This window comes from Choloepus didactylus (genome assembly GCF_015220235.1).
Source record: "Choloepus didactylus isolate mChoDid1 chromosome 25 unlocalized genomic scaffold, mChoDid1.pri SUPER_25_unloc1, whole genome shotgun sequence".
NCBI classification, from domain to species: domain Eukaryota; kingdom Metazoa; phylum Chordata; class Mammalia; order Pilosa; family Megalonychidae; genus Choloepus; species Choloepus didactylus.
The window spans coordinates 7,051,725-7,123,813 of record NW_023637606.1 but is presented as its reverse complement, the minus strand read 5'-3'; the positions used below and the strand labels follow the sequence as shown (position 1 = coordinate 7,123,813).

The following is a 72,089-nucleotide window of genomic DNA, read 5'->3' as shown; positions in this document are numbered from 1 at the left end:
ATGGATATCTGTTTCACCTATACCACTGTCCAAAAAAAATGCTACTGCATATCCAGAGAGAAAGCAAAATCAAAACTTACAAAAACTGCCTCAGCCAGATATATTTTTGTTGCTCTTTGGAGGATTAAACAACTTCCTTCTTACAGCAATGGCCTTAATGCTTTATAGCCATCTGTCACCCCCTGCACTACATGGTCATCATGAACCCTTGACTCTGTGGTCTCCTGTTGCTGCCATCCTGGTTACTGAGTATTCTTTTACATGATTTAATGGTTTTGTAATTGCCATTTTGTACAGACTTGCAAATTCCCCACATTTTTGTGAACTGAATGAGGCACTCCAACTTGCTTGTTCTGACACCTTCCTCAAGGATCTATTGATGTATTTTCCATAAGCAATTGTGGGTGTTATTCCATTAACTGATATTCTTTACACTTACTCTAAGATTGTATCCTCACTTTTGAGGATTTCATCAGCTGGAGACAATTAGAAGTCATTTTCTATTTGTGAGTATTAACTCTCAATAGTGTTCTTGTTTATGGCACAAGTCTTGGAATGTATCTTAGTTTTGCTGCTACCCAAAATTCAAGAGCAAGCTCTGTAGCTTCAGTGATGTACATGGTGGTCACTCCTATGGTGAGCACCTTTAGCTATGGTCTTAAAAACAAGGACACAAAGCAAGCCTTAAAAATTTCCGTATGTGGAACTTTCTCTATAAAATGATACTTTGTCACATTTAGAAATATGCTCACCATTAACATAGTTTAAATACTGGAAGATCTAAATCAGGATACTCTTATCACAGTATAGAAAGATAATCTGCTATTTTCTTAATTTCTAGAATTCTATCTCTTTACTTTTTATCCATCAAAATCAGCTGTATCTTCTGCATTTTCACTGAGTCATTTGACCTCTTCGAGTGTATTCCCATGATTCAACTTTGAGACTGAATACTCTGCCTGATTATTCTGTGGTACATTTTTAATATGGGTAATTGGGTACATAAAAATTATAGGAATTGCTGGATAGGTGAAGGTGTACTGCATTACCTGAAAAAAATCAGTTGCTCTTGTGTTATATGCTTTTGGTGAAAATCATTTGTCATATTAAACACAGAGTACCCATTGTCAAGGTTGTGTTAACTGGCTCCATGAGCAGGGCACAACTTGAACTGCAGTCACCATATAATTAAATTTCAATAATCTACATTCCATCTCTTATATATGACTTTCTCCTATACAGTCCCCAACATGTTAGTTAAAGATGTAATACACCATAGAACTACAGATTCTTCAATTGTTGATGATTTCACTAATCACTGGGATTCTTCCAGCAATATAATTTTGCTCTTTAAGAATTATTTTGATAGGCTGGGACATTTTCAGGAAACTTCCCTTGGCACTTCCTGCTATAATTGTCCTCATTTACAGATTAAGAAAAGCAACATTTTTATTTTGCCCTTTCCCAACTATCTCTTCTTCAACTATTAATCATGAATGTTAGGAAATATAATCAGGGTTTATGTATATCTACTTTCTTCTTTGTGAGATACAGTAAGGCTAATATGATGTTCATCACCTGACCTTAGCACTGATCTCTTTGCATTGCAAATTAGGGTGGCATTTTGAAATTAGAAGTTGCTCTGAGCTAATGTCCAATCATGACAAAGAAAATGTGGTCATTTATTTTTTCACTTTACATTCTTTTGCAAAGCTGTGAACTTATTTATTTTTCAATGCATTAATCCACAAGATCAACCTCTTTTTAGTCAACATAGCCCCATCAGAAGGGGATTTTAAAGAGAAGGATTTGATTCATACATTCCTGGACAATTTCTTAGTTTGGGTTTTGCTGTAATCTGGGAATTAAAATTCTAAGCTTGTCACTTTCTTGTAAATCTCTCCAGGGCCACTTAAAAGGCACACATTACTCCATGTTCATTGAATTCCAATTCTCAACAAAATACTTCATAACAAATACCAGACAGTCTTCAGAAATCTTCCATATGCAATTTCTTGAGGGATGACTACTGTATTAGTTGGGATTCTCTAGGGAAAGAGAATCAATGAGAGATATTTATAAATATAAGATTTTAAAAAGTGTCTCACACATCTATGGGTAAACACGAGTCCAAATTCCTTAGGGCAGGCAGCAAACTGGCAACTTTGATGAACACATTTGATGAACTCCTCAGGAAATGAACAGGCGACTTTGACAAACTCCTCCAGAAACACTTCACTGGTTAGCTGAAGAAGTGGAGTTCTCTGTCTCGCTTAAAAGTCTTCAACTGATTGGATTCAATCAAGCTGACTGCATTCTTTCATTTTTGAAGTCAGACCGTACATTGACATCATCAGTCACAGCTGCAGCCAATTCACTGATGATTTAAAAACCAGCCTGCTGGTTTGTTAATCAGCCACAATCATCCTTGTAGCAACAGTTAGGCCAGTGCTTGCTTGAACAGACAACTTGGTTCCATCACCTGGCCAAATGGACACATGAACCTAACCATCACATTCTACCTCTTGTCAACTTGGCAGTTATACACATCACCTAAAACCATACTTTATCTCTAAGTAGAGAACAATAACAGACATTTATTTTGCCTAACAATACTCTGCTGTGCAGCATACAACTGGAAATGTACTAAATCTCTCCAGAATAGGGTGGAAGTCCTTGGGTGACATTAACTCTTAAAATTGATTCCCTTTAGCTTAAGTACAGCAAAATGAACAATACACCTTATGTCACATAATAAGAGGATAAGACAGAGAAGAAAGCAAAAATAGTTGCTTTACAGACAAATACAAACATACTCATAACAAAACAAGGAGGAAATATTTATGCCATTATAGTCCTCATAACTGGTCATGTGGCTGAAGTTTATATTTATCACTACCTTCTTCCAATAACCATTCAATGTTCCCTTTACCCTCACCAAACATTTCAGCTGGCCATGGTTCTTTGCCTGGTGGAGTGACCCAACCTTCGTTCCTGAAGTATTTTGGCTGGTGGTAGTCCTGCCTGGATTGGGTTGATGCAGTTTTCCATTGTCTTTAATCACAAGTCATGGTAGTACTAAGAGACATCCTAGGGGATCTCCTGTATTCTAGGAAAACCCTTCTTTATCTCCATTGTGTAGTTGCAGTGTTATTTCCCCTTGATAGAATCAGTCACCCCAGCCAGTACAGTAATCCCCTTCCTTGCCTGTTGATTCAGAGGCATAAGAAGCCCATAGCCAGGATTCAAGGGTCCAGTAATCAAGGGGTGGAAACAGGAGGGGCTCCACTCACTATCACTCCTAGTGATCTACTAAGTAAATATTTGCTTCCTGTCCCTGCAAGCTTAAGCTCTGCTGTCTTACAAGTCTTTGTTCAAAAATGATGAGTGCTTCCACCAGGAAACACAGTAATAATCCCATTGAAATGGAAGTTAAGACTGCCACCTGGCCACTTTGGTGCCATAATTGAGTCTTCAGCAGGCCATTCCAGCACTATGTCAACCCAGTCACCTTTAGATGATGGGAAACATGGTAAGACTAGAGAATTCCATGAACATGTCCCCATTCCCTCACTTCATTTGTTATGAAGTGGGTTCCTTTGTCAGAAGCAATGCTGTATGTGGAAAACTGTGATGGTGGATAAGGCATTCTGTAATTCCATGGATGGTAGTTTTGGCAGATGCATTTCCTTCAGGGAAGGCAAACGCATATCCAGAGTAAGTGTCTATTCCAGTAAGAACAAATTGCTGCCCCTTCCATGATGGAAGCAGTTCAATGTAATGAACTTGTCACCAGGTACCAGGTTAATCACCTTGCGGAATGGTGCCATGTTGGGGACTGAGTGTGGTTCTCTGCTGCTGGCAGATTGGGCACTCAGCAGTGGCTGTGGACAGGTCAGCCTTGGTGAGTGGAAGTTCATATTGTTGAGCCCATGCATAACCTCCAGCCCTACTACCATTACCACTTTGTTCATGAGCCCACTGGAAAATGACAGGAGTTGCTGGGGAAAGAGGGTGATTTGTATCCATCAAATGGGTCATTTTATCCACTTGGTTATTAAAATCTTGTTCTGCTGAAGTCTGGTGAGCACTCACATGGGACACAAATAGCTTTACTTTTTGCCAAATCAGAAAGGTCTATCCACATACTCCTTCCCCAGACTTCTTTGCCACCAACCTCCCAATCATGATCCTTTCAAGTCCCTGACCACCCAGCCAAACCATTAGCAACAGCCCATGAATCAGTATACAGTTGCACCTCTGGCCAGTTCTCCTTCCAAGCAAAGTGAACAACCAGGTGCACTGCTTGAGGTTCTGCACACTAGGAGGATTTTCCCTCACCACTGTCCTTCAAGGACATCCCAGAAGGGGCTGCAGTGCTGCAGCTGTCCACTTTGGAGAGGTGTTGGTATATCATGCAGATCCACCTGTAAACCAGGCCTGAGTTTTTCTTCCTCAGCCAAATGATTGTAAGGAACTCTGCAAGATGCCATAGCTGTGGGCTGGGAAAGAGAAGGTAAGGTGGAAGGAGTGGGGGCCATGGGCATTTGGGCCACTTCCTCATGTAACTTACTTGTGCCTTCTGGACTGCTCAAGCTCTGTCTTGTATGTACCATTCCCATTTTATGATGGAGTGCTGCTGTGGATGCCCAACTGTATGTCTTGGCAGGTCAGAAAACACCCAGCTCATTATAGGTAACTCAGGTCTCATGGTAACTTGGTGGCATATGGTTAACTATTCTGTGTCTATTAAGGACCAGTAGGAGGACAACAGCTGTTTCTCAAATGGAGAGTAGTTATCTGCAGGCGATGGTAAAACTTTACTCCAAAATCCTAAGGGCCTGCGTTGTGATTCTCCTATAGGAGCCTGCCAAAGTCTCCAAACAGCATCTCTATTTGCCACTGACACTTCTGAACCATTGGGTCAGCTGGATCATATGGGTCAAGTGGCAGAGCAGCTTGCACAGCAGCCTGGACCTGTCACAGAGCCTCATCTTTTTCCAGGCCCCACTCAAAACTAGAAGCTTTTCTGGTCACTAGGTAAATGGGCCAGAGTAGCACATCCAAATGAGGAATATGCTGTTTCTAAAATCCAAAGAGGCCAACTAAGCATTGTGCTTCCTTTTTTGGTCATAGGAGGGGTCAGAAGCAACAGCTTATCCTTCACCTTAGAAGGGATATCTTGACAGGCCGCACACCACTGAACACCTAGAAATTTTACTGAGGTGGAAGGCCCCTGTAATTTTTTTTGGATTTATCTCCCATTTTCTGCCACACAAATACCATACCAACAAATCTAGAGAGGTTGCTACTTCTTGCTCACTAGATCCAATCAACATGATATCATCAATACAATGGACCAGTGTGATGTCTTGTGGGGGGGGGGGATAAATGATCAAGATCCCTGTGGACAATATTATGACATAGGGCTGGAGAGTTGATATGACCCAGAGATAGCACAGTGAATGTAAACTGCTGGTTTTGCCAGCTGAATGCAAACAGTTTCTGGTGGTTCTTACTACCAGTCCTTGAGAAAATAGCATTTTCCAGATGAATAGCTGCATACCAGGTACCAGGGGAGGTGTTGATTTGCTCAAGCAATGATACCACATCTGGAACAGCAGATGCAATTAGAGTCACCACCTGGTTAAGCTTATAATAATCCACTGTAATCCTCCAAGACCCATTTCTTTTCTGCACAGGCCAAATAGGAGAGTTGAATTGGGATGTTGTAGGAATTACCATCCCTGCATCCTAAAGTCCTTAAGAATGGATCTCTGCAATCCCTCCAGGAATCTGATATTGTTTCTTGTTTACTACTTTGCTAGGCAGGGGCAGTTCTAGTGGCTTCCACTTGGCCTTTCCCACCATAATAGCCCTGACTCCACAAGTCGGGAACCAATGTGAGGATTCTGCCAGTTGCTGAGTATGTCTAGTCCAGTTATGTATTCTGGCACTGGGAAAATAACCACAGAATGGGTCCAGGGACCCCTGGACACACTGTGAGACAGATCTGAGCTAAAACACCATCACCTGACCTCCATAAGCCCCATCTCTAACTGTTGGGCCAGAGTAATGTTTTGGGTCTCCTGGAGTTAATGTCACTTCTGAACCAGTGTCTAACAATCCATGAAATATCTGATCATTTCCTTTTCCCCAATGCACATTTACCCTGGTAAAAGTCCATAGGTCCCTCTGGGGAAAGCTGGGAGGAAGACTAAGGGTACAAATTTTTGGCAGGGTAACAGGGTCCTTCCCCACGGGTACCTGGCCTTCCCTTCATTCAAGGGGCTCTGGATCTGTAAACTGTCTCAAGTCTGGGAATTGATTAAGGGACCTTGACTCTCTGTTTTTGGAATCCAAGGAAGACTTTTCTTCACTTGACCTAGAATGCTTCTGCTTATATAGCTCAAAAAAGAATTTAGTCAATTGCCCATATATTTTACTACTTGGTACCCCATGATCTACTAGCCAATGTCATATGTCTCTGTGAATCAGATTAGTTTGATTGCTGCTTTGAGCCTGTTTTCCATTATGGTAACCATGCCCACCTTGGCTCTGGTGATTAGCCGCAGCCACTTGGCTTCTGCTGACTCAGGATCTTATTATCCCCATTGTGTTTAAGGACTCCAGCTCACTGACAGCAGTTCCTACAGTAATATCTGACCTACAAAGAAGGGTGACTACAGAGCTCCTCAGAGTTAATGAAGCTAGTCTCACAAATTCATTCCTCCCAGTTCTTGAAAGAGGTGTATCCTCTGGACATTCAGGAGTGTGTGAGCAGGTTTTCCATGATAAATCCACTCTAACATTCCAATCTCTCTAAGCCTTCAAATCACCTCCTCTACATTATACCAGGGCAGTTCTGGCATTCCAACCTCTGGTAATGCTGGCCAACTTTTGATCCATTGTTTCAGCCAACCACCCAAACAAACTGGTAATGCCCTTTCTAAGCCCTCAAGCTAAACACTGAATGCAGAATCTCTGCTTAGTGGGCTCACATCAGTAAATTCAGCCTGATCCAACCTTATATTCCTTCCACAACTATCCCACACCCTTAGTATCCATTCCCACACATATTCCCCTGGTTTCTGTCTGTATGACTTGGAAAACTCATACAGTTCTTTTGGAGTATATCATACTTCCCCATGGGGCACACTTTGTACCTCACCCTTTGGGGCCTGTTGGGAGTTTAGTCTATTTTAGGTCTTGGGGGTGGGTCATGAAAAGAATTAGAATTATCCCTCAAGCCATTTACTTCAGGACATTCTGTTGCATTTTCATTTTACAAAACAGGATTAATCTCTCCAGATAGAGGAGTGAGGGCTGCTTCCTCAGGGGAGGCGATTACAGGATTAGCAGGCACTGAAGGGTTAATCTCTTTAGGTGGAGTTTGGAAGGCAGGCTCCTTAGGTCAGTCTGGAGATGGTGGGCTGTTTCCTTAGCACAGCCCACTACAGGTTAATCTAACAATGACTCAGCAGAATCCAGGGTTCCAATATCCTCACTGCCATTACTATCAATCCACATGTCCCCACCCCAAGTTTTCGGATCCTGTTCTTTTCTAATTGATGCCTTTACTTTAAAAGCAGACACCCTGAGATTTTAGTTTACACTGTAAATCTGTTACTCACACAATGAAAGTCTGTGTCTGGTTTTCAGAAATGTCATCTGTGGCCACAGAAAATGAGATTTTCTTTTGGGGCACACACAGAAACCTTTATGTCTGTGCATAAGTTTTAAATTTGAAGACTGTGACTCATCTCTTTCTCTTATAACTTTATCCAACTTATCTAAGAGCAGCCAACCAACATCATTATACCTCTTAATTCTGCAAAATTCTGTGAAGGTGACAAAAACACTGTCACCCATAGCCTTGCTTTGTCAAAGAGTATGATTAGGAGCATCAAATGGTGCTATTTTGGGTATCTCCACTGCCAACTTACAACATGGACTGTCAGTGGCTTCTTGATTATTGGAAATGGAGTCATTAGTACCTTTGAATCTAATCTAAGTAGAAAACAAATTGTAAAAGCCCATTTTAAGATTCTGTTTCTCAAGAACCACTCCTGGTACCATGTTGTATTAGTTAGGGTTCTCTAGGGAACCAGAATCAATGAGAGATATCTATAAATATAAAACTTATAAAAGTATCTCACAAAACTGTGGGTAAGCATGAGTCCACATTGCATAGGGCAGGCAGCAAACTGGCAACTCCATGAAGATGTCTGACAAACTCCTCAGGAAACAAACTGGCAACTTTGACAAACTCCTCTGGAAACACTTAGCTGGTCAGTTGAAGAAGAAGTGAAGGTCCTGTATCTGTCTGGCTTAAAAGTCTTCAACTGATTGGATTAAATTCAGCTGATTGCATTCTCTCATTGTGGAAGACACACCCTTCATTTACATCATCAGCCACAGCTGCAGCCAATTAACTGATGATTTAATAAACTAGCCTCTTGGTTTATTAACCAGCCACAAACATCCTCACAGCAACAGTTCAGCCAGTGCTTGCTTGACAAGACAGCTGGGCACTATCACCTTGCCAAGCTGACACAAAAACCTACCACAACTACAAACAATATATTGCAAATCAGATTTTCCAAATACTGGTATGCAATATATTACATACCAGTATTTTCTAAATACTGGTATGCATTTAGCCAATGGAAATAACATCATTTTGTCCTAACTTCCAAAACATTGATATCTCAATTCCCATATTTTTATCCTGGAAGATTTGTGTTTTTTCAGTTAATTCATCTATCAATATTTACCTGTTCGGCTTATTTTCTTTAAACATAAATCTCTTTTGGAAAAAAATCTCTTTAAGAATTTTCTGAAGAAATGTAATAGGCCTATACATACAACATTGTTGAAGAAGCTAGAAGTATTTGTTCAAGTAATTGGAAGTATACTAAACACTGAGAAACAGTCTGCCAGTAACTTTGGTAATTGCGCTATCATCAGGAACATTGTATCATCAAAAGACTCAACTAAAATTGTTGTATTCAGAAACACATGGTGCTTTCTGCAATCCAGGTAGAACAGGCTATTCTCATAGGTATTGGTTACAAATGCACTGCAAATGCTAGTACACCATCCTCTAGAGTACAGGAACACAAACCAGAAGGAGGGAGAATTGGATGCCAAAAACTGGTCTACCCTACCTACCTCACATCATATCATACAGACTAGATGGTGGATGCCAAACTTACTTGTATTCTGGGTATACTTTAGAAGGGATTATGATTGTATCTCTTTCAAAGCCTAAAGATACTTCCTGTTTAGTTTCCAATATTCCTAGCTAATCCATAGGTAATGAAGAAAAAAAGAGCATGAGTGAGGGATGGAAAACTTACCACTGGACAATATACTCAATTTGTTTTACTTCAATCATTACTTCACTTGCTATTCTGGCAGCTGCTAATTTTTTCTCAGATGAACATTCTTTCTGGCTTTTTTCTGTATAATTTTACTCTTCTCCAGAACCCTTAAAATATGTGGCAACAAAAATGGTTCACTCTGAACTTAGGGGACAACTTTCTTTTCATGTAAAACTAACTTTGACTCTTAAGGAATCTATACATGGCTACAAGAAAATAAATCATCAAATTCTTATTCATGAAACAAGTGCAGTTTTAGGTTGTGCTTTAAAGGGAAAATTTGAAGAGTAAAATACAGATTTCAGCAAAATAAATTTTCATGTACTGTGTGAGGGATAAGCCCTGGGTTATTGAATGAAATACTATTATTTTCATGGAAAACAATGGGACTTGATTGTTCCTTCTATATAACATACCAATGTTACATTATATAGAATTAGTAGAGGACTCATTTTGAGTGATATCTGCTCAGTTCAATTGTGTTACATTGAGTAAACTGAATAATCATTTACTGGGACTCTTCCATGCAAATTTTAAAAAGATGAATATTTTCTATTGGAAGATTAATTACCAAGTGTAGGGAAAGGCAGAATAAAAACTATCAGGTCCAGTGAAAATCATTTAAACTCTGACACTATAGAAAGCAGTAACAGAGCCCTTACCACTTACATATACCATAATAATGTACTGAATGTCCAAAGGTGTGTATTGGAAACATATGAGCCATGACTCCTTCAACTCTTGGCAAGAGCTGAGTTTCCAAGAGAAGAAATGATACAGTACCAGTATTTGATGATGAGAAGTTATGTGAAAGAAACTCCACATGGATCTTCCAATGTGAACATTCTCATATTCCCCTCACTTTCATATGACAATTCTCAGAAGAATTGGGTGCAACCATGTGACTCTGAGATACATCTTCCAAACTTAGATTACATTTCTCTTCCATCCCTTGGATATCCAGAATGCAGATATTTAGTAATTATCTATTTTCTAGGGAACAAACAGAGCAAGTAGAACCAAAAATAACTTGAATGAGACAGATAAATAGTTAGAGATAGGGAAATTGTGCAAATATAAATTTGTTTTACTGCCTACATTTGTGTTTCTAAGGGGGTTTTGATTTCTATTGCAGGAATTTTTTTCTCAGTTCCACTTCATGGAGATTCTTGTTTTTTTCAATGTATATTTCAAGCCTAGAGTTTCTTTTTGATTTATTTTCTTCCCATGAACAAGAACATTCTTTTATGCAATCCAATTAAGTGCAGCTAAGAAGTACAAGAGATTCAACAATGACACAAACCTTACATTCTATATTTCCTTTTCCTTATGTCTCAACTGTGTCCCTTTGAGCCACCTGTCCTCCATCCTCCAATCCCATCCAAGTTCATCCTTGGCATTCAACTGTCATCTTTTTAGACTGCCTTTTTATTTTTCAGTTGTGGAAACATATATACAGCCTAAATCTTCCCATTCCACCCCCTCCCTAGCCTTCCATTAGTGGGATTAATCATGTTTAGAATGTTGTAATGCTCTTTCCCAGCATCCATTACTAGAAATTTCCCTTCACCTCAAACAGCAACCCTACACTCATTTCTTAACTTCCCATTGCCCCTTCCCCCATTTCTCTTAACCCATACTCTACTTTTCATCTCTATGGTTATGTTCTCTGATAATTTCTTTGTGTTTACTGTGGGGCTTAAAATTAACCTCTTAAATCCAAAACAATCTTGTTTTTCTTTGATACCACCTTCACTTCAATAGGACACATAAACTGTGTTCCTATACTCCTTCATTCCCCCACCTTTATATAGTTGTCTAAAATTACATATTTTATGTTGAGTTCAAAACCACTGATTTGTCATTAGAGTTTATGTATTTTATATCATGTAGAAAGTAAATAGTGGAGTTACAGTTCAAAAATTATTGACTTCTATTTGTATTCCATTGTGGTTGGAGAATGTGATTTGAGATATTCAATTTTTGTTTTTTTTTTTTAATTTCTTGAGGGTTGTTTTATGTCCCAGCTTATGGTCCCTTCTGGAGAAAGATCTGTGGTCATTAGAGAAAAAATGAGTGTCCTGATGATTTGGGATGTAAGGCACTATATATGTCTGTTAAAATTCTCTATATCTCTTTCTCCTTTCTTTATTTCTCTGTTGGTAGGGCTCCCTTTAGTATCTGAAGTAGGGCAGGTCTTTTATTGACAAACTCTCAGCATTTGTTTGCCTGTGAAAAATTTAAGCTCTCCCTCAAATTTGAAGGAGAGTTTTGCTGGATAAAGTATTCTTAGTTAGAAATTTTCTCTCTCAGAATTTTAAATATGTCATGCCACTGCCTTCTCACTTCCATGGTGGCCACTGAGTAGTCACTACTTAGTCTTATGTTGTTTCCTTTGTATGTGGTGAATTGCTTTTCTCTTGCTGCTTTCAGAACTTGCTCCTTCTCTTCAGTGTTTGAGAGCCTGATCAGAACATGTCTTGGAGTGGGTTTATTTGGATTTATTCTATTTGGAGTTCACTGGGCATTTATGCTTTGTGTATTTATATTGTGTATAAGGTTTGGGAAGTTTTCCCCAACAATTTCTTTGAATACTCTTTCTAGAACTTTACCCTTCTCTTCCCCTTCTGGGACACCAATGAGTCTTAATTTGGACATTTTATTTTATCTATTGTATCCCTGAGATCCATTTTGATTTTTTCAATTTTTTTCTCCATTCTTTCTTTTGTTCTTTCATTTTCTGTTCTGTGGACTTCTAGGACATTGAGACGTTGTTCAGTTTCCTCTAGTCTTGTATTATAAATATCCAGAGTCTTTTTAATTTGGCCAACAGTTTCTTTTATTTCCACAAGATCTTCTATTTTTTTTTATTTACTCTTGCAATGTCTTCTTTATGCTCTTCTAGGGTCTTCTTTATGTTGCTTATATCCTAGGCCATGGTCTTCTTGATGTCCTTTAAATCCTTTTCCATGTTTTTGTTCCTTGATTGCAGTTCTTTGATTAATTTTGCCAGGTATTGTGTCTCTTCTGATATCTTGATTTGTGTGTTTGGAGTTGGATTCTCCATATCATCTGGTTTTATCATATGCATTAAGATTTTCTGTTCATTTTGGCCTCTTGGCATTTGTTTTGCTTGATAGGGTTCTTTCAAGTTCTAAAAAAAAATACCAATCTAATTTTTCAGAAACACAGTTTGGTGGCATACACTTTCTCTAACTAACCAGCAGATGGCATCTGTGAGTCACCTATACTCCTCAAGTCAATTCTCCATCTTGTTCCCACAGTGTGTGGGGAAATGATTCTTGTGGGGTTCAGTTGGAGAACTCAGTTTGGGTGTGTTGCTGGAGCCATCCACCCTGAATGTGGGGCATGTGTATGGATGGCCAGGGAGGAAGGACAGTTTTAATATTCAAATCCCCCAGGTTCCCAGAGATTCAAGGCTGCTGCAAGAGTCTAAGCCTTCATTTCATTTCAGCCCCAGACCTTCTCTCTCACTGTCCTACAAACCACCGGACTTGGTGTAGTGTCCCTGGGTTCTCCGAGTGGGTCCCTCCTCCCAGCCACAATCCTCCAAGGCCTCTGCTGAGAGAATTCTGTGCTACATCACCAGTGTATGCTGTCCCTCAAGGGAAGCCCTGGGCTGCTGGGTCTTGGAGGGGAGCTTTCAGCCTGATGCAAAGATGGCCAAATGGGGTGTCTCAACCACCCCTCCTCACACAGTTCCTCCTTCCCAGCTCTGGGACAACTGATGGGGCTCTGGGCTGTGGGCACAGCCCTGGGCAGGAGTTTAACCAGCCCTCCAGGGAGCCAGCTGCTAGCTGCAGGGTTTCTTTCTGCTTCTGGCTCTCCCATCCATTTCCCTGGCCCTGAGGGTTTGTATCTGCAATGGGTTATCTTCCAGGCCAGACACTAAGAGGCCAGCCCAGCCCCCTTTTGCTGTGTTTTACTGCATGTTTCCCACTATCACAACTGCAGCCACTCCTGGGTTTTTCCCTCTTTTTGTTCTTTTTTTTTTTTAAAGAGCCTGTCAGCCCTCAAACTCCAAACCCTGGCTTCCCCAGACTGCCACGCAGCTGTGGGTCTTCCAGCCAGCTTACTCACTTGTTTCAGAATGCAGACTCCCAGTTTCACCAAGTATATGGCCCCTCTGGAACTAGGAGACCTTGTCCAGCTGGCACATCACTGTAACCGGTATTCTGGGTCACTTTCTGGTTTTTATCTAGTGTTTTTCATGGAGGTGTTTTTTCACCCTGTCTCACCTAGCCACCATCTTAGTTTCTCTGATTTATTTTTGAAATATATCTGTGCCATTTATTTATTTACAGGATTCTTTAATATTTCCTCAGTCTTATTAAGAAAGTTTTTCCATGATCTGTGTCTGAATAATTTCAATATCTGAAACAGTTAAAGTTTTTTTTTCCATCATTTGTTCTTCCTCTTGTTCTTAGTCTTGGTACAACACAGTCTTAAACAAAGCATAGGAGTAAACCACAGGGGAAATTAGGAAATATCTTGAGACAAATGAAAGGGAAAACAATGTACCAAAACTAATGGTGTGCTGCAAATGAAGTGCTCAGAGAGATATTTAGATATATAAGTGCCTATATTAAAAAGAAGAATGATCACAAATCCATAACATAACTTCACATCTGGAGGGACAAGAAAAAGAGGAGAAAGCTGAAACTAAAGCTAGAAAGAGGAAGGAAATTCTAAAGTTTAGAAGGGAGATAAATTAAATAGAGAACAGAAAAACAATTTATGGAAGCAATGAAACTAACAGTAATTCTTGGAAAAGATCAATGCATTTGCAAATGTTTAGCTAGCCTGAAAAAAGATTAAAAAATATATGATGCAAATTAATAAAACTCAGCATGAAATAAGTGATATTACTGTTGATTGTGAAGAATAAAAAGGATTATTAATAAATAATATGAGTAATTGAATGCCAACAACAGTCTAGATAGTCTAGAAGAAATGGACAAATTCCTAGAAACTCACAACTTATGTACAGTATCTCAAGATGAAAAAGATGTCAACAGAATGTAAGTAAAGAGATTGAATCAGTGATCAAAAATATCCCAACAGAGGACCAGAAAATTTCAATGCTGAGTTCTATCAAACATTCAAAGAATTAATTCTAATACTTCCCAAATTCTTCAAAATAGAAGAATATAATACAAGTGGAAATCTTTTAATCTTTAGGTACCATGAAAACTAAGACCCAGAATTTGAAAAAAGCTCTCTCAAAAAATAGACTTGGTGTTGTAGATGTTGCTAATATGTACTTATGGGGAAGGATGTCACAAATATAAAATATTACTAGATCAGGAACTTGAATGCACTTTTGCTGTTAATGAATATAGACTAAGAGAGAAAAATGTGTTTAAAAGAAATGAGAGAAAAGAAAATGTGAAACCTTTACAGGTAGAGGAATGGAATATAACATTTGATGTTGATGTCATGGAGAGACAAAATGGTTTTGCTGGCACTTGGAGCTCCTCACATCTCTTTTCTGAGACTTTTTAAGAATTATAAGGTATGACTATAATTTTTCTTAGTATACACACTACATGAGTGTTATATCCTCAAAATAGTGAAGTTAAAGCTTCACATTTATTCCAGTGATGCTTTTCCTCAAAACATTTTTAAAACTCCAGTTTTCAAATTTCTGTTTTATCTTACTTTCACTTTTTAAATACACTTAATGGTGACCATTTTTTCTCTTTTAGAATATAATGGATTTGAGGAGGAAAACTAATTCAGAATAATAATAATGCAAAAAAGTGATAGTTTGTGTCCATTTAAAATTAAAGTGGAGAAATGCAACATAGAGTAAGACTGGTTTTTATGACTAAGTGACAAAGAAATTCCAAAAATATAAATTTGAATAGTAGCATTACTGGTTTAAGTGTCTAGCAAAGGAAAAATGAATCTGATAAAAGTCTGGTATTTATGTTTTTAAAATATTCTATTTTATAGTCACACTTTAGACAAAGCAATAACATCAGGTCCCTATATTTTAGGAGTGTAATTTTTAACTAACATCACTTACCTGATTTAATCATGAAATTTAAAATTCTGTGCCATCGTATCTGTTGGAATTTTAAAATGTGACAAATGAACTTCATGCAAGTTGGCAATGATTCTGGTACTAAAAATTGTGATTGTTTCTTATGTTTATGTAACCTGCTTAGTATTGAATTCCTCTACCAAGGAGTCCTCCTAAGGAAGACTGTGTCATTATTAACCCTTAACTTGTACCACCCTGTGACATCAGATTTTTAAAGGGCTTTATGTGAACTATGATATTGTAATTTTTCTAAGCATTTTGAAAAGGGTAACATTATATGTGTGCCAATGCTTTTAAGAAACATAAGACAGGAAAAGTTGATGGTATTCATTAGGTTTTAACTGAATGGAACAGATCCTTGTAATAACAATTGAATAGTAAGGAAATAAAACACTAACTTATTGTGTATTCATTTTAGATGGTTATGTATTTTTAAATTGCCAAAAAAATAAACAACTTTGTACATTTGACTTTTTTCAACAGCTTGTTTTCTTCAATCTCTTAATGAAGAATGTAACCCTTACCAAAAATAAAGTTGGCAAAAACAACTTTCTAGCACAAATGCTTTTTTAAATGAATGATGGTAGCCTAAAACTTCATTTTTTATAAAGTATTGTAATATTGTTTTGTGGATAATTGAAATAAAAGTTCTTATCAAATGTAAAAAAAAACCCAGCAAATTGAATACAACAGAATATAAAGGAATTATCCACCATGCCCCAGTGAGATTTATGCCAGGATGTAAGAGTGTTCAGTATATTAAAATCAGTCAGTGTCATACACTACATTAAAAGAATCCAGGGAAAATCCCATGATAATTTAAATAGATACAGAAAAAGCATTTGACATAATCCAATGCTCTTTCCTGTTAAAAACACTCAGTAAAATAAGAATAGAATACAAATTCCACAGTATAATATTGACTGAGTATATATATATAAACAGCTAATCTTATACTCAATGCTACAAGGATGAAGGTGTTATGCATGAGATCTGGAACCAGATATGCATGCCTGCTTTCACTGTTGGTATTCAGTATTTTACTAGAATTCCTTGTCAAAGAAATTAGGAAATAAAATAAAATAAAAGGCATCCAAACTGGAAAGGAAGAAATAAAACTATTTGTATTCAAGATGACATGACGTTTTATCCAGAAAATGCACATTCATCCATAAGAAAACTTCAAGATCTCATAAACAGTCCAGCCAAATGCAAGCTCCAAGATCAATGTGCAAAAATCAGTTGTGTTTTATATATCAGGAAAGAATATTCCTAACTGGAAATTAAAAAATTATTCATTGGACAATAAGATATAAATAATAATATACCTGGGAAAAGAATTAGCTAGAGAGATGAAGGACATGTACACTGAAAACTGCAAAATCCTGCCTAAAGAAATTAAAGAAGACCAAAATAAATTTCAAGACATCTGTGTCCTTGAAAAGGACGAATTAATATTGTTTTCAATACTACACAAAGTGATCTACAACTTCAACACAATCCTTGCCAAAATACTAGGAGCCTTTTTAGCAGTAATGGAAAAGCCAATCCTTACATATATGTAATTACACTTCAAAAGGAATGCATCACCAACTTAGGGTGGTGCATTTATTGATTTCCATGTCTCTTGTTCTTCTTAGACTATTTGAGTGGAAGCACAATATCTTACACTTTTCTTCATTATCAATCCATAGTTCAGTGCTTAACATACAGTAATGCTGAATAACTATTTGTTGAATGACTGAAAACAAATGGTGGAGAGAATTGAAGAGATATTGCTAACTATGGGGCAGAGAGAAGTAGAGAAACAAGGGGAAATACTGCTGAGAGAGGGCAGCCCCATGAATGAGACCACATATCAGTAAAGACAAATAGGAGGCAGAAGATATTTTAGTGTACCAGAATCTCTTTCCTGAATCAGCAAAAGGATAATTATGGGAAACCTTGCAATACTAGTTCCCACAGCTAAAGAGAGGTGACCCCCTCCTGGGAAGAAGGAGTCCATTGGGATAAGAAATTAACATGAATTTTCAATGCTGACTCACAAGGGTCCATAATGGCACACATTTGTTTTGTTTTTCTTTCTTACCTCAAGAGAACTAAATACCTCAGGAAATAAAGAGACAAAAAATACCCCATTAATAAGGCTCATGGGAATGAAATCCCTAAAGGCATGGAAACTCTAAATATTTCCCTACACCATCTCAAATCTACTCTACCAAACTCTGGTGGAGGAAAGTCATTGTGTCTTCCAGAGACCTTATGAGTCATCCAGTCTCCCAGCCATTCCTTGTTGCAGAGCTTCCAAATTCAACCTTCATTCAAGGAGGAAAACATATTGGTGAACATAAGGCTATTTAGATAATTTCCTTGTGAGTCACAGACACTTCACAGGTTCACGAAGAATGCATTCTGGCTCCATGGACCTCTTTTATTGATAGTGACTTTAGGGGCTCAACAGAGAAAAAATGTAAAGGAAGCTTAATCATACAAAGTCCTGCCTAGTTGAAAAGCTTGATTTTGGAGGGAGATAATGGATAAACCAAAATATCTTCTTTCTCTTATTTGGTTTTAGCTTTAAACCCTGCAGCACCTTCATGGAAGAATCTGTTTAACCACGTTCACCCATTTTTTTCTTTTATCAAATGGTTCAGGGTAGGCACTAAATGTTATTCTGGGAATAAAGAAATTAATAAGACATTGCTCCTTATTTCAAACAGAATATAACTAACAGGGAAAGAGACATAGAAAGGAGTACATGCATATACTGTGGTGGCTCTGAAATCTTCATGAGCGAATCCAAAATTTAGACTCATCCTCTGGAGTTAGTGATGGTGTCACAAGGGTGCTGATTATTGTACTGAGCCTTGAAGGAGGAATTGGAGTAACTCCAGGAGCAGAAGAGTGCAGTTGAGCTTTAAAAGTGGTTCTTAATATATGACATTCAATGAGGTACAGGATATGAAAAATGGTACATGAGCCCAGCCAGGTAGTAAATAGCCATATAACTGAGAGCCTTATGTTTTGTCCAAAAGATTGATATTTATATTTGAAGGTATTGGAGAGTTGGTCCTATATTTATAGAAGGTGATGCCCTTGAAATGCATTGTCCCATGGAAAACTCACTCTGGGTTAATGTGATTATTACTTTTGTGGAAACCTCAGAGAGATGATGAAGGTTAGAAATGGCACAGAGGAAGTTGGGAAGGATGTTTGGAAGTTAATTTGTGTGGGGTTGAGTCATAACACATAAAAAGATTCACCACTGATCCTAAGCAACACTAATGTTGGCCATTTTATATTCATTATTTTAGTTAATTATTTCATTGACTCTAAGAAATTGGTATCTCTATTCTAGTTTATGTATGAAGAATTGAGGCATACAGCAGAATGATATTCTTGTCTGAGGCATGCAATCACATCTGGAATAAATCTTGGAATTCATTGTTTCCCAGGCTTTTGTATTTCACTAAATTCCTTTGTCAAAAACTTAATTTTTTAGAAGAGTTGGACTTACAAAATAACTGGAAGGATAGAAGAGAGTGTTTGCATAAACCATGCACCCATGGTCCCCTGTTTTTAATAACTGCCCTCCAGAAACCATATTGCATTTATTTGTTATAAAATTCTTGGTCTCTTTGTGACAATGACAGTTTCTCACACTCTTATTTTTGATGACCTGGATAGCTTTGAGGAGTGCTGACAAGCCATTTTGTAGAATGTCTCTTAGTTGGAATTTGGATGATATTTTTGCCATGATTTGTGTGGGTTATGGGTTTTTGGAGGAAGATAACAGAGATAAAGTGCTATTTTCATCACATAATATCCAAGATACATCCTATCAATGTGACATCACTGTTGATGTTGATCTTGACCAATGGTTCTTGCAGGCTTCTCCACTAAAAGTTTTCTCTTTTCCACACCTTTCCATATATCAATGTGCAAAGAAGTCACTATGTGAAGCCCTTACTTTATTAGAGGTAGACATGTTCCAAATTATTAAGGGATGAATATATCTACATGTATTATTGGAATTCTTATGGATGGGAGACTTATATGTATTCAATAATTTAATTGTCAGTATGAATTCATGATGTTTATTTTTTCTTTGGGTTGTAATACAATACTACTTCATTTATTTTTCTGTTCAATTAGTTCCAGTTTTTGTGGTGGGATTTTCAGGTAAGTCTTGTGTCTCTTTGATATACCGCCATATTTGAAGTCTTTATTTTAGCACCTACTTACACTTTGGTACTACAAAGGGATCCAGGCTCTTCTTGTATAACTTTATCCTGGCACTGATCTTGATATATATCCACATACCATGCAAACATCCAAAGTGTAAAATGAATTCTTGACTGTATCATCATATAGTTATGTATTCATCACACTGAAAACAGGAACTCAAATGGACATTTGCATACCATTGTTTATGGCAGCAGTATTCATGATTCACAATGGATGGAGGTGGCCTAAGGGTACACCAACTGATGAATGGAATGGTGAACTGTGCTTCGTACATAAAATGGAATATTGAGTAGCTACAAGAAGAAATGAAATTGTGTGGTATGCAACTAGGTATATGGGCCTTGAGGAAAATATGATGTGTGAAATAATCCAGAAACAAAAAGACAGGCATTAAAACACCTCACTAATATGGACTAACTATAATGTTCAAACTCTGAGAGTTGAAGCTAAGAGCTTAGTTATCAGGGGAAGGCTTATGGTAATGGTTCCTAGGTTGTAAGATCTTACTTCAGTTATGTCTGTTAATGAGTTGTAAAGGTCATTTCTAGATTCTGAGATGCTGAGCACTTGACTATAATCTGGTTGATCCCTGGAACTTCAGGTATCTGTGTGACATCCAAGACACAGAGGTAGATTTCAGTAGCTATGGATGACAACATACCCCACACAGCAAATGTTAAAGAAGCTAAAAAGTTATAAGACTTCAATTACAGATATGAATGAAATGACATTGTTTAGGAAAATGTTAAATCAAACTAAAGCATGGGGATGATATTGACAGTGATTTGGGTGTGCATATAATTTCTTTTGCTACACATAGTGCTCATGCAAGTGTATCAGCCTCAGTGATGTATGCTGTGGTGATAACCATGTTGAACCCTTTCATGTATAGTTTGAAGAATAAAGACATAAAGGGTGCTCTGAAAAGTTTCCTGTGTGGGAAGTCATAAAATATTATTGGTTATGGAGCCAAAGAAGTGCTCAGATATCAGGGTTCAAAGCCTCAGAGGCAAAAATTATGATCCTTTGAAATTTCTCAAAAAAGAACACATCTTAGAGGCAGATATGACATTAAATATGTTAGGGCAAAACTTTAAATCCTACAAGCTATTACTAAAGAAAATAGTTTATATGATTTATATATGCAGATTAATTAAGAATATTTGTTTTCCTTGTACAAGATGTTTTACACATATGGGTGCATGACTGGTTAAATGTTCTGTATCATTAATTGAAAATAAATATGATTCTTTGCATTCCTCTAACCAAAATATCTGCTATTTCTCTAAATTTTGTAATAAACATTGGGGGTTTTGTTAGTGAGCAATCTATGTGTTGTCTCTATCATCAAATTTTTTAACCTTAAAGTTCAAATCTCTGAGTTATCCTCATAAAGAAAGGATGGTTTACTTCCCACTGATTCTCCTGGGAATGAAGTGTGGTGAGTCAGGGCACAATTGATTCCTGGACAGATATGCATGCCCATTCATCATCTACTGTTTACTCAGAATGGAATCTTAAAAGCAGTATATTTTAAAATTTGCTATTTTATGTTAAAGCAACTGTACAACAATATGGTCATGAATGCAGTCTTCAAATACCTGAAGAACTCCTAAAAATAACTAGCAGCTAATTATTCTGTCTTCAATTATATTCACATGCATGAGTATATCAATTACCTGTTGCTGTGTAGCAGGCTATCCCAAAAATAAATGGGTTAAGACAATGCTTTTCTTAATGCTACCATGAATGGTTTGGATTTGTGTTGGTCTCTGCAGAACTTCTCATGGGAATGTATCCTGCTCTGTGTCTGCAGCTAAGAATCTGCTGATTCAGGTTTGAGCCTTTTACATATTGTGGTATTTATGGCTAGAGGCTGTTTTAGGGTAGCTTTTACTGAGGCAACAGGTTCCTATTGTATATGCCACCACATCTGGTAGCAGATAGACTGAAGATGTTGACTCGGATTCCCTGACAGAGAAGCTAAAAACTCTAAGGCTTATTAAGGCTCACTGTCACTTCTACCATACTCTCTTGGATTAAATAGATAAGACACTTGAAGTCAAGTTCCAAATCAAAAGTGGTTTAAAATCTCTGCCTCTAGATAGGAGGACGTGCAGAGATCCATTAAGGAAAAAGTGGATTCAGAGAAAGATTGTCAATTAAAGTCACCTCTGCATAATATCTACCACAATTATAAGCTGCAATTCAGCAAGTTTTATTGGAGCACTTCAAAACCCAAGACATCCACTTCCAATTCCACCCCTAGTGGCTAAATGAATCTTGGTGAAGAAGGTGTGAGAAAAACTATATATTTAATAAGCAGACATGGAAATTCTATTTCAAAATATCATGATATCCTGGAATATAAGTATTAGGTCCCTTCCCCTCATCTTCAGGTTACCATTCCCTACTTAAGAAGATATAACCAGTGTTCTAGTTTGCTAATGCTGCTGGAATGCAAAACACCAGAGATGGATTGGATTTTATAAAAGTGGGTTTATTTGGTTACACAGTTACAGTCTTAAGGCCATAAAGTGCCCAAGGCAACACATCAGCACCTGGGTACCTTCATTGGTGGATGGCCAGTGGTATCTGGAGAACCTCTGTTAGCTGGGAAGTCACGTGGCTGACATCTGCTCCAAAGTTCTGGTTTCAAAATGGCTTTCTCCAGGACATTCCTCTCTAGGCTGCAGTTCCTCAAAAATGTCACTCTTAGTTACACTTGGGGTATTTGTCCTCTCTTAGCTTCTCCAGAGCAAGAGTATGCTTTCAATGGCCATCTTCAAAATGTCTCTCATCTGCAGCTCCTGTGCTTTCTTCAGAGTGTCCCTCTTGGCTGTAGCTCCTCTTTAAAATGTCACTCACAGCTGAACTGAGTTCCTTCTGTTTGTCAGCTCATTTATATGGCTCCACTGATCAAGGCCCACCCTGAATGGGTGGGGCCATACCTCCATGGCAATTATCTCATCAGAGTTATCACCTACAAACTCCGCTGATCAAGGCTCACCCTGAATGGGTGGGGCACATTTCCATGCAAACAACCTAATGCAAACATTCCAACTTAATCCCCACTAATATGTCTGCCCCACAAGATTGTATCAAAGAATATGGCTTTTTCTTGGGGACATAATACATTCAAACCAGCACAACCAGATATGCAGTGAGTATGGAGGCTTCTTTTCTAGGTCACTGATTAAGAAAACAGGATGATTTTTGCTTCACTTTTCCTGTGTTAATGATCCAAGTTGCTCCAGAAGTTCTGTGGGAAACAGAGTGGAGGGAAGGATGGATTACCTACAGTAAATCCAGGAATATAGAGATTGGCATGTGATGGGCAAGGCTTCCAAATACAACATTCTATACTTTTATACTATAGAAGGTTGAGATCAATTAATTTATGGATCCCAATTTAGATAAATTCTTAATCATAATCAACATTCCTGTAGATGTGAACCCATTTTAAATAGGATTTTCAAAGATGCTATTTTTAGTTACACTGTGACCCAATTCAATGAGCTTGGGCCTTATCTAGATAAGTGGAATACTGCGTCATCAGAATAAATTCAGACATAAAGAAAAAGAGACTAGAACCCATCATAAGAAAACATGATGGGGATGAGCACAAAGCCCAGAGCCAGAAGTCAATGGAACTCAGAAGAGCAACTGGAAGAAAACATCATGTTATGCAAGGCAGCTGTACAAGCTGAGGAACCCCAAGATCAGTGGTAGCCAGTAGCAGAATTTTACAGATGTTGGAGATGTAGTATTGCCTTACAGATACCATGATTTTGTACTTCTAGCTTCAAAATCATGAGTCACAAAATTTACACTTCTAAGCCAACTCATTTTCTGTTTAATTGTCATAGAAGGCTAGCAAACTGAGACAGTGCCTGTTAGACTAAATTAGTCTTTTCACTGAACTGTAACATATATATGGGAATGTGCCCTATCATATGTTCAATGAATTTTCAACACTGAAATGATCCCTGTAATCAGATGTCAGGAAAAATGCAGATCATGACCAGGCTCCAAGGGGATTCTTGATGCCCATTTGCTGTCCCATCCACAGAATAACCACTTTGAAGAATTCAGTAGCAGAGGTAATATCTTCCCTCTTTGAAATTTACATGACTGGAATTCTATAATGTATATACTTATGTGTCTGACTTTTCTGTCAACTGTCTGTTGGCAAGTATAGTCTTAATTTTCAATTTTAATTATGAACAAGCATGTTTTTCTGATAACTTTTGTAACCAGACATCTGATTACATTTCTTTGACTAAAATGTTGCACATGATATATTAGTATTATGGCCTTCCAATGATGTCTATGCTCTAATCCCTGGGACATTAAGTATATTATGTTACATGACAAAGAGGAACCAAGCAGATGGCATAAATTTTCCTCATCAGCTGACTTTTAGAAAGTGAGACTTTTAGAAATTGGCCTAATTGGCTGTTTCCTCAGGAAATTAAACACATTATTATATGACTCAGCAATCCTTCTTCCACATATATACCCGTAGAATTGAAAGCAGGGGCTTGAAGATATATTTGCACACCAGTGTTTTTAGTGGCATACATGGGATGGATGATTATTCAGCTATGTAAAGGAACACAGCTCTGAAAATGGGCAACAACTTGAATGAACCTTGACAACATCATGTTGAGAGAAATACACCAGACATAAAAGGATAAATATTTTATGCACTTACTAATATGAAATAATTATAGTAAACCCAATCATAAAGTCAGTATCTGATATATAGTTTTACCAGAGTTTGAGGTGGAGGTAGGAAACAGAAAGTTAAAGCTAAAATGCACAGAGCTCCTTAGGGTAGAAATGAAATTTTGGTATTGGATGGTGGTGATGGTAGCACAATTTGTGAATGTAACTGACAGCACTGAAATATATATATATGAATGCTTTTAAAATGGGAGATGTTACATTGTATATATGGTACAATAATATAAATTTAAAATAAATTCATAGAACTGCACAACACCAAGGGTGAACCCTAAGTTAAATCACAGACATAGTTAATAGTACAAGTATAAAAATAAGCTTTCATTAATTATAGCAAACGTACCAAACTGATGAAAAGTGTTAATAATAGGATGGTATATGGAAATCCCATCTTTTCCTTTAAAGACTATTTAGGGAAAAGTGCATATTTAGTCACAACCATTGACCACTCCAGTTTTTGCTAAGTTAAACAGCCCCAGTCTTTATCTTCTATCTTTATCTAAGGTGTCATATATGTCCCTAGCCCACCTCTTTCAGCTTTACTCAAAGGCATCTTTTTTCAGTGTACTTACAATGTGCTACCATCACACAGTATTATGCTATCTATTTCTGTATATATATACTCAATCCTGCTGAACATTCTGTAGTCCTCATCATCAACTGCCTGATCTCTAGCCTCTATCTCCTGATGACCTGTTATCAGTTTTAACTTGAAAAGTTTGCTCATTAATGTTAGTTCACATTAGTGAGAATGTACAGTATTTGTCTTTTTTCTAACTACACTCAACAGAATTTCCTCAAGGTTCATCCACAGTATTATATATTCCATGTCTTTGTTCTGTCTTCCAGACACATAATATTCCATCATGTATATGTATGACAGTTTGTTTATCCACTCATCTCTTGATGGATCTTTTGGCTGTTTCCAACTCTCAGCTATCATGAATAATGCTGAAATAAACATTGGTTTACAAATGGCCATTCATGTCTTAGGTTTCAGTTCCTCTGAGTACACATCTAGTAATGGAATAGCCAGGTCATATGACAAATCTATACTTAGCTACCTGAGGAACCAATGCACTGTCTTCCAGAGTGTTTGCACCATTCTACATTCCCACCAACAGTGAATGATTTTGCCTCCTTTTCCACATCTTATCCAGCATGTTTAATTTTATGTTTTAGGAATAATGGTCATTCTGATAGGTGTGAGATGATATCTCACTGTGGATTTGTTTTGCATTTCCCTAATAGCCAGTGAAGTTGAGCATTTTTCATATGTTTTTGAGCCATTTGTATTTCCTCTTCAGAACAGTGTTTGTCCATATCTTTTCCCCATTTCTTAATTGGATTGTTTGTCTTTCTGTTGTTTAGTTGTAGGATAACTTGATATTCTGAATCTTATAACCTTATCTGATATGTGGTTTCCATGTATTTTCTCCCATTTCATAGGCTGCATTTTTACCTTTCTGAAAAAATACTTTGATGTGCAAAAGTGTTTAATTTTGAGGATATCTCATTTGTTTATTTGTTCTTTGGTTGCTCATGTTTTGGGTGTAAGGTCTAGTAAACCACCTTGAATCACAAGTTCTTTAAGATATTGCCCTACATTTTCTTTTAGAGTATTGTGGACTTAGCAGTAATATTTAGGTCTTTGATCTATCTCAGGTGAATTTTTGTATAGGGTGTGAGATAGGAGTCCTCTTTTATTCTTTTGGAAATGGATATCCAGTTCTCCAAACACCATTTATGGAAAAGGCTGCTCTGTCCCAGTTGCTTTGGCTTGACTGCCTCATCAAAGAATCATTGTCCATAGATGCAAGGGTCCATTTCTGAACACTCAATTCAATTTCATTAGTCAATACATCTATCCTTATGCCATGACCATGCTATTTTGAGCACTGTAGCCTTGTAATATGCTTCAGTCAGGTAGTGTGAGACTTCCCACTTTGTTCCTCTTCCTTAAGATATTTTTGGCTATTCAAGGCACCTTTCCCTTCCAAATAAATTTGGTTATTGTTTTTTTCTATTTCTGCAAAATAAGTTGTTGGGATTTTAATTGGTATTGTATTGACTCAATAGATCAGTTTAGGTAGAATTGACATTTACTTAAATTTCATCTTCCAATCCATGAACACAGTAAGTTCTTCCATTTTTTTAGGTCCTGCTCAATTTCTTTTAGCAGTTTCTTGTAGCTTTATTTGTATAGGTCTTGTGTGGCCTTCATTAAGTTTATTCATAAATACCTGATTCTGATGGTTTCCATTGTAAATGGAATTTTTCCTTGAGTTCTTTCTCTTGTTGCACATTACTTGTATATAAGAACACTATAGATTTTTGTGTATTGATTTTTAGCCTGTCATTTTGCTGTATTCATTGATTAGTTCTAAAAGCTTTACTGTGGATTTTTCTGGGTTTTCTAAATATGGAAACATGTCATCTGCAAAGAGTAAAAGTTTTACTTCTTTCTTTCCTATTTGGATATCTTTTATTTCTTTTTCTTATCTACTTGCTCTAGATAGAACTTCTAGCACAATGTTGAATAACAGTGGTAACAGTGCGCATCCCAGGCTTGTTCCTGATCTTATAGGGAAAGCTTTCAGTCTTTCTTCATTGAGTATCATGGTATCTGTGGGTTTATCATACATTGCCTTTATCATATTGAGGAAGTTCCCTTCTATTCCTATACTTTGAAGTATTTTCATCAAGTAAGGATGTTGAATTTTGCCAAATGCCTTTTCTGTTCCATTGAGATTATCATGTGATCCTTCTGCCTTGATTTATTGATGTGGTATATTACATTAATTGATTTTCTTGTGTTGAACCAGCCTTGCATACCTGGAATAAACCTCAACTGGTAGTAGTGTATAATTCTTTTATTGTGCTGCTGGGTTCAATTTGTGAGATTTTTTTGAGGATTTTTGCATCTGTATTCATTAAAGAGACTGGTCTATAATTTTCTTTTTTGGTTGTTTCTTTGTCTGATTTTGGTATTAGGGTGATGTTGGCTCCATAGAATGAGTTGGGTATCTTTCACTCCTCTTCATTTTTTTGAAGATTTTAAGCAGGATTGGCACTAATTCTTTATTGAATGCTTGTGAAGCCACCTGGTCCTGGACTTTTCTCTTTTGGGAGCTTTTTGTTGACTGACTTAATCTCTTTACTTGTGAATGGTTTGTTCAAGTCATCTGTTTTTTTTTTTTAAGTCAATATTCATTGTTTATGCTTTTCTAGGAAGTTGTCCATTTCATCTAAGCTGTCTAGTTTATCAGCATATAATTGCTGTGTTGATTTGAATGTATTATGTCCCCCAGAAAAAGCCATATTCTTTGATGCAATCTTGTGGGGCAGATGTTTTAGTGCTGATTAGATTGGAGTACTTTGAGTGTTTCCATGGAGATGTGACCCACCCAACTGTAGGGGAGAACTCTGATGAGATAATTTCCATGGAGGTGTGGCCCCACCCATTCAGCATGAGCCTTGAATTTGGAGCAGTATATAAGCTCAGGCAGAAGGAGAAAGCTTGCTACAGCCAAGAGGGACACTTTGAAGAATGCACTGAAACTGAGAGAGGAGTTTCAGCTTACAGAGACATTTTGGAGATGGCCTTTGAAAGCAGACTTTCACTCCAGAGAAGCTGAGAGAGAACAAATGCCCCAAGAGCAACTAAGTGACATTTTTGAGGAGCTGCTCTTACAGTTATAACACTAAATGTTAATTGATTGAATGCCCCAATAAAAAGACACAGACTGGAAAAATGGATTAAAAACCAAGACCCATCTATGTGTTGTCTTCAAGAAATTCACTTTAGACACACGGACAAAAATAGGTTGAAAGTGAAAGATTGGAAAAATAAATTTCATGCAAATGTAAATGGTAAAATGCCACTTCTTGAGTAAGCCTTTCCTAAACTTTCTCACAATCTTAAACCATTTATATGCCCTAACTCTCCTAATGAGACAGTGAAGATCTCTAAAAGAAGGCTACATCCTGAGACCATTTGAGACTTCTAAATTGATTAAAACAATGTCATATATACTGAGAAGGAGCTTAGTAAGGGAAAATAATGGCACCCTAAATACTCATGCCATAGACACATGCAGACTTATTTTGTAACCTTGTGTTTAGTCCTATGGGACATCCATCTCTGGAATAGATGAAAACACACAAAGGAGGCACCCAGGATCTGGAAATCATATTGTTTCTGCTGTGTTCTTCTGAGGGAAGGAAAACTAATTAATATTAATGGCAATTTTTTATTAGAGAAGTTGTGGATTTGCAAATATTCATGCATAAAAGACAGGATTCCCATATACTACCCCACCACCAATACCTTGCTTTAGTGTGAAACAAGTTTTTCCAATTGATGACACATATTTATGATTGTGTTAGTAAATAAAGTCCATGGTTTAACTTAAGGTTCACTGTTTGCATTTATACTAACAGAATAAAAATTTTAAAAAATTCCAAGGAAATACACTACTCAACCAGTGAACACTATATTATCAGAGGTTTTTTTGATTAATTGGCTATACTATGTCAAGCACTGTATATGATCTGGGGAAGCAGAAATGAATGAGATGAAGTTGTTTCCATCCAAGCACTCTGCCTTGAGTGACCTGGAAAGTAAAATGGCTGGTTGTGTTGACCAGGTGCCTTGCCTCTAGAGTCTCATTCCCCAGATATGTACCTGACTTTATCCATTTCTAGCCATGACTCTGTAAAATTAGATTAAAAGGCTGGGCTCTTTCCTCATCTACAAAATACTGTTAAAGTGCATTCCTCTTACTTGGGGTGCTTATGCAGCTTATGCAGATGAAATGAAACAAGTTATATAGATCACATGGCTCAGAGCCTGGTACTAGGAAGTCCTTAATATTGTTCATGATACCATCATTACTGCCATCCCCCTCCTCTTCCTCACCAAATTCATGATCATTTTTGAGTACATATGGTCCTGATTAGAGAAACCCATTTCCTGTTATAGTGTTGCAGTGCCTATGGAAGATAGGACCAGTTATGGAGCTAAGCAAAATTCTGGATAAGACTTCTGAAATCCTCACTAGACCCAAGAAGCTAAACACCTTAAACCTCAGAGATGAGACATTGTGAATGAGTGTGAACCCACATGTCTATCTCAATGGTTACAATTCTACTAAAGATGAGGAAACAGTATTCCCAACAGTGAAACCTTAATCTGATATCTCCCATGACACTCACTTAGATGAATCTCACACCTACTGGGGCATGATTGATGAATGTGTGTGTGCATGCATGTGTGTGTGTGTGTGTGATGCAACTACTCTGCTCAGTGAGAGAAAAGTGTGAGGCTCAGTACTCAGGACTGGAAGAGTACAGACATAGGCATGGGACTTCTGAGGCAGATGATTATTCTGGGAGGAGAGAACCATTGAGCCAACTTAAACAGGATTATCAATCTCTAATGTTCTAAAATGCAGGTCTGTTTTTTATTGTTAATGGCCTTAGAGCTCAATTCACAGAGCAGACAATTAGCCTAATTGGACCATGTATCCCCATCTCTAAGGACTTGTTGATATTAATGGAATAGGCATAGAAGAAATGTAAATATCCTCAATGGATCTAGGAGGAAGCTGGCATGTACTTCTCAGACATGATTTCCATGCAGCAGGGTATTAATATAAAATTTAGACTCTAAATTTAGGAATCAATCTATGACTTTTATATCTGAAAATGCACTGAAATTTTCAAGTAATTTAAGGAGATTTAGGATTTCCAGAGCACCCATGAGATACTATGCACATTTTGTATTTAACATTTTGTATTTAATATTTTCCTTTCTCTATATTTTTTATAAGGTTTGGTGTTTTATACATTGAGATTTATAATATTACAAATGTGGATGACCATCTAGTTCTACTCTTTCTTTCCTATTGATATATGCTGTCACATAAAATATTTGAATTTCATTTACTTGATAACTTTATATTTTACTGTAACATTATAGGGCAATACAAGGCTGCAAACAAGGTGTCAGCCAAGATTACAGTCATATCAATACTGGAGCAGTTGATGATATTCTTCCATTCTCACTCATATGACTCTTGTCATAATTCAGTTTCTTGCAGGCTACTGGGCTGAGGATTTTTGAGTTTACTTCCCACTGGGTCTCTGGGGAGGGGGGATCTCACAACATGGCAGTGGGCTTCCATCTGTGCATGCAAGCAAGAAAGCAATGGAATGGAAGCAATATGAAATTCAGATACATGTATTCTTTTAGAACTGCAATCTCAGAAGAAACATCCCATGTGTTTGGCCATATTGTAATCATTGGAGGGAGTCACTTAGATTCTATCCACATTCAATGGAAGAGATTTAAGAAAGGGCATTAATGAATTATTGATTAGACAAAAATTTAAATATGTATCCCAATTAGAATGATATGAAAAAAAGGATACCATTTATGAGGGTGTTGAGAAAAGTGGGAAAGTAATATTTTAGAGAACAAAAACTTAATGGCACTTGTGTGCAGATGGATTAAAGGTGGAGATGCTGTTTACTGAAACAATTTAGAATGCTGGTGCTATAGTGATTAGAAGGCATCACATTTTAGTTCCCGCCAAAGCTTAGTGTAGAGAATTGCCTTGCATATGGAAAACAAAGGTTGTTGTATGCATGTGGTTTTATTTTTCTCACTGCAAAAGTAAATTCCTTTCAATGGGTTGGCTTTACAATAGGAATTTAATGGATCAGAAGGCCAGAAGGCATGCTTCCCCTTGGGTCAGTTTTCTTGCTTGCTAGCAAGAATTGTTTTTCCTTGGCTATTGCATCAAAGGAAAATGTATTCTCCTTTCTCCTCTCCTATGGATTCACTTGACTCTCAGCTTCTGACTGATCCCCTGGGGTTTCATCTCCATCTGAATCTAACTCTTATAAGCACTCTAGTAATCTGGATTTAAATCCAACCTGAATCAGTATGGCCATACATTAACTAAAGGTGCATATTGAGATTTTATTGACAATAGGTCTACCAGAATATGGACTAAACAAAAATGTGGCAAAACCGTTGTACAGAATTCAACCCAATAAACACAGAAAAAGAGAAATGTGCTTTTTTATTTTCTCATTTCCCACTCACATGATGTATATCCATGAAGAAATAAATTGAGAACAAAATCCAATTGAGGAATTTCAATCCACAATTTTTGAGCCATCTGTTATTCATAACACTTATCAAGAAACATCAATCATTCTATATCTATTATTCTTGCACATATTAGATGATGTATAACACATCCCTCTGAATGATCCTAATACTACAAGAAACAAAGCCATATATTTCAAATCACAGCAATTCTTAGATTTTTATATAAAAATCCAGAGGCACAAGGAGGAAAAATGCTGAGGTCAATGATGGTTTTTTTCACTATTTCTTGTAAGATAATGGATAACTTATTCATTTTAGAGTAGATATGGGATACATTTCAGCTCTCAATGTGCAAGATTTTGACTAGAGAAACAAACTGTTTTCAGCTCCTGCTTTGTACTGTAATTGTTGTAATTGTATAAGTATTATATTATAATGTGTTGTCAGCTATCCAGTTTAAAACATAATATAAGATTAAATAATTTATTTGTTTATAAATGATCCTTAGAATAGGTGACCCAATGAATATATCTTTATTTGATTGGTATTAATGATTCTAAATTATTGAAAATCCCAAACTGATGTCAGATAATCTAAATATGACTACAAATGAAGAAATAAAGCACTTGAAAGCTAAATAACATGTCCTAGCCCCAGGTATGCTACCACACTCCAAAAGATGTGTGGCAGGAGCCATGATCTTATATGAGACATGAGAAAATTAAAACATGAGAGTTATGAAAAATCCTTTGACCAAAGACCTATACTTTAGTTTCCAGATGTTTGGTTTTCTGTGCTTTCTTATCCACAAACCTACAAGGAAATCATAATTATTGAGGTAGGGATGTTCCCTTGAGGGTCCTCCTCAGGGCTCTCTTGATGTCCTTGTTCCTCAGGCTGTAGATGAAGGGGTTCAGCATGGGGATGACAAGGGTGTACATCACTGAGACAACTGCACTCCTTCTGGGTGAATGTGAGTAAGCTGAGCTCAGGTACACTCCCATGCCTGTTCCATAATATAAGCAAACAACAGACAGGTGAGAGCCACAGGTGGTAAAGATTTTATACTTTCCTGCTGAAGACGGGACTCTCAGAATGGAGGAAACAATTTTAGTATAGGAGTAAATGATCAGTGAGACTGGAATTCCACCAAAGATGGCAACAATAAAATATATTAAAATGTTACTGGAGGAATTGTCCCTACAGGCAAGTTTGAGGAGTTGAAGAGGGTCACAGAAGAAATGAGGAATCTCCAGTTCTGAACAGAATATTAGCTGTGATACCATTAAGAAGTGCAGCTGGGAGTCCAAAAGGCTGATGATAAAAGACAGTAGAACCAGCAGACCACACAGCTGGGGGTTCATGATAACCTGATAGTGTAGGGGGTGACAGATTGCCACAAACCTATCATAGGCCATCACAGTCAGAACCAGACTGTCCAAACATGCAAAAATACTATAAAAGGACAACTGAATCAGGCAGCCTGTGTAGGAGATGATTCCTTGATGAGAGTGAATATCCATAAGCATCTTTGGGATGGTGGTAGATGTGAAACCGATGTCAGCCAAGGACAGGTTGAAGAGGAAGAAGTACATGGGGGTGTGGAGGTGGGAGTCAGAGCTGATGGTCATCATGATAAGTAGGTTCCCCAGAATGGTGACCAGGTACATAGACAAAAATAGCCCAAAAATGAAGGGTTGTAATTCCAGGTCAGCAGAGAGCCCTAAGAGCAGGAATTCTGAGACATCGGTTAAATTCTGTGATTCCGTGAAACAGAGACATATTTGGAAAAGAGATGAGAATTTTTTGAATAAGGAAATAGAATACAAACACCCATTAGTGTGTCTTTCTTCATATTCAAATATATATCAAATATTCATACTTGAACACACACCTTGGTACCTTCAGCAATAATTTTCAGTTGTTACAAACACATTCTTCTTAGAAGCCCTATTCATTTGTTTATTTGCTTTTCACCTATTTCTATATACACCACTACAGAGGGAGCAAGAAGATAGAGTTGGAAAACATCCATGGGCACAGTTAACTATTTGTTTCCTCCATTGAAGAAATATCAGTGAAAAGAAATATTCTTTTGCTTTAAGTGCAAGAATGGCATAAATAAAGGACATATGACATAGTCAAATGTATTTATTTTATTGAAATGCATTGAAATATATCTTCCTGATTTTCAACAACGTATGAATACCTTATGTAAGGTTTGAAATAAGAGTCTGATTCCATTTTTAGATGTTTGGCTCCTAATATCATTTCAGTCTCACTGTCAATGTTGCTTTCAGTGTCAAATATGGGGAAGATGGTAAGATACCCTTCTGCTCTCCACTTTGACATTAGCCAGAGGCTTAAACAAAGCAAGAAAAGTCCTAGCATGAGGACTTGGAGCCCAGTCTCTGACACTAACAATAGAAACACTAATCCAACCACCTACCTACTCCCTCAAGTCCATTTCAGACAAATTTTCGATGCCCAGTATGCTTAGATAATAACCTTTCTTTACACTCTTGGGGTGTGTGTAAGCATGTGCATGGGTGCACACATGATCAGTCTTATCATCTGAACCAAATATTGTGTGACAGACCATCTGGAGACTTCAAAATCTTCAGAAATGACTAGACTGTATGCTAAAGGCAAGAGTCTTTAATCAACTAACATATACATATTTAAAACAATTCAACCTATATTACAGTATTACTGAAAGAAATAAAGTAAAATAATATGTAGAGAGTACTCAGTACAGTGGCTCTGTATCATGGTTGATCTTTTTAAATGCTCATGGTTCTGTCAAAATATACAAAAGCCCAGGCTGAAGTCTAGGATGAATAAAATCAGAAGCTCTATGTTGGAGGCCATTGATGATTCTAATTTCTTCTACATTTAAGAGACATTTCCCTAGAAACCTGTCTAGAGCCTAGTAAATGCTCCATTAATTTTACCCATTATTATTATCATTATTACCCAAGTACCATATCAAAAATTAAAATCTTTAAAAATATTTGATCCAAAAGTTATACAGATTTACCAATTATTATTATCATTATTACCCAAGTACCATATTAAAAATTAAAATCTTTAAAAATATTTGATCCAAAAGTTATACAGATTTAAACTGTTGCCAATAACATTGGACTTTCCTCCTTCTCCTTCAGTATCCCTTTTAGTTGCCTTTGTTCCTCTTAGATGGCCACTGTTATAAATGTGCTTGATACATTTACCTGGTAATGTTTCTATAATTCTAGTATTGATTTAAACATTCATAATTACTTTTTCTTGTAAATATTCCTAATATTTTAGTATACCTACCACAACCATAGCATTCTTGTTTACTAAAACATTGTGTTTTGCGTCTCTCTGTGCAGTGCCCCTAGTTAAAATCTATCTTAACTGATACATGGTATTACCTGGAAGAAGATCACCACTTTATTTGTCAATTTCTTATTTCAACAATCCTCTCAAAATTATTCTTTTCCTCTCCATTCACAGAATTAAGAATTTATATAGCATAAATGTATGAAGCATACTTGTATGAGTACTAATAATCTATGCATGTTCAATTTTACTATTAATTGCCATTTATTTCATAATAAAAAATCAAATATTATTAACCACTTGCTCTTATTGTTAAGCTCTAGAATCAAAAATATAGCTGATATTGTTTTTGTGATAAACATGTTGTCATCACTCCACATGAAATTTTCATATTGTTTAAGAGATATTTGTACTATCAACCTCCAAACTGTGATAAAAAATTAAGTACAAACCCTGGAAAACCCAATGGTGCAATGCATTTATTGTTTAAAAAGCTCTTTTAAACCTTAGCTCATTTGAATGATTTATAAATGTACCCACTCCCTGTCAAGAGGAGAAATCTTTTTTTTGATTTTGATTCTGCTTGCTCACTGGTGCCAAAGCATGTTTAAAGGAAAAAAAAAAACACTCTTTCATCTGTGGTAGAGGGAACATATCCCAAATACTGTAGTCAGAGGACCATATATGTGTCCCATATTTTTCATCCCCTGGAAATGTTGGCACTTCATAAATATCCTGCCAAGTTTTGTAATATTAGATGTTATGACTATTTGAGATCAGATTTATTAACAAGAGATATTTAACTGCTTTTATCAAGTGTATATCAGAGAGGTTAAAACCTATCTTATCTCCAGAAATTGGAGTATGGAATGAATGGAAATCCTGAAATTTGTCTCAGACCACACAATAAGATGTCATTTCTCCTTGTCCTTCTCAATTAAGTCTTATTGCTTTAGTTTTATGAAAAACTGCCAAATTTTTAAATAAGATAATATTGGAGAGACTATTAATAAGTTTCACACAAAAAATCATAACAAAGAACATTAAAGCATTATATGTTTCTTGTTTCCCATCCTACTGCATCTGTCTAGAAGGAGTTTAAGAACAGGTAGGAAACCACCCATTCTATGGGATCCTTAATACATGCACATTTTCTCTGTGAACTAAAGTAATGTAATTAAAATATAACAGAGATAATTTTTTGTTTACCTTTTACACCATACACTCTCTAGGCTCTGGGGATTCAGATGAATGGGACTAATTTCCCTCCAACAACTCCTACTTGGAGAGACAACAAAAATGAAATTGCAGGTTGGATTAACAGGGGGGAATACTCTCCAGGTGTCTGTGTCTGGAGTTTCACTACCCAGAATCAAACTTGATTTCACCCATTCTATACTGGCACTTGTTAGAAATTAAATTACAATGACATGCTTAGTTCCTCTTTTGTAACACAGCAATAATGTTTGCTCATTTTGGGAGGGGATGATTATGCAAATGAAATGAGAGAAGCTATTTAAACAACTGAGCTAAGAAACTCATACTAGGAAGACCTCAATTAAGCTTTGTGATTTTTTGGTTTCTGTTATCATACTTGTAATCATTATCATAATCCTCACCTTTGGGATAATTTTGGAGTGCTTATTGGACAGTATAAATTGACCTATATCTGTTTTTGGTGGGAGATATTTCAAAGGATACTAGATCCACTGTTGGAGATAACAAGAACTAGAGATGACTAATGAAATCCCTCCTAGAATCAAGAATATAAAGCCCATTAGTCTCTTAAATGAAACTTTTATTTCAGAGCCCAAGCATTGTGTATCTCTTCTGTTTTCTTCTAATGATGAGAACAATATGTACTCCCATATACCTTACTATATCCAATAGCTAATATGAAACTTACTGGACTGAGCTGTGTTTCTCCTGGGGCATGACCAGTGACTGTGGATCCATTGTCATTTCTTGGCCAGTGGACTGATGAAAGTTGTGACTCTGTACAATGGCCTGGAATGAAGACATGGTCAGGCATGAGACTCCTTATGAAGACAATGACTCAGATAAGCCTGCTTGACTGGGACACACAATCTGAAGAACTATAGGACATAGCTTGAAATTTTATGTTGTTTGATGTTGACAGCTCATTTCTAACAGATCATAATTAGACAAATTGGGCCATGTCTCCAAATCTCTGAGGACTTGTTAATGTCCTCATGATGAATGTAAAAGGATGGGGGAGAAAAGTGAATTTTCTTCATAGGGTTTGGGCCCATCCTCAATTATACAGAATCTCTGTTGTCTCCCTGCATTCCATCTTCCAATTTAGGGGAATTTTAACATGAAATACAGCCTAATTTTTCCAATATAAAGAATGAATATATTAATTTTAATTAATTCTATTACATCATTAAGTAATATATAAATACTTCCATCAGCTACCAAAATTTTTTCATCATTCCAAAAAGAAACTTTCTAACCAAATAAGCATTAACCCACATTCCCCACCCTTATCTCTGGCTCTGGAACTTGTATCCTGGACTCTAAATATGACTTTGTATATTCTAATTATTTTATGTTAGTGAACTTATTCAATATTTGTCAATGGCTTTTTGTGCAAAACAAGTTGTATTCAAGGTTCATCCATGGTGAAGCACATATTAGAACATTATTACTTATTCACTTTAATGATATTAAATTGTATGTAGAGATAACATTTTGTTTATCCACTCATTTGTTAATACACATTTGGGTTCTGTGATGGTGTGCCGGTTTGAATGTATTATGTCCCCCAGAAAAAGCCATATTCTTTGATGCAGTCTTGTGGGGCAGACATAATAGTGGGGATTAAGTTGGAATGTTTGGATTAGGTTGTTTGCATGGAGATGCGCCCCACCCAACTGTAGACCATAACTGATGGGATATTTCCTTGGAGGCGTGGCCCCACCCATTCAGGGTGGGCCTTGATCAGTGGAGCCATATAAACATGCTGACTCAAAGAAAAGGAACTCAGTGCAGCTGTGAGTGATGTTTTGAAGAGGAGCAAGCTTGCTAGAGAGAAATGTCCTGGGAGAAAGTCATTTTGAAACCAAAACTTTGGAGCAGATGCCAGCCACATGCCTTCCCAGCTAACAGAGGTTTTCTGGACACCATTGGCCATCCTCCAGTGAAGGTACCCAATTACTGATGTGTTACCTTGGACACTTTATGGCCTTAAGACTGTAACTGTGTAGCCAAATAAACCCCCTTTTTATAAAAGCCAATCCATCTCTGGTGTTTTGCATTCTGCAGCATTAGCAAACTAGAACAGATGGTAAGTTCATTTGTGAACTATGTCAGGTTACTGTGTCCAGTTGTTTGGTCAAACAAGTACTGGCCTGATTTTTACTGTGAGGATATTATGTGGACTTAAATCATCAGTAAGTTGATTGGATCTTTAGCTAATTACATCAATAATCAACTGATGAGGTTGCCTTCAACCATGAGGGACATCTTATCCAATCATTTGAAGGCTTCTTCAGCTACTCAGCTTCTCCTGGGGAATTCATGGAAACCTGTCACTAGAGTTCCCACCTTGCAACCTGTTCTATGGAATTTGGACTTGCTCATCCCCAGTTGTGAGAGAGACAATTCTTTAAAAAATCTCGTATATATATTTGTATCTATTATATATATTATAATATTATGTATCTTGCTGGTTCTGTTTCCATAAAGAACCTTGACTAACACAGGGTCCTTACTCTGTTTGGCAATTGGGAATAATGCTGATATGAATATCAGTATACACAGACCTGTTAGAGTTTGTGTTTTCAATATTTTGGGATATATTCTTGGAAGTGGGATTACATATTCGTATGGTAATTATGTATTTTCTGTCTGAGGAATGACCAAACTGTTTTTCACAATAGGTCCACAATTTTACATTCCCTACAAAGCTGTATGAGGGTTCCTATTTCTCCACACCCTCTCCAACATCTGTTATTTTCTGTTTCTTTTTTTTTAACATTATCTATTCTACTGGGTGTGAAATGGTTTTGCCAATGGGATTTTGATTCACATTTCCCTAATGGCTAATGAAGTCCAGAATATATTTATGTGCTTACTCAACAATTGTATACCTTCTTTGGAGAAATGTTCTTCAAGTATTTTGTCCATTTTTAAATCAAATCATTTACCTTTTTCTTGCCATGTTGTAAGCGTTCATTATATATTGTATATATTAAACCTATATTTGACATTTTTTCCAAATATTTTCCTCCAATACTATATGTTGCCTTTTTATTTTATTGATAAATCTTTAATGCCTGTAACTTTTAGTATTGATGAAGACCATTTTAACCATTTATTTTTTGTTGTAAAGGCTTCTGGATGAAAGTCTAAGAAACCATGGTCTAACACAAGATACAGAAGATTTTTCCCTATATTTTGTTCAAGGGGTTTTATATTTTTTGTTCTTATATTTAGGGCATTGATTCATTTTGTGGTAATTTTTGTGTGTGGTGTCTTAAGTTACTGTGGGAATGGGAAATTCCAAATTCCCTAAAGCAAACAGCAAGCTGGAAACTTGGATGAAGGTTTTCAATGAATCCCTCAGGAAAAGTCTGGCTGAAGTAAAGACAGACATTCTCTTTTATGACTGTTGAAATCATCATTTCTCCTTTTAAAACTTCAACTGATTGGAGGAGATATCTCTCATTGTTGAAGACAATCTCCCATATATGTAATCAGCCATATATGAAATCAACATACTGATGATTTAATCCATGAAATGTCCTCAGAGTAACAATCAGGCCAGTGCTTGCTTGACCAAACAAAAGGGCACCATAACCTGGCCAAGTTGACACTTGAACTTAACCATCAGAGAAACTAAGTATCTTTCAAAATATTAATGGAAAAGCAAAATGTTGTTTCAGAATACAGTGGAATATCATTGAACCAAAAATGGAATGAAGTTCTGATATGTGCTTCAATGTGGACTAACCTTGAAGAAATCCTGTTTTGTGAAACGAGTGATGGAGTTATATTGTATGGCTCACCCATATGATATAATTAGAATACACAAATTAATATTCAGAAACTAGGATATAGGTTCTGTAGGCCAGGGATGGAGATGGAGAATAAGGAGTTAATGCTTATTTGATACAAAGTTTCTCTTTGGAATGATGGAAAAATTTTGGTAATTGATGGTGGTGATGGTAACACAATGTTGTAAATGTAATTAATGCCACTGAAGTTTATATTTGAAAGGGGTTAAAAGACCTATTTTAGATTGTATATATATTGGCATATTCCTTTTTAAAAAAGCATAGAATATCCAAAAAAAAAGTACACCCAAAGGTAAACAATAGACTACAGTTTTAATAGTATAGTAATTGTAATATTTTTCATCAATTTAACAAACATACCACAACAATGAAAATTTTTATTTAAAGGGAAAACTGCTTATGTGTGTTTGTAAGTGACTTTTCTTTTTGTGTGACTTTATGTAATGCTACAAGTCCTCTAATAAAAGGAAATGAAAATTACATTATGCTCTGTGAATTATGTAAGGCACATAAGGGAAAATACTGTATGGTTTCACTTTATGGAATAAGTATAAGTAGCAAAATCATATAGACAGATAATAGAATAGAGGTTACAAGGGGTTGAAAAGTGTGAAGAAGTGGAAGGTTGCTTGGTGTGTATACAGTGTTTCTAAGTTAGTTAATTTTATAATAACATTAATTTAAAAATTGATATATTCTTTTATTGTAAAAATTAATCAACATTTCATATTAAAATTCCCATAATTTGGAAGGCAGAATTGAGGGAGACAGCAAGGCTTCATATAATTGAAGAAGGGCTCTAACCCTATTAAGAAAATTCTACTTTTTCTTCCTTCTGTAAATTTCATAATGCAGACATTAACAAGTCTTCAGTGATTGGGATTACTTGGACCAACTATTCTAATTATGGCCTGTGAGAAATTACCCATCAAGGTCAGTCAACATAAGATATACAGTTGGGACTTACAGTCCATTATATTTTGAGTTACAGTCAAGCATGCTTTCTTTCTGCATGAGTCCCATGCCTGACCATGTTTTCCTTCCAGGCCAGAATGCAGAGTCTCAACACTCGTCACTCAACTGCCCAATAAGGGGCAGTGGATCCAGTCTTTTGTTGTATTCCAGGAGAAACACAGTTCAGCCCTGTGTGTTCCATAAGAGATATTGGGTGTAGTAGTGTATATGGGAATACAATATGTTCTGATTATTAGAACAAAGAAGAAGGGATAGCTAAAAGGGTGGTCTCTGAAATGCAATTTCAGTTCAGAGATTATAGACTTTATATTCTTGATTCTAGTAGAGATTTCATTATTGTCATTCCTAGTCCTTATCTTATCTATCACAGGTTTCCAGTATCCATAGAAATACCCTCTACCAGAATAGAAATTGGTCATTATAAACTGTCCCTTAAACACTCCAAAATTATCATGAAATTTAGGATTATGACAAAGAGGATGACAGCAACCAAAATAAGAAGTGTTATTGAGGGATTCCTATTGCAAGGCTCTGAGCTCAGCCTCCTAAATACCCTCTATCATTTTATCTACATAAACATTCAAATGTTATTGCTATTTTACAGATGAAAATGAGTATGTCAATTTCATTTGATTTTTAGGAATCTCTAGTGGAGAAAAAAGTGAAGCCAGGTTTAATCTGGATAGTGAGACCCCAGACAAAAACACCTGGACAGTATTCTCCCCTGGCAATACAACCTGAAATTTCATTTCTGTTGTCTCTCAAGTTAGACTTGTTGGAGAGAAATTAATAAGTCCCCTTCATCTAATTCCCCAAGGCCTATGTGGGGCATGGTGTAATAAGAAAACAAGTTAAAAAAAAACTTCATTAATTATTGGTTACACTTCTTTAATTCACTGGGCTAATAAAATATTCATTAAACTTTATTTCACTTATTCAGTGCATGGAGTCATAGGCAACCAAAAAATTTTTTAAAAATGTTAAATATTGATTATACTTCTTTATATCACTGGAGAAAGCATTTATTATGTCTCTCATACAATAGTTGGCTTCTTCCCTGTGATTTCACCTCTTCCAGGGAGATGCAGTAGGACTAGATACAGGAAAAAAATAGTGCTTTAATGTTCTTTGTTATGATGTTTGCTTGGAACCTGTTAATCTTTATTTAGTAGGCTCTCCAACATTAAATTATTTTAAATATTTGTCAAATTTTAATAAAAACTAACTGATAACATGAAATGGAGGAGGATGTGGGGAAAGTGCTCTTAGTGTGTGGTCTGAGACACATTTTAGTATTTCCAGTATTTCCATGCTCCAATATATGGAGATAAGATAAGCTTCAACCACTGTCACATACACTTGAAAAAAAGTAATTAAACATCTCTTGTGATAACATTTTAATTAAAAAATCTGCTACTCAAATAGACATAAAATCTAATACTTAAAACATGGATATTTTTGATGTGCTAAAAATTCCAGGGGATGAAAGATATGAGACTCATGTGTTGGATCTCTCACCCTATGCTAGGTATATGTCCCTTTCACCTGAGATGATTTAGTGTTATTTTTTCTTCAAATCTTATTTAGTCTCAGGGAACAAATGCAGCCAAACCATCTATTTCTCCTCTCTACAGAGAGAATGTCCTTCTGTGAATTACCCAAAAGATCCACTCTTTTAAAGGGCTTTTCATACTATATATACAGTGCTCTGTTGTATTCTATATAAGTAGTACCTCATTTTACAGCACAATTTGAAGTCTTAAAATGTAAAGCTTTCTTACACAAGGCGGGAATTTCATGTGGAGCAATCACAAAATGACATTTACAAGAATGACATCAGATATGTTTCTGATTCTATAGCTTAACAGTAAGAGCAAGTGGTCAATTATGTGTGATTTTTCTATTATGAAACAAGCAGGTGATTAAAATTGAATAATCTTAGATTATTACTACCAATGGAAATATCTTTCATGCATTTTTGTTATAGAGTTGTATGGAGAAAGGAAGAATTATGAAAGTATTGCTGAAATGTAGAAATTGGCAAATAAATTGGTGTTCATCCCCCAGGCAATACCATGCATCTGTTAAGCCAGACTATAACTAGTGGTGTGTGCCCTTTTGAGAGACATAAAATACACTGTTATAGTTAAGGAGAATGTTTGAGGTGATGTGTATAGTAAAATTTACCACTTAGGAAAATTTACAAGAAAACTAAGAACACGTAAATCAATTCTAACATTATAGAAACTATCAGGTAAATGTACCAGGCACATTAATGACATTGGTTGTCTTAAAGAGAAAGATTCAAGTAAAAGGGATAATGCAGGGATAAAAGGAAAGTAAAATGTAATTCACAACATTTTATATCTCTATAGCATTTGAAGCAAACATTTTAAAACTTTTGTAAGATGGTGACTTGGTGTTAATGATTCTAATAAGGTAAAATTAATAAAACATTTGCTAAGTTCCCGACATTTCCCTAGGGAAGTGTTTCTTAATTCTAGAGGTACTTAGAATCACCAATGGCCTCCAGTGTACAGCTTCTGATTTTGTTGGTTCTAGACTATAGCCTGGGCTTCTGTATATTTTAACAGAACCTTGTGTATTTATAAAGATCTACCAGAATACAGAACCTCTGCACTGAGTACTCTCTATATTTTATTTTACTTTATTTCTTTTAGCAATCCTCTAATGTAGGTTCAATTATTACATACATATAAATGTCAGCTGGTTAAATACACTTGCCTTTAACATAGAATCAAGTTTTGGGGTTCTATGTGTTTCTTGTGATTTTGAAGAAACAGCATGGATTACAACACAATATTTGGTTCAGATGTCAAGACTGATGACATGTACACACACACACACAAACACACATATACACACAAGGGTATATGGAAAGTTTATTATATTGGTAAGGTGGCTCTTTGAGTAGATCATGCTTGTCTCTAAGTCTGATTTGAATATGGCTTGAGAGGGCAAGATACGTTGTGCTTCCTTTGTTGTTAGTTGTCAAGACCAGGTTCAGAGTCCTCATACTAGGAGTAGAGTATCTCATCACCAGAAAACAGCATCCAGGTGAGACTAAAATGTTTTGCTGGTAGTCAAAGATCCAAAAACTTGAATCAGACTCCTTGTTACATAGCTCATATAAGGTATTCATAAATTGTCCAATACCAGAAGGATTTATTTCAGGAGAATAAAATACATTGATTGTGTTTTTATGCCCTTTAATTAGACCATTTTTTCTTAAAAACTCAAGAATATTTCTTATCCCTTATGTTTCCTCAGTTGAGGGAACAATCATTTAATTGTATTCATGCATTTTATTCAGTTCAATGTCCATGATCCTAGAGCCTCCATAGTGGGTGTCTAGGGAAACAAGTGAAAATCAAATAAATAAATGAAAAAGGGTCCAAAGAAGAATGGGTTTGTAACAAACTGAAGAGTACTACTGAAGGTACCAAGATGCTTTGTACTTTAATTACTTGAATCTGAAATGAAGACACTTGGGTGCCTGTATACTATTTCCTTATAAAATAAACCTGTTTTCTTTCCTAAACATGCTTCAACTTCATGAAATCACAGAATTTAACTGGTGTCTAAAGAGGCCTCCTCTTAAGTGTTTTCAGCTGACTCAGAGATACAAGCCCTCCTATTAGGGCTCCTTTTGTCCGCGTACCTTGTCACTATGCTCGGGAACCTACTTATAATGACTCTCAGCTCTGACTCCCACCTCCACACCCCATGTACTTCTTCCTCTTCAACCTGTCCTTAGCTGACATTGGTTTCACATATACCACAGTCCCAAAGATGCTTTTGGATATCCACAATCACTGAGGAGTCATCTCCTATAAAGGCTGCCAAATACAGTTGTTCTATTTTAGTCTTTTTGGATGTTTGGGAGTCTGATTCTGACTGTGATGGCCTATGACAGGTTTGTGGCAATCTGTCACCCCCTCTGCTATCCAGTTATCATGAACCCCCAGCTGTGTGGCCTGGTTGTTGTACTGTCTTCTATCATCAGCCTTTTGGACTCACAGGTGCACTGCTTAATGATGTCATACCTAATGTTCTGTTCACATGTGCAAATCACTCATTTCTTCTGTGACCCTTCTCAACTCCTCAAACATGTCTGTTTTGATACTTCCTTCAGTAAAATATTATTATATTTTATTGTTGTCATCTTTGATGGTGTTCCAGTCTCATTGATCATTTTATCTTATACTCAAATAGTTTCATTAATGCTGAGAGTACCATCTTCAGGTGGGAAGTATAAAGCCTTTACCACCTGTGGCTCTCACCTGTCCATTGTTTGCTTATTTTATGGAATAGGCCTGGGAGTGTACCTGAGTTCAGCTTACTGACATTCACCCAGGAAAAGTGTGGTTTCCTAAGTGATGTATATCCTTCTCATCCCCATGCTGAATCCCTACATCTCCAGCCTGAGGAACAGGGACATCAAGGGGGCCCAGGAGAATCCTCAAGGGAACACCTCCATTCAAATTAGGGTGAGGTTTTTGTAAAATGGCAGCCTCCCTCACACTGTGATAGGTACAACAGAACAATAATGACTCAGACAAGTCCAGATGGAAAGGAAGACAGACTATTAATTGGGGCTTACATGGGTTCCTCGCCCTGGCAGTGGGAGGAGCAATTCTTTGCTATGATGGTCTGCACTGACCAGAGGAGAGGGCAATGTTTTATAAATTTAGAACAATGGGAGATGTGTTTGAGGTACTGGTGCAGTGTGGTTGGCTGTGCATATTCAAATCAGGGATTACAAGTTGGCCTATTAAGCTTCTACAACATTTCATGTTTTCCTCCCTGGCATAAATTTTGATGGTGTTCCTGTTTATCTTACTGGGCATAGCTTCTGACAACAGTGCTGTTCTCCATAAGCTAAGACTTACTGTTTTACAGATAAGGGAACTTCTGTTCTCTAGGGTCCATGGGAAAGGTTGAGTTGGGGCATAATGTAAAAGTTCATGCATGTTCCCATCCACCACATTCCTCCATTCTTACAATCATTCTGCCACCTCTTCTGCATAAGTCCCTGAAGATGGGAATGAGAGGATAAAAGTTTACAGCTGGTGGTATTAAAAATAAGATCAATACTATAATATGAATAGCAACAAGATAGACAAACAATACAGAGAAGACACTAGCAAGAAGGGTATAAATCTAATGTAAGGGTAAATATGTGAGCCATGAAGACATAAGAATCAATAAATCCCAATTTTAAAATATTATTAATAGAAGCCTGCACTTGTGCTCAAGTATCAGTAACATTGTATTGATTATCTGGTATATAAGTGCAACAAGCAGCGCTAACCAATGTACAAGCACCACCTTTGGAAGTGGTAAGCATATCTAAAGCCATGAAATTTTGCAAAACAACCTTTCCCATCTGTTTGGCTTCTTCAGTTAAAAGACTTATACTGTATTTGCTATCCTTATGTGCAAGATCAGTGAAATTACCTAAAGCTGTTACTCATTTTAGGCCATCTAAAACTTCAGCACCAGAGAGAAAAATATTAAATGTATCCTTCTTACTGTGCCAGAGAGCATTTTATTCTCAGGCCTAAAAGATTTTGTGACATGGAAAGATATGGGCGTTCATTTTCACAAAATTTTATGAATACTCCTTGGCAAAAGGATGCCTTAATATATATTTGCTTGTCCAATTGTAAGGGAGGTATGGCCAAAAGTTTGTTTCATGTAACTAACCAGAATCTGGGGAAGCAATTATGCTCTGGCTTGTTTAGAGTTGTGTTTTCCTGTCCACTCATTCTGTCTTATTGTGATGATTTTACATTCCAATGTGGACAGCCATTTCAGGTGTCAGTGCATAGCTAAATCAGAAGCATTATGTCTTCCAATACACAAGGGATTTCTGGTGGTTATGATGTCATATTCAGCAACTAACTAGGTTAAGCCATCCCAAACAGATGTCATGGATGGCTGAGTCTTGTTCAGATGTTCTATGACAATAGAAATAACATGTTGAAAAGGGAGAGAATAGTTATAGAGAGAATTAGAATTAGTCAGTTGCCACATTGGGGGACATGATTGATTGACAGCTATTACCCAACTAATTGAGTTAACTAAAGAAACTGGAAAAATATTCCAAGGGAGGTCACATCTACTTGAAGCTGGTTTGTATTTGCATACCCAATAGTCAGTCTGGTTGTGGAATGGTACCATGGCCACAATCCAAACAAGGAATACAGATGAATTTAGATGAAGCCTGGAAAGAAGCTTAGGGGCTCAAACACAAATGTTTAGTGTGTACCCAAAATGGGAAGATCTCCTGTGAGCAAAATTATCATAGAACTTTCTCCTATAGGGCCTAGGATATCTGCCACTAATGGGCTGTTTTTATGCTTCCAATACCATACATGCTGTCCCTCCACAGGAGAAAATATTAATGCTAATTGCATCCTTTTAATTTATAGCCACATTACTCTGGCAATTGTAGCTCCAGGAGGTATGTTCTTTGTGCAGTTGTTGTATCACAGCATTGCTGGTCTCCTGGAAAAGAGGATGATGGGCTTAAATACTCTATCAGTCACCTGCATAGCACACTCAGGTACTGTGAAACAGAGCTAATTGGGAGGTACAGTCTATTGAAAATCCAGTGAAATCAAGCCATTTACATCTGGCAGAGTCATAGATGTCATCAGTAACAGCATGTACCCATCTACTTCTGGAGCTTGTCCAGGTTATGTGGCTGAAACCTTTTAGTTTAGGGATCACAGGAAAGGCTCTAGCAAATAACTTAAATGGGGAGAGAACATGTGCTGTATTTGGAGCTTAGTTTAAATATGCCAGCATGTTAGTTAAAACAGAGGACTTTTTTTCACATTTTTTCCAGGGTTATCTGTTATCAGATAGAATATGATTTGTATACTTGTCTTGCTTCATTTTAAAGTCTCTTTTCTTTGTTGAAGATGAAGCTCTGACTTGTGGCTGACTGCAAGAACTTTCAGAGAAGCATCAGAGTAAAAGAAGGTAACTGCCAATGAAATTTGATTGTTGCATGACATATAATTTCATTAAAATAATTAAAACCATGTCTAGCAGCACTATATTCTCTAATACTATGCACAGCCATAACAGAAGATCAGAAAAGCTCTTTTAATTTCTATAACATTTTCTAAATATTTATTATACAACTTACAACATACCAAGGGAACTGAACTATTTTTAGTACTTCATCTTTACAGGGTGAAAGACTAAATTTTTTTGTGATTCTCAAAGGATACCCTAGACAATCTTAGAGAGTTTGAAATAAAAGACATTCTTTAGGATTAGGGTTTGACCTTCAGATAAATATCTTTTTAACCAGGAAGTTAATGTCTTTTTGAAACAGTAGTATACAATCTGTTAAAAAGAATTAATGTCACATATAGATATTGTTCCCTAAAAAAAGAAAACATTGATTTAATACATGAAGGTATTTCACCTTTACAGTTTTGTCAAATCCTTTAGGGACATATTAGCATTATGGATATTCCCACTACTATAGGGCACAAGCTTCACAATCAATCTTTATTATTAAATCAGAGTATTTGAAAGGGATTCCTAATTCTTTGCCATTTTCTACCCTGTGGCTGATCCTTTATGCCCATTCTTTTTATGGAATCACAAGACTTGGGACATATTAGGCATACAGTTTCTAAGCCACTTGCTTTTTGGTTTCCAGGAGGAGAAGTTTTTCCCACATCAATTAATTCCCCAGAAGAGTATTCTGTTACAAATATAGTTTCATTTACTGCTCAAACAGGGCTGATAAAGGGATTTTGAACTGGTCTGACAATTTGCACTTTTGCCAATTCTTCAATTGCATTGTTATTTCCTGATGCCCTCTCAGGGTTTCCAGATTTTTGAAGCCCACTCTTTTTTTTTAGTTAAGATAGCTCTAACATTTGGCAGAGTCTTTTTTTATGACCTCCTAATTTTAAAAAGTGACAAGCTAGCACTTCTATATCATCATATGTTTTATCTAATTTCTCTAAAACACCTGCTACTAAAGCAGAGGTGGAAGTTCACATATTTCTAATTGTAACTCTTCCTCAAACTTGCAGATTTCTTTCTTGAGACTGCTGAAGCTGACCATACTGCACATAACAATGGCCAGCTGACTGCAGCAGCAGTACATCTGCTCTCTTTACTAAGTTTCATAATCTTTTATTCTTGTAACATGTGCTCTATTCCCTCAGGCATTTTCAAGGAATCCCTGACTCATGCAGAGGTCCTCAATAGTAAAGCGAGAGGGTGAACTCTCCCCCAAATTAAAGAAGCAGGTCACACTGGAGTTACCCCACAGTGGATTCCCCATCCTAGCTCATGCTTCAGTCTGCCATATTCAGCTGACTATGCCAATTGTTCCAAGTAAGGTAAGGGGCTGTGTTAAAAGCCTTCCACCAAACCAAGGGGTGTGATAGACCAAAGGATGAGTCATATAAATCCAGATTGGTGAATAAGAGCATTTATTGGAGGCTTACGTTCATTCTTCACCCTCAGCAGCAAGAGGAAAGACAGCAATTCTTTGCTGTGATAGCCCACACTGACTAGAGGACAGAGGAATATTTTATAAGATCTGAAGAAAGGGAGGTGGGGTTGAGGCACTGGTGCAGTGTGGTTGGCTGTGTGTGCATTCAAATTAAGAATTTCAAGTTAGTCTATTAAGCTTCTGCAACACTTCTTCTGGACAAAACTTCTGGTTGTGCTGCTGCTTATCTTATTGGGAATAGCTTCTGACAATATTGCTGTTTTACTCAAGCTAAGATATACTGTTTTACTGATAGGGGAACATATGTTCTTTAGGGTCCATGGGAAAGGGAAGAGTTGAGAGATAATGCAAAACTTCATGTATGTTACAACACCTACCTCAATAACAGTGTCTACTCTTTAGGTTTGTGGATAAGAAAGCACAGAAAAACAAATATCTGGATATTAAATTATGCCTCCTTGGTAATGGAATTTTTCAGAGCTCTCAGGCTTTTATTTTTCCTTCACATCTCATATTTGAACACAGCTCCTTTGGCACATCTTTGCAGTTGTAATAGCATGCCTGTGAGTAACACATGTTATTTAATATTCAAGACCTTAATTTGTTAATTTGTAGTCATATTTAGTTACCTGGAATCACTTTAGGATTTACAAATAATGTATGCACATGATAAATCCCCATCAAATATAGATATCTTCATTGTGATGACATGCTCTAAGGATCATTCCATTCAAATAAATTATTTTAACTTAACCTATGTTGTAACCTGGAGAGCTTTCAACCCATTGTAATTTGTTTATACAATTGGAAGAACAGTACAAAGCAGGACAAGAATGCCTTGTGTTTCCATACTCAAAATCTAGCAAAATGAATGCAGACATGTATCCCATATCTGCTCTGAGTATGATGAATAAGTTATCCATTATCTCACAAGAAAATGTGAAAAAGTTGTCATCCTTACTTCCAATATTTGTCTTCCTCTTTTCCACTAGATCTTCTATACAAATGTCTAAGAATTGCTATGAGAAGAAATGTGTGGTTTGTTTGCTTTTATTATTAGGGTCATTCACAGGGATGTATTCTACACCGTCTCATAATAGATGCAAGGATTACAGCTATCATATAATGCATGTATTTTGAAAAGTTATATGAATAACAAAGGAATAAAAATATGGATCAGAATTCCTCAACTGGATATCAAAATAGTTCAAAAATACTGTAGTAGTCTTTCTGTTTCCACAAAGATATGCATTGTGTGATTGGGAATTGTGAAAATCAAAAAGCACATCTCTCTTTTTGCTATATATGTGTTGGGTTGAATTGTGTACTACAGTTTGGACATGTTTTTGGTCTTGGTCCACATTCTGGTGGATCTACTGTAAGTATCTTCTATATGTAACTTCATTTAAGGTATGACCCTCCTGAATCAACCATAATGATTTATTGATTTTTGAACTTCTTTCCATATTTCAAGCTTCTTTTCTAAACAAAATGAAAGTAAAATGGAGATAAAATCCATAGGGAGCAGCCAGAGCTGGATGTCAGTGGAACTCAGAGGGGTAAGGAGAATACACTGCCAAGTTCATTGCCTTTTGATGGAAAATCCAAGGAAAAACAATGGCTGTCAGCAAACAACTCAAGAGGAAGCAAACCTTATAGCCTTCTGAGCCAATAAAGACCAACAGAAAAATCAACACATTGTATGGTATTGTAGTAGCTAGAAAAATAAAATGCTATATAAACCTAAACTGTTTGGGCTTTCCATAACATTGTTTACACTAAGCTTTGGCAGGAACACAAAATGTGATGCCTTCTACTACATATAGAACCAGCATTCTAAAATGTCTCAAAGCATAGCCTCTCTGTCTTCAGTCCATCCATACACACATGGCAGTAGATCTTTTGTTCTCTAAATTCTTACTCTCTGTGCCATATTGGATGTATCATGTCCCCCAAAATGTCATGTACTTTGATGCAATCATGTGGGGGCAGATATGTTAATGTTGATTAGGTTGGAATCCTTTGATTGAGTGTTTACATGGAGATTTGACTTAATCAACTGTGAGGGAAATGTTTGATTGGATTATTTCCTTGGAGATATGGACCCAGCCCATACAAGGTGGGTATTGATTTAATTGCTGGAGCCCCATATAAAAACTCACAAATAGAAGGACATCAGAGCAGCTGAAATTGACATTTTGGAGAGCAGATAAGAGAGACATTTTTGAAATGCCCTTTGAAAGTAGACTTTTGCTAGTCCAGAGTTTGCCTGGGAGAAACAAAGAGAACACTCCCAGATGCCTAGAGAGAAACATCCTGGAAGAAAGCCATTTTTAAACACAAAATGTGAGCAAGCAGATGCCAGCCACATACTCTGAGCTAAAAGAGCCTTTCTAGATGCCAATGGCCTTTCTTCAGTGAAGGTAACTGTATTAGTTAGGGTTCTCTAGGGAAACAGAATAAATGAGAGATATCTATGAATATAAGATTTATAAAAGTGACTCACAAAACTGTGGGTGTGCATGAGTCCAAATTCCATAGGGCAGTCAGCAAACTGGCAACCCCAATGAAGATGTTCAATGAACTCCTCAGGAAATGAACTGGCAACTTTGATGAACTCCTCAGGAAATGCACTGGGATCTTTGATGAACATGTTTGATGATCTCCTCAGGAAACAAACTGGCAACTTCAATGAACTCCTCAGCAAATGCTTCACTGGTCAGCCAAAGAAGAAGTGAAGGTCCTCTATATATCTCACTTCAACTGATTGGATTAAATCCAGCCAACTGCATTCTCTCATTGTGGAAGACACGCCGTTCATTGAGTCATCAGTCACAGCTGCAGACAGTTGACTGATGATTTAATAAACTAGCCTGTTGGTTTATTAACAAGCCACAAACATCCTTACAGCAATGGTTAGGCCAGTGCTTGCTTGACCAGACAGCTGCGTACTATCACCTGGCCAAGTTGATACATGAACGTAAACATCACAGTCCACCCCTTGTCAACTTGGCAGTTATACACATCACCTAAAACCATAATTTATCTCTAAGTAGAGAACAATAAAAGACATATACTTCACCTAACAATACTCTGCTGTGCAGCATATAACTGGAAATGCACTGAATCTCTCCAGAATAGGGTGCAACTCCTTGGGTGACATTAACTCTTAAAATTGACTACCTTTAGCATAAATAGAGCAAAATTAACAGTATAGCTTATGCCATAGGATAAGGGGATAAGACAGAGAAGAAAGCAAAGATATTTGCTTTACAGACAAATACAAACATACTCATAACAAAACAAGGAGGATATATTCATGCCATCATAGTCTTCATTTCTATAACTGGTCATGTGGCAGTAGCTCATATTTATCATTACCTTCTTCCACCACCCATTTCATGTTCCCTTTATCCTCAGCAAGCACTTCAGCTGGCCATGGTTCTTTGCCTGGTGGAGTGACCCAAACCTTCATTCTTGAAGTTTCTTGACCATTGGTGTTCTTCCTGGATTGGGTTGTGCAGTTTTCCATTGACTTTAATCACAGGGCATGGTAGTATCAAGGGACACCCCAGGAAATCTCCTGTATTCCAGGAAAACTTTTCTTTACTTCCATTGTGTAGTTGCAGTGCTATTTCCCCTTGATAGTCAGGATCAGTCACCCCAACCAGTACAGTAATCCCCTTCCTTGCCTGTTGATTCAGAGGCATAAGAAGCTCAAAGTGACCAGGTGTCAGTCTTAACTTCCAGTTCAATTTGATTATTGTGTTTCTTGACAGAAGCTCTCCTCCTTTTGGAACAAAGACCTGTAGACCAGCAGAGTGTAAGCTTGCAGGGATAGGAAGCAAAAATTTTCCTAGTGGATCACTAGGAGTGATAATGAGTGGTGCCACTCCTGTTTCCACCCCTTGATTCCTGGACCCATGAATTCTGGCTATGGGAGAAACAGCACCATAGAGTGGACACTTATTCAGAGCATACACAGCCCCCTGGAGAACACTGCCCCAGCCCTGCAAGGTATTGCCACCTAGTTGGCACTATAACTGAGTCTTCAACAGGCCATTCCACTGTTCTATCAGCTCAGCTGCCTCTGAATGATGGGGAACATGGTAAGACCAGAGAATTCCATGAGCATGTGCCCATTCTCTCACTTCATTTGCTGTGAGGGGGGTTCCTTGGTCAGAAGCAATGCTGTGTGGAATACCATGATGGTGGATAAGGCATTCTGTAAGTCCATGGATGGTAGATTTGGAAAAAGCATGTCATGTTTGCCTTTCCTGCAAGGTTTGGGTCACTCCACCAGGCACATCTGGAGTATGTGTCTATTACAGTAAGAACAAATTGCTGCCCCTTCCATGATGGAAGTGTTCCAATATAATCAACTTGCCACCAGGTAGCAGGCTGATCACCTTGAGGAATGGTGCCATATCGGGGACTGAGTGTGGGTCTCTGCTGCTGTCAGATTGGTCACTCCAGCAGTGGCTGTAGCCAGGTCAGCCCTGGTGAATGGAAGTCCATGTTGTTGAGCTCATGCATAACCTCCATCCCTACCACCATGACCACTTTGTTCATGAGCCCATTGGGCAATGGCAGGAGTTGCTGGGGAAAGAGGCTGATTGGTATCCACAAAATGGGTCATTTCATCCACTTGCTTATTAAAATCTTCTGTGGCTGATGTCACCCTCTGGTGAGCATTCACGTGGGACACAAATATCTTCATGTTTTTTGCCCACACAGAAATGTACCATTTCCCCAGGCTACTTTGTCACAAATCTTCCAATCATGTTCCTTCCAAGTCCCTGACCATCCAGCCAAACCATTAGCACCAGCCCATGAATCAGTATACAGATGCACCTCTGGCCAGTTCTCCTTCCAAGCAAAGTGAAGAACCAGGTGCACAGCCCAAATTTCTGCCCACTTGGAGGACTTCCCCTCACCACTGTCCTTCAGCGACCTCCCAGAAAGGGACTGCAGTGCTGCAGCTGTCCACTTTTGGGTGGTGCCTGCATATCATGCAGAACCATCTGTAAACAAGGCCGAAGTTTTCTCATCCTCAGTCAACTGATTGTAAGGAACTCCCCAAGATGCCATAGCTATGGGCTGGGAAAGAGAAGGTAAGGTGGAAGGAGTGGGGTCCATGGATATTTGGGCCACTTCCTCATGTAACTTGTACCTTCAGGACCCACTCAAGCTCTATCTTGTATATACCATCTCCATTTTATGATGGAGTGCTGATGTGCACACCCAACTTTATGGCTTTGTGGGTCAGACAACACCCAGCTAATAATAGGTAACTCATGTATCATGGTAACTTGATGGTCCATGGTTAAGCATTCTGTCTCTACTAAGGCCCAGTGGCAGGCCAACAGCTGTTTCTGAAATGGAGAGTAGTTATCTGCAGAGGATAGTAAAGCTTTACTCCCAAATCCTAAGGGCCTGAGTTGTGATTCTCCTATAGGAGCCTGCCAAAGGCTCCAAACAGCATGTCTATTTGCCACAGACACTTCCAGCGTCATTGGGTCAGCTGGTCATATGATCCAAGCAGAAAAGCAGCTTGCATAGGAGCCTGGACCTGTCACAGAGCCTCATCATTTTCCTGGTCCCCACTCAAAACTAGAAGCTTTTCTGGTCACTTGGTAAATGGGCTGGAGTAGCACACCCAAATGAGGAATATGTTGTCTCCAAAATCCAAAGAGGCCAACTAAGAATTGTGCCTCTTTTTTTGGTCATATGGGGGGCCAGATGCAACAGCTTATCCTTTACCTTAGAAGGAATATCTTGACAGGCCCCATACCACTGGAACCTTGAAATTTTGCTGAGGTGGAAGCCCCATATTATTTCTGTTGGATTTTTCTCCCATCCTCTGCCATGCAAATACCTTACCAGCAAATCTAGAATAGTTGCTACTTCTTTCTCACTAGGTCCAATCAACATGATATCATCAACATAATGGACCAGTGTGATGTCTTGAGGGAGGGAAAAATGATCAAGATCCCTGCAGACAATATTATGACATAGGGCTGGAGAGTTGATATAACCCTGAGGTAGCACAGTGAATGTAAATTGCTGGTCTTGCCAGCTGAATGCAAACTGTTTCTGGTGGTCCTTACTAACAGCAATTGAGTAAAAAGCACTTGCCAGAACAATAGCTTCATAGCAGGTAACAGGGGATATGTTGATTTCCTCAAGCAATGATACCACATCTGGAACAGCAGCTGCAATTGGGATCACCACCTGGTTAAGCTTACGATAATTCATTGTCATCCTCCAAGACCATCTCTTTTCTGCACAGCCCAAATAGGAAAGTTGAATGGAGATGTGGTGGGAATCACCACCCCTGCATTCTTCAAGTCCTTAAGAGTGGCATTAATCTCTTCAATCCCTCTAGGAATCCAGTATTTCTTCTGGTTTCCTATTTTGCTAGACAGAGACAGTTCTAGTGGCTTCTACTTGGCCTTTCCCATCATAATAGCCCTCACTCCATGAGTCAGGGAACCAATGTGAGGATTCTGCCAGTTGCTGAGTATCTCTATTCCAATTATGCATTCTGACACTGGGGAAATAACCACAGAATGGGTCCAAGAACCCACTGGATCCACTGTGAGATGGACCTGAACTAAAACTCCATTGATCACCTGACCTCCATAAGCCCCAAATCTGACTCGTGGACCAGAGTGACATTTTGGGTCTCCTGGAATTAATGTTGTGCCAGTTTGAATGTATTGTGTCCCCCAAATGTCATTGTCTTTGTAGTTTTGTGGGGCAGATGTTTTGGTGATGGTTGGATTTGCTTGGAATGTGCCCCACCCAGCTGTGGGTAATGATTTTGATGAGATGTTCCCATGGAGGTGTGGCCCCGCCCATTCAGGGTGGGCCTTGATTAGTGGAGCCATATAAATGAGCTGACTCAGAGAGAGGGAACTAAGTGAGTGCAGCTGGGAGTGATGTTTTGAAGAGGAGCAAGCTTGCTAGAGAGGAACATCCTGGGAGAAAGCCATTTTGAGGCTGGAGTTTCGGAGCAGACACCAGCTGCCTTCCTAGCTAACAGAGGTTTTCCGGATGCCATTGGCCGTCCTCCGGTGAAGGTACCTGATTGCTGAGGTATTACCTTGGACGCTTTGTGGCCTTAAGACTGTAACTGTGTAGTGAAATAAACCCCCATTTTATAAAAGCCTATCCATCTCTGGTGTTTTGCATTCTGCAGCATTAGCAAACTAGGACAGATTTTGGTACCAAGAGTGGGGTGCTTTTGCTGTTGAGTTTGCAAATACCAAACATGTTGGAACGGCTTTTTAAATGGATAAGGGGAAGTTTCTGGAAGAATTGTGAGGAGCTTGATAGAAAAGGCCAAAACTGCTTTAAAGAGACTGTTTGTGTAAATATGGGCTCTAAAGATACTTTTGATCAGGCCTTGAACAGAAATGATGAATATGTTGTAAACTGGAAGAAAGGCGATCCTTGTTTTAAAGTGGCACAGAATTTGGCAAAATTGACTCCTGGTGTCAGATGGAAGGAAGAATTTGGAAGCAACAACCTGGAATACTTAGCTGAGGAGATCTCCAGACTACGTGTGGAGGATGTATCCTGGCTTCTCCTTGCAACTTATAGTAAAATGCGAGCGGAAAGAGATAAACTTAGAACTGAACTCTTGGGTTCAAAGAGACCAGAAGCTGATCCCTTGGAAAATTATGAGCTTCCAGGGGGTGGAATCCCTGAAGCTATAGCCCAACATGAGGATGTAATCAAACACGGAACCCAGCCACCATTTCAGTACAAGCCAAGATTGGAGATAGAATTATCCAGAAAGGATTTGTGGAAAGTCCTATTGTCTGATGGCTTTGATCCCTGTGTGCTTCATGCAAAACCAACAGAATTTTCGCAAGATCTTTATAGACAGAGCCATTGCCAGTCTGGACTGGAGGAGACAGACTAGGAACAAATTGAAGGAAAAATTTCTTCAAAGACAGAGCCATGGAGGTTGATGTCTGGAGTCAAGAGGTTTAGGGCTGGGAGAGTGGAGCAGCCCACATGCATGGAAAGGGTGAGTTTGCCCTGAGGGTCGAGGGCGGGCTTTCTGCCTCGATGCTCTGGAAGAGTTTTGCCACCTCAGGTCCCAAAGAGGGTGGAGCACATTCCCAGGGAACTGGGGAGAGCCTGGCTGCCACCACACTGTTCTGAAGGGGTTGAGCGTGTGCTCCGGAGATGGAAAGGAATCCAGGAGCTGCCCTGATGTTTGAGGAGGGTGGGGCTGACAGGGTGGTCTCCCCAATGTGTGGATATGTTGGAGCACTCACCCAAATATTTGGAGAGGAAACAGCTGCCAAAAAGGCCCTTGGGAAGGGTTAGGCTCCTGCTCTCTCAAGCCCCAAGGATGCAACGTTGTTCTGTTAATGACTCTCAGACTTTGAAATCTAATGGAGTTTGTCCTGTGGGTTTTAGGAACTGTTTTGCTCCTGTTAACCCTGTTTTCCTTACTGTTTCTCCTTATGGCAATGGAAAGGTTTATCCTATGAACATCTCTCCTTTGCATATTGGGAGCACATAACTTTTTCTAAGTTCACAGATCCACAGCTAAAGAAAAATTATGTCTTAGGACTGGCCATGCCTATGATTGATTTTGATGGGATCTTGTACTTAACTTTTGTTACTGAAATGATTTAAGTTTTTCTGATATTGTGATGGAATGAATGTATTTTGTATTTGGAAAGATAATGTCATTTTGGGGTCCAGGGGGTGGAATGTGCCAGTTTGAATGTATTGTGTCCCCCAAATGTCATTGTCTTTGTAGTTTTGTGGGGCAGACGTTTGGGGATGGTTGGATTTGCTTGGAATGTGCCCCACCCAGCTGTGGGTAATGATTTTGATGAGATGTTCCCATGGAGGTGTGGCCCCACCCATTCAGGGTGGGCCTTGATCAGTGGAGCCATATAAATGAGCTGACTCAGAGAGAGGGAACTAAGTGAGTGCAGCTGGGAGTGATGTTTTGAAGAGGAGCAAGCTTACTAGAGAGGAACATCCTGGGAGAAAGCCGTTTCGAGGCCGGAGTTTCGGAGCAGACACCAGCTGCCTTCCTAGCTAACAGAGGTTTTCCAGATGCCATTGGCCGTCCTCCGGTGAAGGTACCTGTTTGCTGAGGTGTTACCTTGGATGCTTTGTGGCCTTAAGACTGTAACCGTGTAGTGAAATAAACCCCCGTTATATAAAAGCCTATCCATCTCTGCTGTTTTGCATTCTGCAGCATTAGGAAACCAGGACAAATGCCAATTCTGAACCATGTCTAATAATCCATGAAATATCTGATCATTTCCTTTTCCCCAGTGGACAGTTACCCTGGTAAAAGGCCATAGTTCCCCTGGGGAAGGCTGGGAGGAAGATCAACACTATAAATTTTTGGCAGTGTAACAGGATCTTTCCCCAAGAGTACCCAGCCTTCCCTTCATTCAAGGGGCTCTGGATCTGTAAATTGTCTCAAGTCTTGGAACTGATTAAGGGGCCATGACTCTCTGTTTCTGTAATTCAAGGGAGACTTCTGTTCACTTGACCAAGAATTCTTCTGCCTATATAGTTCAAACAAGAATTTAGTTGATTGCCCATCTATTTTACTACTTGGTACTCCATGATCTAGCCAATGCCATAAGTCTTTGGGAGTCATATTATTAAGATTGCTGCTTTGAGCCTGTTTTCCATTATGGTAGCCATGCCCACCTTGTCTGTGGTAATTAACTGCAGCCACTTGGCTTCTGCCAACTCAGGACCCAATTATCCCCATTGTGTTTAAGGATTCCAGCTCAGTGACAGCAGTTCCTACAGTAATATCTGACTTACAGAGAAGGGTGATTACAGAGCTCTTCAGGGATGATGGAGCTATTCTCACCAATTTATTCTTCACAGTCCTAGTAAAAGGTGTGTCCTCTGGACATTCCAGGGGTGTGTGAGCAGGTCTTCCATGATAAAGCCACTCTAACATTCCAATCTCTCTAAGCCTTTGAATCCCCTCCTCCACATTATACCAGGGGAGTTCTGGCATTTCCACCTCCAGTAATGCCGGCCACCTTTTGATCCATGTTTCAGCCAATGACTCAGACTGTTAACACCTTAAGCTACAACACTGAATGCAGAGTCTCTGCTTAGTGGGCCCATATCAGTAAATTCATCCTGATCCAACCTTATAGTCCTTCCACCATTAGCCTACACCATTAATATCCATCCCCACACATATTCCCCTGGTTTCTGTCTGTATAAGTTGGAAAACTCATACAGTTCTTTTGGAGTATAGCATACTTCCTCAAGGGTCACACATTGTACCTCACTCTTTGGAGCCTGTTTGGACTTTAGTCTAGTTTAGGCCTTGAAGCAAAGACTAGTGGTAGCGGTGGGTCATGAAAAGCGTTAGAATTATCCCTCAAGCCATTTACCTCAGGACATTCTGTTGCATTTTCATCTCTTAAAACAGGATTAATCTCTCCAGACAGAGGCATGAGGGCTGCTTCCTCAGAGGAGGTGATTAAAGGATTAGCAGATACTGAAGTGTTAACCTCTTTAGGTGGAGGTTGGATGGCAGGCTCCTTAGGGCAGACTGGAGGTGGGGAATCTGCTTCCTCAGGACAGCCCTCTACAGGTAAATCTAACAATGACTTTGCAGAATCCAGGGTTCCAATGTCCTCACTGCCATTATTATCAATCCATATGTCCCCATCCCAAGTTTCCAGATCCCATTCTTTTCCAATCTTTAACAGCAGACACCTTGAGAGGTTGAGATTTTCATTTATGTTGTAAATCTGCTACTTACCCAATGAGAGTCTACATCTGGTTTTCAGAAACCTCAAGTCTGTGGGCACAGGAAATAAGATTGTCTTTCAGGGCACACATAGAAACTTTTACATCTGTCATATGGCATTTAAGTTTTAAATTTGAAGCCTTTAGCTCATCCCTTTCTCTTACAACTTTATCCAATGTATCTAAGAGCAGCCAGCCGACATCATTATACCTCTTAATTCTGCAAAACTTTGTGAAGGTGTCAAAAACAGTCACCCAGGGCCTTGCTTCATTCTAGAGTATAATTAGGAGAATCAAATGGTGTTATTTTGTGTCTCTCCTTTGCCAACCCATGCCATGGACTGTCAATGCCCTCTTGATTATTGGAAATGGAGTCATTAGTGCCTTTGAATCTAATCAGAGTAGAAAACAAATTGTAAAAGCCCATTTTAAGATATGTTTCTCAAGATCCACTCCTGGTACCAAGTTGTATTAGTTAGGGTTCTCTAGGGCAGCAGAATAAATGAGAGATATCTATGAATATAAGATTTATAAAAGTGACTCACAAAACTGTGGGTATGCATGAGTACAAATTCCATAGGGCACTCAGCAATCTGGCAACCCCAATGAAGATATTCAATGAACTCCTCAGGAAATGAACTGGGATCTTCAATGAACATGTTCAATGAACTCCTCAGGAAATGAGCTGGTGGCTTTTACAAACTCCTCAGGAATTGCTCTGCTGGTCAGCTGAAGAATAAATGAAGGTCCTCTATCTGTCTTGCTTTAAAGTCTTCAACTGATTGGATTAAATCCAGCCAACTGCATTCTTATTGTGGAAGACATGCCCTTCATTGAGCCATCAGTCACAGGTGCAGTGAATGGACTGATGATTTAATAAACCAGCCTGTTGGTTTATTAACCAGCCATCAATGTCCTCACAGCAATGGTTAGGTCACTGCTTGCTTGACCAGACAGCTAGGTGTTATCACCTGGCCAAGTTGACACATGAACCTAACCCTCATGGTACCCTACTGTTGATGCCTTTGTTTGGACATTTTCATGGCCATAAGACTGTAATTTGTAAACAAATAAACCCCCCTTAAAAACCCAATCCATTTCTGGTGTTTTACAATACTGGCAGCATTAGCAAACTGGAACATTCTCAAACCTTCATCTACACACTGTAAATGGAATCATTTTATTCACATCAATTTTAATTCAGTACCCATACTTAAGTTCTCTTCTAGACTGTAACTGACAAACCAGTCACTGAGTTTCTCACTAGGAATATTTACTAACAACTTTTAAACTAATATCAGTCCAAACCACATTTTATTAAAGAATTTGAGATTTGTGAATATGAAATTCTAAAGAAAATACATTCTGAATAACAGTAGTAAGAATTTTATTTAAGCAGAAATGAGAGTCCTTGGGGTTATTTGATGAATTTGGGAATGGAATGACTACAGCTTGTCTGATGTTGATGGAATGACTCTGAGTTAACAGGGTTGTACTTTTAAGTGCATGGAAAAAGCATCATATTGAGGTCTACAGTGGAAAAACTACAGGAGTCATGCATGTGCCTGTTCCTACCCAGGGCTTTCTTTCCCTGTACATGATGTTGATATGAACAGGGGATTATGTTATAAAGCAGATGTACATCTCTAGAGTCTTGTTTTGTTTTCAAGACTAATGTTCTGATAGCTTGTGAGGTCTGTGAGGTGGGCAGGCAGCATCTACAATTTTCCCAATATCCCCTGTCTCCTTTTGTTCATGCACTTTCTTGAATCTTTCTCCTCAAGTATGAGAAGTACCTTGTGACTCATCTCCAATAATTACAATATGGTAAAAGTTCTGGGATGTTAATTCTGAGGCTAGGGTCCTAAAAGAATAAAAAACAATCTTAATTTCATGTTGCTGGCAAACCATTGCTTTCTTGCTTGTGTGCTCTAATGGAAGCATGTGGCTGTGTTGTGAGTTCCCCCTGGAGAATCCAGGTAGGAAAGAACCTCAGAAATCATCTTCCCAATAGCCCAGGATAAACTAAATCATGATACAAGTCATGTGAGTAAGATTGGAAGAATACCCTCCAAGGAGAATTATATGAGTGTAACCCTGTTTCATGCATTGTAGCTTTGGAGTTCCCTGAAATATTAAAGCAAAGTGGCAAGATATTAAGTATGCCATATTAATTGTTTTGTAATATGTCAATATGTATCAGTAAGAAAGAAGAATTAGAAATGGATGGTCATTTAATTTAGTAAAATTATAAATCTCAACAAATAAAATCCCAAACCATATCAAAGGCATGTAGAAAGCAAAATAAGAAGTTATCCTTAGAGACAAAATTTTAAATGAAAAAATATAAAAAGTATTACATGGCTGATATTGTACACCTATTTCTTCCTAAATTATCTGAAAATTCACTGACTTTCCAGATATAAATGCCATAGATTGATTCTTTAAATTAGAGTGTAAATTTTATATTAATATCCCAGCTACTTGGAAGTCAGATCTGGAGTAAGTGCCAGCTTCCTCTTGAGAGCAGGCCCAGATCTATCAAGGACATTGACCTTTCTCTTTCTCCTGTTCCATTAAAACTAAGAAGTGTCCAGAGATATTGATACATAGCCCCATTTGGTTAATTATCCACTCTGTGAATTGAGCTCTTAGGCTATCCAACAACAACAAAAAAATGATCTGTGTTCTAAAGCATTAGAGATAGCTTGTTCTGGTAAGGAGGCTACACTGGTATCCTCTTCTCTCAGATTGTCATGTGCTTCAGGAGGACCATGCCTAAATCTGTCTTCCTGCTAGCCCTGAGGTCAGAGCCACAGCATTTTCTCTCACCCAGCAGAGTAATGGCATCTCACACATACATTCATCAGACAGGCCTCAGCAGGGATGAGATGAATCTAAATGAAAGTCATGGAAGACATTTGGTTTAGAGTTGCCTATTGGGAATACTGTTTCCTCATCATTGGTACAAGGGTAACCATTAACATAGCCTCATGGGAGGGCCCTCAAATGTACTGTCTCAGCTCTGAGACCTATGGAGTTTATGTTCTTGGTTCTAGTGGGGATTTCAGAAGTCCCATTTATAATTTTGCTTTCCGCCCCCTCTGATCATATCTTCAATAAAAACTGTCAACACCATGGCAGGAAATGCATACCCCCAAACTGGACCATGTGCATTTCAAATGATCACAAAGGCAGTGATGAGTAGAGGGTGTGCCAGTTGGATTCCTTTGTGTACCCCAGGAAAGATTATATTATTTGGATCTACTCTGCTGTGTACAAACTTAGTGTTGGTGGGATCTTCTGATTAGGTTGTGGTCATGGAGATATGACCCACCCAATTGTGGGTGGGACCTTTCAATTAGATTATTTCTATGGAAATATAACCCCCACCCCTTCAAGGTAGGTCTTAATTAGTTTACTGGCATCCTATATGAGAGAATAAAAGGCAGAGAAATTTTGAGGAGAGCCCAGTGAAGTGCTTAGGGAGAAAATGCCCAGAGATATTTGGGAGACAGCCATTGAAACCATACATTTGGAGTTGCTATGCTAAGAGACAAAGCCCAAAGTTTGTTCCAGAGAAGCTAAGTGAGAACCCACAGATCTCTAAAAAGAAGTCCACTGATATCAGAAGCTGAAAGCAATGCAACCTTGGGGCAAAGGACAAGCAGATGCCAGCCAAGTGTCTTACAGACTAACAGAGGTGTTCCAGATGTCATCAGCCTTTCCTCAGTGAAGGTATCCTCTTGTTGATGCCTTAGTTTGGACACTTTTATGGCCTTAGAACTATACATTTGTAACCTAATAAATCCCCTTTATAAAAGCCAATCCATTTCTGGCATTATGCATACTGACAGCTTTAGAAAACCAGAACACAGGGGGATAAAAGTAGCTATATCATGACCCATATTGAGGTGAGCTAAGTGGTGAGCCCCAGGTGGTGAGCTAAGTGATCCATGTAACATGTTTCATTTTTTTCTTCATAATCATTTGTGATGAAGAGGAACACAGTTTATCCTTATTTTACAGATAAACAATTACATAGTCTTTCAATTTATTTTACACCAGGTCCTGGAGTAAAAATGATGAATCCAGGTATGAATCTGGAAAGTGAGTCTCTAGACACTTGTCAACCCAACTGCATTTCACTTCCCTGATCATTCCATGATGGTGCTTGGAGGGAAAGGACTAAATCTCACTCATTTCTGATTCCTCGGAGAATAAACAGTGGTTGACACAGTATAAGCAATGAAACAAAAATCTATTGTGTACTGATTAACTTCTTTACTCCACAGAAACAAGGGAGAAACAATATGGCTTCCATGCACTGGGTGCCTTCCTGCCTGTATGTTCATCCCTTCCAAGGATGTCCCATAGTACTAGAGACAGGATTGAGAAATGAGGATGTGTGTTTCTATGGAATTAATTTTTTAGAGGGCTCTTATTTTCTCTTTTATATGACCTCTGATATCAAACATTGGATGAATTTCTAAAAATTAAAATGGAAAAATAGAAGGTAGGAAGCAAAAAATAATTTCAATTTTTTCTTGTGGATTGAGATACAATGTAGGGTATAATTCCATGCCATGCTCAAATTTCTTGAGATAATACAGGCTTCACACTGCACTATAATAAAAAATAAGGGTGATTAAATATTGCATTCACCAATAATCCTGTTATTCCAATATTGATTTGCCTCTCAATTCCAACTATGATTTTTTTTAAAGTGTCAAAACTCCAGGGAGTCTCAAATATGGGTGTCAGATATTTCTTTGTTCTCCCAACCAGATCTGGGTGTATTCTTTTCACATCTGCTTTAAACTCAGATGAGCAAATGGAAGCAGAACCATGGATTCTCCCCCTTGGGAATTTGTAATTATATCTGTGAATTTGCTGAATAAACAAGTGGTTTACAGGAATCTTAGACATGGACATTTTGGATTGTAGGGTTTCTATGAGTCCTTATTAATTATAAACCTAGTTTGCAAATCCAATATTTGGAATAGTATTCTCTAGTAAAAATGGGGTTCCATGTGGAACAATCATGCAATAATTTTTTCTAGGTTGCTTCTGGGGTATTTCTGATATGATAACATAAGGGAAAGCATTTGATTGTGTATGATTTTTCTGTTGGAAAAACATATTAGGCAATTAATAATAAGACAAATTATCCACTGATTGTTGAAACTCATACATTTACCTATCATGCATATATCCTATAGAAAGTCTCAGTTATATGAATGGAGAGAGGCTCAGGAATTTTCATAGGATTGTTGAAATAATAAATTGACAAAAAAATGAAGTTCATGCCCCAGCAATATTATACATCAATTAAACTAAAATTCACTCAGATATGTACTTTACAGAGAATCCAAAACTACAATATTATCACAAACTATGATGTTTGGAGGTAGTATAAGTAGCATGATACTATTTATTTAAGTTTTCAAGAAAACTCTTTATGGGTCCCTGAATCAATATGAAATTTATGGAAACATTGTCAGGTACATATCTATTCTGCATTGCTAATGCAAAACACTAGAAATGGATTGGCTTTTATAAAAGGGGGTTTATTTGGTTACACAGTTAGTCTTAAGGCCATAATGTGTCCAAGCCAAGGCATCAACAATCAGGTACCTTCACTGAAGGATGACCATTGGCATCTGGAAAACCTCTGTTAGCTGGGAGGGCACAGACTGGTATCTCCTTGCTCCTAGGTTGCATTTCAAAATGGCATTCTCCAGAATGTAGCTCTTGGGGCATTTGTCCTGTCTTAGTTTCTGTGAAACAAGTCTGCTTTCACTGGCCATCTCCAAAATGTCTGTCTCGGCTGTACCTCCTCCTTCTGTCTGTGAACACTTTTATAGGAATCCAGTGATACAGTTAAGACCCACCCTGAATGGGTGGGGTAACACCACCATGGAACTGATCCAATCAAACTTCTCATCAAAATTGGATTGAGTCACATCTCCATGGAGACACTCAATCAAAGGATTCCAACCTAATCAACACTAATATATTGGCCCCCACAAGATTGCATGAAAGAACATGTCATTTTGGGGGATATAATATATCCTGTCACATTCCACCCTGGACCACAAAATGACATGATCTTTCCATATACAAAATACATTCATCCCATCACAATATCACACACACTTAAACCATTTCCATAACCATAGTTAAATACAAGATCCCATCAAAATCAGTTACAGGCATGGTTTATCCTACAGCAGAATTCCCCTCCGGCTCTGGACCTCTGAGACCTAGAACAAGTTATCTGCTTCCAATATAAAAAGGAAGGGCAGTCATAGGATAAACACTCTCACTGCCATGAGGAGAAACAGTAAGGAAAACAGGGTTTAAGGGACCAAACAATTCCTAAAACCTGCAGAGCAAACTTCCTTAAATATCCAAGTCTGAGAGTCATTTATACAATAATGTTTTATCCTTGGGGATTGAGAGAATGGCAGTCCAACCCTTTCCAAGGGCTTTTATGGAACCCTTTTCTCTCCAAATGCTGGAATGAGTGCTCTAATATATCCACACTTTGGGAGAACAACTTATTCTTGGTCCCACCCTCCTCAAACATTGGGGTGTCACCCAGACTCTGCTTATCCAGGGCAAAGGCCCTCCCCTCCCCAGTGGGTTGGCATCCAGGCTTTCCCTAATCCCTAGTGACTGTACTTTACACTCTCTGGAGCCTGGTGTGAGCATCGAGTCAGAAGGCTCATGCTCTGCCTCTGGGGCAAACTCACCCTTTCCACATGCATGGGCTGCTCCACTCTCTGAGCCCAAGACCTCTTGACCCCAGACTCAATCTCCATGGCTCTGTCTTTGAAGAATTTTTTCATTCAAATTTTTCCTTTGTTCCCTTCAGTCCAGACCAGCCATGGCTCCAGCTATACAGTTCTCTCAAAAAATCTCATTGGCTTGATGTGAATCACACAGGGGTCAAAACCATTAGATAACAGGATTTTCCAGAGATCCCTTCTGGATAATTCCATCTCCAATCCTGGCATGTACTGAAATGGTGGTCAGTTTCCATGTTTGGTTAAATCCTCACATGGGGCTATAGCTTATGGGGTCTCACTTTCTGGAAGCCCAGAGTTTTCCAGACTATCAGTTTCTGGTTTCTTTTAACTCAAGAGTTCATTTCTCAGCTTGTCCCTTTTACTATAAGCTGCAAGGAGAAGGCAGGTTACACTTTTGATATTTACTGTCAAAATCTCCTCAGCTAAGTATCCCAGCTCATCATTTTCAAATTCTGCCTTCCATCCAACAACAGGACACAATTTTGCCACTTTGTGTGCCACTTTAAAACAATGATCACCATTCTTCCAGTTTGCAACAACACATTCATCATTTCTTCTTAAGACCTTATCAGAAGTATCTTTAGAGTCCATATTTCCACAGTCTCTTCAAAGAAATTTAGGCCTTTTTTATCAAGTTCTAAACAATTCTTCCAGAATCTTCCTCTTATCCATTAAAAAGCTGTTCCAACATGTTATGTATTTGCAAATTCAGCAGCATCCCACTTTTCTGGTACCAAAATCTTTTACAGTTTGCTAATGCTGCTGTTATGCAAAGTACCAGAAATGGATCAGCTTTTATAAATGGTGCTCATTTGGTTATACAGTTACAGTCTTAAGGCCATAAAGTGTCCAAGGTAAAGCATAAACAATTGGGAACCTCAACTGGAAGATGGCCATTGGCATCTGGAGAACCTCTGTTAGCTAGGAAGGCATATGGCTGGTGTCTGCTCCAGATTTCTGGTTTCAAAATGGATTTCTCTCAGGATGTTCCTCTCTAGATTGCAGGTGCTCCATATCTGGGCCTGTTTGGCTCTTTATAAAGGACTCTAGTGATCCAATTAACACCCACCCTAAATGGGTGGGGTAAAATTCCATGGAAATTATCCAATCAAATGTCTCACCCACAATTGATTGAGTCACATCTCCATGGAAACACTCAATCAAAGGATTCCAACCTAATCAACACTAATACATCTGCCCCCACAAGATTGCATGAAAGAACATGGTGTTTGGGGGGACATAATACATCCAAACTGCCACAATATCTAACCACATTTATGGCAGTAGTTGCTTAGGAGAGACATATGTGCAGGGGAAAGAAATCTTTCAGGCAGAGTGTTCTAGTTTGCTAATGCTGCCAGAATGCAAAACACCAGAGATGGATTGGCTTTTATAAAAGGGGGTTATTGGTTGCACAGTTACCATCTTAAGGCCATAGAGTGTCTAAGCTAATACATCAGCAATTGGGTACCTTCACTGGAGGATGTCCAATAGTGTCTGGAAAACCTCTGTTAGCTGGGAAGACATGTGACTGGCATCTGCTCCGGAGTTCTGGGTTCAAAATGGCTTTCTCCCAGGACATTCCTCTCTAGGCTTCACTTCCTCAAAAGTGTCACTGTTATTTGCTTTTGGGGTTTGTCCTCTCTTAGCTTCTCTGGAGCAAGAGTCTGCTTTCAATGGCCATCTTCAAACTATCTCTCATCTGCAGCTACTCTCTCATCTTCTGTGCATTCTTCAAGGTGTCTCTCTTGGCTGTAGCAAGCTTTCTCCTTCTTTATGAGCTTTTATAAGGCTCCAGTGAACTAATCAAGGCCTGTGCTGAATGGGCAGGGCCACAATGAAATATCTTGCCCACAGCTGAATGATCACATCTCCAACAGAAACATCCAATGAAAAGTCTCCAACACAACCAAAACCAATATTTTTTCTGCCCACACAAGACTGCATCAAAGATAATGGCATTTTGTTGGACATAATACATTGAAATCAGCACACATAGTAAGACAACAAAAATGTTATTGGTAATATTTTAAATATTTATGCTGCTTTGAACCACTCTCGTGTCCTTTACCTTCAGTCTGAAAAACTCCTTTTAATATTGCTTGTATGGCAACTCTAGTGGTTATTACTCCCTCATCTTTGTTTGTCTGAGAATATCTGAATCTTGCCCTCATTTTTGAAATAGCCTTCCTGGACTTAGAATTCTTGGCTGGCAGTTGTTTCCTTTAGCAGTTTAAGGCTTTCAACCCACTACCTTCTTGCCTCCTTAGTTTCTGATTACAAATCTATACCCAGTCTAATAGGGACTCCCTTGTAATTAACACATTGCTTTTCTCTTGTGGTTTTCAGAACTCTTTGTTCTTTGAATTTGATAGTGCAATCAATATGTGATGGGATAGTTTATATTCTTCATATTTATCCTATTTGATGTTCTCTGAGCTTCTTGTATGTTAATATTCACATCTTTTGCTAAGTTTGAGAAGTTCTCTGTCATTATTTCTTTCACTATTCCTTCTCCCTTTCTCTCACTTTCTTCTCCTTCTTGGGACTCCCATAACAAATATATTGGTGCACATGATGGTGTCCCAAAGCCCTCTTAGGCCATTTTCGCTTTTAATTTTTTCTTTCTCCTCTTCCTGACTCATTTCAAGTGTTTCATTTTTAAGTTCACTTATTCTTTCTTCTCCCAGCTCCAAACTGCTCTTTAAACTATACTGAGCATTTTTCATTTCAGTTATTGCAGTCTTCAACTAAGTAGTCCAGTTTGGTTAATTTTAATATTTCTATCTCTTTATTTAGACTTTCATATTATTATTTCATTGTTTACTAGATATGCTGTAGTTGTTTTTCTATATTTTCAGTCATCAACTTAAGGGTTTTTAAGTTCATTTTATAAAGCCTTTGCTTGTTATGTCCACATTCATATCTTCATCCTTGGCATTTTCTGTATTTTTATCCTATTCCTTTTCATGGCCTATAATTTTATGATACCTTTTTTGTCTTGTGTTCTTTTGCTGCGCACTGTACATTTTACTATTTTAAAATATTAACTCAAGGATTTCTTCCTTTGGATATGTTTATTCTTTTCTCAAACAGCTGATAACACAAATATTGTCCTGAGCTTCAGCCCAGTTTTCAATAAGGCTTTCTGAAAGTGAATGCAGTGTTTTTATTATGCCATCAATGTGATTACTTATAATATATTAAATTTTCTTACTTCATTTTTATTTTTGAACTTTATCAAAAAAATGAAAACAATACACAAACAACCAAAAAACACCACAGTTCTAACAACACAAAGCAAAGAAATAAGAAAAAAATTACCTAAAATAACTAATTTTCATCAGCCTCAGTTCCTAGTGTCCATTATTGTTGTATGTTCAATGCAGTTGGTGAAAGAACATTTCTAATATTATAAACTGTTCTGTTAATTCAGGCCATGTATGTCTGATGGTCATGGGATTGATTGCTGCATTCTCATAAGTCCCAGTTACCCACTTTCAAATATAGACTCCTGTGCTGAACAGTGAGTTCAGAATATGCTGCAGTCACCCCAATAGTTCCTGCAACCCTTCCTTCAATCCAAATAGGAATTCCTGTTCCAATAGGTGTGCAATACAAAGCAGGAAAACCCAGCACTAAGAAACATCAGGGAAGAAACCTGCTTTCATGTAGAACTGAAAAGAAGACAAACTCAGACCAGGTTCTCAAAGAGGCCTAGACTTCAGGAGGTGCCTTGGAAGGCATATGCACCATTGCTGTGCTACCCACCCACCTTACAATGAGCACTGGGTTGCTAAGAGACAGGTCCCAAATACATTGTCTCCTCCTGAGGTCTGGAAATTTAAAGGGCACCCCAAGTGGGTAGGCATTGGGGGGAGGAATTAGGGTCCCAAAGGACTGTAACAGCTGTATGGGGATGCTTTTGCTGCCAAGAGGATCTGCACACCTGATGGATTGGGAAATTTTTACTCTCCCAGGAAGATTATATGCCACAATCTTCAGGGCTCCTCCTGGTAGGTTTGGCTTCTTGGGCCTTTTAGAGAAGTTCCCCTGGCCTAGATTTGGCCATCCAATTTTTTCAATGGCTCGTAAAATACTGATGGATTTGAGGCAGGCATCTTATCATCCCTTGTTCTCATTCTGATGAGGGCCCATGAAGCACCATGGCCAAACTCATTCTAAGAACTGATTGAAATCAAGGAAACTATGTGCACCTGGGATGAGTCCCCCCCTCTCCACAAGTTCTTATTGACAGGAGGATTTTTCCTGGGTTGTCTTAATGCTGCCTTTGCTGCTGTATTTTCTGTCTGCTAGAGGTCTCGGTGTAAGACAGAATGCTGAGTGAAACTCAAGGAACTCTGGTGATGCATTGCCTAAATAGTGATTAGATTTGGTATTAGATTTGAATGTGTTTTGGGATAATTTGGGAAAGGAATGGGTACTCCCAGAAGGCAGGAATCATGGGGTCCAATGAATAGTGTTTGGTCCTGGGTCCAAGAATTCCCACAGACTTAAGGGAAATCCATGCTCTGGGAGCAAGCCCTGCTGTCCCTGAAAATGACAGTGTTCCCCCAGAAACTGCCAAAGCCCACCCCAGGTCCCCCTTAGACATGGGCTGGCCTTGGGAGACAAAGGCCCCAGATGGTTCCAATTTTTGTTCATCTTCTGAAACCAATAGTAGTAGTAAAAGAAATTCCAAGAGAGCTTACCTGGTCTGTCTGATCTCGAATGTGCTGATGCCCAGGTGTTTAGCTCCAGGTGGCACTGATTCTGATGATTCTTCTCAATTCCAGTGAAGGGCAGGTCAGTGTAAGTTCACCCTGCTCTGAGCCACTGCCTTCCTGAGGAGGGCAGTCTCTCACCTGAAGTTGATTTATTTTATAACATTTTTTTCACTAAATTTCCATTTGTTTTATTTGCTGTTGATAATAACTTTTTTCCTCAACCTTGGAAAATAATGTGTAAACCAAATATTTCTCCCTTTATATATTCTTCTAGATTTTCATCTAAGAACAAAGACATTTTCCTATGTATTCTCAGAATAATTTTCAAAATTA

The 72,089-nt window shown here is 38.0% G+C and overlaps 1 protein-coding gene and 1 pseudogene across 1 annotated transcript; one reads left to right on the top strand and one right to left on the bottom strand.

Moving 5' to 3' along the window:
* Positions 1–32,406: 32,406 nt before the first annotated feature.
* Positions 32,407–33,342, bottom strand: LOC119525322 (olfactory receptor 18-like). Its single transcript, XM_037824003.1, has one exon. It carries the CDS (start codon positions 33,244–33,246, stop codon positions 32,407–32,409), a length of 840 nt encoding a protein of 279 aa, XP_037679931.1. The 5' UTR covers positions 33,247–33,342.
* Positions 33,343–44,667: 11,325 nt separating this feature from the next.
* LOC119525321 lies at positions 44,668–45,446 on the top strand (annotated as a pseudogene).
* The last annotated feature ends 26,643 nt before the right edge of the window (positions 45,447–72,089 follow it).

What these genes read in the sequence shown, in the direction of transcription:
- LOC119525322 (XM_037824003.1), bottom strand. Translation starts at nt 33,246, where the DNA reads ATGTACCTGGTCACCATTCTGGGGAACCTACTTATCATGATGACCATC.